General features: G+C 43.2%; 4 protein-coding genes across 15 annotated transcripts in view; 3 read left to right on the forward strand and 1 right to left on the reverse strand.

Moving 5' to 3' along the window:
- The window catches only part of bmpr1aa (bone morphogenetic protein receptor, type IAa), a 39,860-nt gene extending 29,569 nt beyond the window's left edge, over positions 1–10,291 (forward strand). Inside the window, exons 4-13 of one of the 3 annotated variants that reach the window (XM_070916022.1) lie at positions 6,083–6,245; positions 6,361–6,463; positions 6,571–6,670; positions 6,767–6,854; positions 7,007–7,142; positions 7,510–7,702; positions 8,415–8,712; positions 8,844–9,019; positions 9,579–9,709; positions 10,081–10,291. In XM_070916022.1, the coding sequence (XP_070772123.1) occupies positions 6,083–6,245; positions 6,361–6,463; positions 6,571–6,670; positions 6,767–6,854; positions 7,007–7,142; positions 7,510–7,702; positions 8,415–8,712; positions 8,844–9,019; positions 9,579–9,709; positions 10,081–10,206 (1,514 nt within the window). In that variant the 3' untranslated portion in view covers positions 10,207–10,291. Of the gene's footprint in view, positions 1–6,082; positions 6,246–6,360; positions 6,464–6,570; positions 6,855–7,006; positions 7,143–7,509; positions 7,703–8,414; positions 8,713–8,843; positions 9,020–9,578; positions 9,710–10,080 lie in introns of all 3 variants that reach the window. The other 2 variants (XM_070916023.1, XM_070916021.1) reach the window with 2 other exon arrangements.
- A 4,718-nt stretch (positions 10,292–15,009) lies between these two features.
- Positions 15,010–17,235, reverse strand: rps27a (ribosomal protein S27a). The gene is made up of 6 exons (XM_070916024.1): positions 17,191–17,235; positions 17,015–17,079; positions 16,534–16,588; positions 15,937–16,022; positions 15,535–15,666; positions 15,010–15,208 (listed from the first exon to the last, which is right to left on the reverse strand). The coding sequence occupies exons 2-6, from the start codon at positions 17,060–17,062 to the stop codon at positions 15,059–15,061; spliced, it is 471 nt and encodes a 156-aa protein (XP_070772125.1). The 5' UTR covers positions 17,063–17,079; positions 17,191–17,235; the 3' UTR covers positions 15,010–15,058.
- Positions 17,236–17,564: 329 nt separating this feature from the next.
- LOC139294697 (clathrin heavy chain linker domain-containing protein 1-like) lies at positions 17,565–22,705 on the forward strand. Its single transcript, XM_070916631.1, has 11 exons — positions 17,565–17,765; positions 18,625–18,812; positions 19,472–19,560; positions 19,878–20,076; positions 20,192–20,307; positions 20,537–20,636; positions 20,722–20,828; positions 21,068–21,239; positions 21,313–21,515; positions 21,989–22,171; positions 22,509–22,705. Exons 1-11 carry the CDS (start codon positions 17,565–17,567, stop codon positions 22,703–22,705), a joined length of 1,755 nt encoding a protein of 584 aa, XP_070772732.1.
- Positions 22,706–31,504: 8,799 nt separating this feature from the next.
- rtn4a (reticulon 4a) lies at positions 31,505–60,696 on the forward strand. 10 transcript variants are annotated; one of them, XM_070915539.1, is made up of 10 exons: positions 31,505–32,272; positions 37,982–38,020; positions 40,517–40,570; positions 42,138–44,000; positions 55,727–55,934; positions 56,858–56,996; positions 58,528–58,597; positions 58,800–58,846; positions 59,244–59,302; positions 59,512–60,696. In XM_070915539.1, exons 1-10 carry the CDS (start codon positions 31,702–31,704, stop codon positions 59,552–59,554), a joined length of 3,093 nt encoding a protein of 1,030 aa, XP_070771640.1. In that variant the 5' UTR covers positions 31,505–31,701; the 3' UTR covers positions 59,555–60,696. The 10 variants fall into 10 exon arrangements, with proteins under 10 accessions (XP_070771640.1, XP_070771643.1, XP_070771648.1 ...); XM_070915542.1 differs by lacking the exon at positions 37,982–38,020; XM_070915547.1 differs by lacking the exons at positions 40,517–40,570; positions 42,138–44,000 and having other exon boundaries at positions 31,505–31,956; positions 32,017–32,272.
- The last annotated feature ends 6,569 nt before the right edge of the window (positions 60,697–67,265 follow it).

The raw sequence follows: 67,265 nt of genomic DNA on the forward strand, positions 1-67,265 counted from the left end.
ACTATCAGCAGCTGGATCAGCAGCTGGATCAGCAGCTGGATCAGCCCTCAGAAACTCTCTCCGTCCCGTCCGCCACTCCTCCCTGCAGGAAGCTGTTGAACTGATTGTTGCCGCTCTCACTTCCTCTCTGCACATTAACCATTTCCTGTATGGCACTGTACGAGCTGTCAGGGCCACGAAATGCTCCAAACAGCCATTGTTCTCCGGAAATATCCTTCAGTCCCTCCGGAGACATATTCGCCCTTTGAAAAGGAGTTTATTTCCCCTCTCGTTAATGAACATGATCGTCTGTAGCAAAGTGATGCAGCCTGACGACGACATCCAGAAATACAAATGACGCCCAGATTTAGTCCAAACTAGACGTCAAGTGAAATGTGTTGGAACAAACGGAAACGTGTTGTTTTATATCATTTATATCTTTATATCTATGTCTCTAAATGTTGCAGAGCAACAGAACAGTTTCCAACAGGTGAACGAGGTGAAAACCTTCAGTCCAAACTGTCCTCTGCTGCATGAAGTAGCAGCATGATTTTATATCCTGAAACATTTTAGTTTCCAGGAGACGTAAAGACGTGTTGTGTGTCGTGTTATCGTGGCGTCACCTGAGGCAGGTTCACTTCACAGCTCTGCTCTGTCGTCTGGTCGGCTCGAGGTTTTCACGAGCGTCGGGTGGTAATTACCTCACTGGGAAGCTGTCGGCTGCCCGCCGTCACCACGGCAACGCAGGGTCGGCCGAATAAACATCTCGGAGGAAGTTGACGGAGGAGAGGTGGAGTTTGTAGGCCCTGCTTTAATGAAAAGAGTCGTAAAAGTGGAAAACAAACAGGAGAAGAAGTGTGGGTTTAATGTAGGAAGACGTCACAGAAGAAACACTTCTGCCTCAGACTACGTCATGATAATTAGCTCAGCTAGAGGAGGTGAAATTATATATATATATAAAAGTATAAAAGTATTTCAAGGTCTCAAGAGGAAGATGAAACCAACAGGACATAAGAGGCCTTCAAAATAAGAGCATGACATAAGTAAGATGGCATCAGTACAAAACAAAATCATCAGGACTCTAAACTAACCTGAAATGACTTTGTGAATGAAATCGTACGACCACGTCACCCCTCAGTCACTTTGAAGCAGGGAAACAAACTACAAAGTGTAGAAACGTTTGTACTGTGACTGAATGTGGCGTTCAGGTCTCAGTTACTGTGGGACATGAGAGAGGTGACAAATCTCGTGCAGGATGTCGTACCAGGAGGTGGATTTGATGACAGACGACACGCAGCTGAGATCGAGTTCAGGATGCGTCGTCCTGCAGAAGTGATGACGGCTCGTAACAAGAGAGAACCAAGGAGACACCAGCAGGACTCATGTCCTGTCCTCTCTGTCCTGTTCTCCGTCAGACTGGAGACACCAGCAGGACTCATGTCCTGTCCTCTCTGTCCTGTTCTCCGTCAGACTGGAGACACCAGCAGGACTCATGTCCTGTCCTCTCTGTCCTGTTCTCCGTCAGACTGGAGACACCAGCAGGACTCATGTCCTGTCCTCTCTGTCCTGTTCTCCGTCAGACTGGAGACACCACCAGGACTCATGTCCTGTCCTCTCTGTCCTGTTCTCCGTCAGACTGGAGACACCACCAGGACTCATGTCCTGTCCTCTCTGTCCTGTTCTCCGTCAGACTGGAGACACCACCAGGTGTCACCATCACTGTGAGGCGTTCAGGTTCATGTAGGTTTGATGGGACATCTTTGCTGTTGTGTGATCAAACCTGCGAGGACGTTCTCTCCACCTGCTCCCCCTGAGAGACAACCTGTCTGTCTTCGTTTTCCTCTCACATCTGGTACACTTACTCTTCCTCTCCTCCCTCTCTTCCTCCCCTGTTTCCAAGGTCGGAGGAGGGGGCTGAGCAGAGGGAGGTGACAGTGATCTTTCTCTCTGGGTTTCAGTGTGGTTGACAGCTGATCTGTCCTGCCCCCCTCCCCCCCCCATTACAGACTCCTTATTTACTTTGAGAAATATAAACATAAAACTTTCAAAGGTCACAAGCAGCATGTTCCCTAAATAAAATACCGTCTAAATGAAATCAAAACCTGTTTGATCTGAGAATAAGTCATCGGTTTTGAATCTGAACAGTTTGAGTTGTTGATGTTTTGTTGTCTGATGGTTTTGACTGGAGGATGTTTCCACTGATGTCTAATCAGAGGTATCAGACATCAGCAACAAACAACATTTAAACACGTCAAATATCATCCTCTGATAGTAGCATAAGAATAGTAAAAACACGATTATTATCTCTGCGATTAATCAATCATTTAGTCTATTTAGTATAAAAAGTCAGAATATTGTGAAAAAATGAAATCAAATAATAAAAAAAACTAAAACAGAAAATTCTCACTTTGTTGAAGCCAAAGAATATTTGGAGTTTTTGCTTGAAAGAAGACCGAAATGATTCATTGATTATCAAATTAGTTGCTGATTAATTTTGTGGCAAACACCTAATTGACTAAACGCTTCGTGAAGGTGGTGAACTCGTCGAGCGTCTCAGGTACAGCACCCCCGGTCTGAGTATTTACTCATGGTTTGTTTGTTTAGCCGTGCGTGGCGTACCAGACGGGTGGAGTTTATCAGCTCAGAGGGCGTCTGGTACGTCTCCAACACAGAGGAGCCGATAACGATGACTTTCAGATAGTGTTCGACCGGCTCTCCTTCAGACACACTTCACCCCCTCTGCTGTGCTTTAACAGCTGGGGCGTGACAGGAGCTAAAACAAGCGCTCCCTGAGCTGCTTTTACCACATTCCTTTCCACCGTGTAACCAAGTACATTCACTCAAGTGTTGTACTTCGATGTGTCTGTACATTTATCCAACAGCTGGAGGGGCTAGTTACTTTAAAACATGATAAGATGCATTGTAAAAGATTGATGTATTAGTTACTGTTAATTGGTCAATTATCAAAAAAACGTTTCAGTGACTGTTTTGATCCTTTTTCATGAAGAATGCAGAATATTTCATGGTTTCAGCTTCTCGAATGTGACTGTTTGCTGCTTTTCTTTGTGAACTGAATAATGTTGAGCTTTGGACAAAACAAGACATTGTGAAGGAGTCACTTTGGACTGAAAACTAAAACAAACAATTAATGTATGAAACCAGAAAATAATCAGCAGATTAATCCAGAATGAAAATAATCATTAGTTATATAAGATAGGCTCCACCTTAAAACAGTAAAATCCTGCTTTACATTAATAATATAATAGTAGTACATTCACAGGAAGGAACTGAAGGAACATTTCTAATGCAGTAACAGAGTATTTATATTGTAGTATTGGTAGTGTTACTGAAGTAAAGGCTCTGAGTATCTCTGCTTTCTCCTGAAAGGAGGAGGAGGGAACAACCTCTCAAACGGTGTAAATCATAGATGTTGGTACTTTTCATCCACGCTCGTCTCCTGAAGTAACTCCACTGAACACTGCTATCTGATTCCTCTCTGTGTGGGCGTCAGCTGAGTTTGATCATATCGTCTTTATTACTCTGCATGCTTGCAGTCAGTGAGTCACTGTTGACTAACTCACAGTCGTAAAGTTTCTCTGCAGGAGAGCTTTGTGTGTGCAGACCACACCGACTGCACACCGACCGGCGACTGGGACACGGCAGGAGCTAAAACAAGCGCTCCTGTAACCGGCAGCTCGCCCTCAGTCTGGCCTTCATACTCTCTTCCATATGTCTGCTTCCTGTCCTCTCCTTATGTTTAATAACCCAGTTTGTTCTACTGTTTCTCTCTGTCTGTCTGCTGTCATTCTTCTTTAGTACATCTGATTTTTATTTGAATGCAACTAATGATTGTTTTCATTATCGATTAATCTGCTGATTATTTTTCCCGTTCATCTTTTAATCTGTGAAACTGTAAAAATGAGAGTCAAAAGTTGAAAAAATGTCTTTGTGCTCAACCAAAAGTCCAATCCTGAAGATATTCAGTTAAAGACAAGCAGCACATCTGAAAGAAACGAGTGGATTCTCTTTTGATTTCTTTTTGCTTCATCTTTAATAAACTGCAGTCAGTGAGTCTCTGTTGACTAACTCACAGTCTGAAGTCTCTCTGGGGGAGAGCAGCTAACTTTGTGTCTGCAGACCGACACAAGAAGCTGCCTCATGCTCAAACTCTGCGTCCAGCGTCCTCCGTCTGCTCAGATGTTTACATGAGTCTGATCCTGCTGCTGCTGCTGCCTGTAAATAAATAGTCTGAAGCAGCACTGTGACTTTAAGAGCACATGGACAGAGTCTGATTACCCAGCGTGCTCTCTGCCAGACCTCAGTCTCCACTCTGACTGCAGGCACAATTAAGCACACATGTGGATGGACACACACACACACACACACACTCAGAAACAGAGCAGCCATTTCCAGCCTCAACACACCCTCCATCCCTTCTCTTCTCCTTCCTCCTCGCTGCAGTCAGTCAGAGCTCTTTAGCCAATCAGAGCTGTCCTGGCCTGAGAGGGAGGGTTTCCAGGTCTAGACGGTGATGACATCACCGTTCAGTTGCTTTTTTGTTTTTCAGCTTCATGTTTTTCATTTATCAGTTTAAAGCTGCACAGATTTCACTGTGAAAACATTCTCATCATGTCTGCGTCAGATGAACTCCTCCTGCCTCCACTCAGGAGGTCAGAGGGCAGATCTGCGTCGTAGATGCCCTCCAACACCAGGCTTTAATATGAGGAAGTCACTAATGTCGTGCAGCATGTTGTGACCTGTCCGTACAGGTTAATGACCACAGCTGTGCCGCACCATCAGCTACATACACGATGAAAATGAGGTTTCACTCAGTGGGCAGCCGACGTCACGGTTTCACACACTGAAACAGAGTTGAAGATTTACAAACTGTGAAAGCAGTTTCAGTGTGGACGGAGGGCAGACTTCCCCTCTGAGCATCCGTTAAACATCACGGTAGTCACGGTCTGTTAGATCCTCAGGTGGACTCGCTGAGCTCTGTCTCTGAACCACAGGACCAGGTTTTACTCTGAGAGAGAGATACACACACACTCAGACGGACTGTAACCATGACGACCAGGCAGCTCCAAGTGTAGGTGTGCAGGTAGTTCATGTCCAGACTTGACAGCATGCACGTCTGCACACCTCAGAGGGTTTAAACTTCACGAGCCAAAGAGAGGAGAAAAGAAAGGAAGGCGTGAGATAGAAGAGTGTAGAAGAAGTGAGGGACAAAACCTGAAGCCCAGTCCTGCATGAGGGATGGAGACCAGAGAGGGATTAGAGAAGGAGATAAACAGAAGATGGCAGAGAAGGTGGACTGATAAGAGAGGGATGAACAGAGCAGGATGGAGGGATTAAGACTTCTCCTCCTCCCTGTCTGACCTTTTTATCTGAACTTAAAAGAATGTTTTCTCTCTCTGATGAAGCTGAATTCATCCGTCGATTGGCAGAAAATTACTATGATGTAATTTGATAATCCACTTATCACATTAGCTGTTGCAGCTCCTTAGATCTTCAATCTCTTTGTGTTCTGGACTCCTGCTTTGACTAAACAAGGCGTTTGACGACGTCGCCTCTGTGCTCTTACAAAGACAAAGAGATCCGTCGGAAAATCACCTGCAGATTCATCGACACTGAAAAGTTACTTGTTGTCCAACAATTTAAATTAGTAATCGTGAGCAGGTATTTAAGATATAATGAATAAACTTTAAGAAGACAATTAATGAGGTTTAAGCAAAGAGCTCCAACAGGGTTGTCGGGGTGGAGGGTTGACGTCACCTGAAAGTCCTGTTTACCTGCACGCTGTGACCTCTGACCTCTGACCTCTGACCCCTCATCTGCTTATGTTTTTGACTTTGGAGTTTCAAAATTGTCTAAAATGTGAAGATTGTGAGGAAACTGTTGCTGCAGTGCTTCTGTCAGTACATAGCTGTGGTCTCCTCCTCCTCCTCCTCCTCCTCCTCCTCCTCCTGTCCTGCTGATAGAGGAGGAATGTTTCGCCTCCAGCAGCACCTCCTCACTCTCTGGAGTTCTCCTCGGCTGTTCTGTTGTTTGTAAAACTAATTTAAAATCTGCTTCTGACTCAGTTTGTTGTTTCTCCGTCCAGCTGCAGGTCAGAACCCGGACCACGTCCTGCAGGGGACGGGGGTGAAACCTGAGGCTCGGCGGCCTGGTGAGGACTCGACCATCGCACCCGAGGACGCCGCTCGCTTCCTCAGCTGCTACTGTTCCGGACACTGTCCCGAGGACGCCACCAACAACACCTGCCAGTGAGTAGAGACGGCACAGAAGAATACAGGACGGGGGGGGGGGGTCCAGTCTAGCCCGAGGACAGGGTGGGGGGAAAGTTATTGATACATATGAATGATCTGTGTGTGTCCGCAGGACCAATGGTCAGTGTTTTGCCATCATCGAGGAGGATGAGAACGCGGAGCCCATCCTCACCTCCGGCTGCATGAAGTATGAAGGGTCACACTTCCAGTGCAAGGTACACACACACACACACACACACACACACCTGTAGGTGTCAGGTGTGTCCCCTGACAGACAGAAGAAGAGGCGGGGAATTGATTGTATGATTGGTTTGATTGACAGGACTCTCCCAAAGCTCAGACCAGGAGGACCATCGAGTGCTGCAACACCGACTTCTGCAACAGAGACCTGCAGCCCACCCTCCCCCCACAGGCTCCCGCCGGTAACATTAACACTCTCCAGACTGATCCAGGTGTTCACCAGGTGAATAGGCCGGAGTTAACACTGTTCTGTTCTGTTTGTTTCTGGATGTTTCCAGAAGGCAGCCCCCACTGGCTGGCCTTCCTCATCTCCATGACGGTCTGCTGCTGCACTCTGATCTGCGTCACCGTGGTCTGTTACTACAGGTAGGCCATCACCTGAACATAATCCACAGCAGCTCACACCACCTGAAGGCCTACCTTCAGGTGTGAAAGAGACCTTAGAACCGGTCTGTTATCCTATATAAAGAAATATAATCCTGTGTGTGTGTGTGTGTGTGTGTGTGTGTGTGTGTCAGGTATAAGTGGCAGAGTGAGCGTCAGCGGTATCACAAGGATCTGGAGCAGGAAGTCTTCATCCCTGCTGGAGAGTCTCTCAAAGACCTCATCCACCAATCGCAGAGCTCCGGCAGTGGCTCCGGACTCCCCCTGCTGGTAGGGACACAACACTGCATCAGGAAGACATTAATTACATGAACTATGCACGTATAAATGCAGCCATGATAGACACAGTCACCATGTCACACCTGGTGTCAGTTTTCTCTAATGCTGCCAGCCTTTTCTCAGTTCCGTGCATAGTTTGTTTGAATTGTATGTTACTGTGGCAACAAGCTGTCCAATCACAAGCTGCTTGACAGTTGTTGATCATGTGACTTTAGTGACCGAATGTCCAGATTTGTGTAGAAACTAAATAACAGAATTCTGAAAATAATCCCGAGATGTAAATTCTCTGCGACACATTCATGTTTTTACGCTGATATGACGTGACGCCTCCTCACACCCTCCCCTCTCGCCCGCTCAGGTGCAGCGGACCATCGCCAAGCAGATCCAGATGGTGCGTCAGATCGGTAAGGGCCGGTACGGCGAGGTGTGGCTGGGCCGCTGGAGGGGAGAGAAGGTGGCCGTCAAAGTCTTCTTCACCCGAGAGGAAGCCAGCTGGTTCAGAGAGACGGAGATCTACCAGACCGTCCTGATGAGACACGAGAACATCCTCGGTACGACACGTTCAGCCCTCCCTGCGCTCAGTAGATCAAAGTAAAGTCCAGTCATCAACGTTTCACGTCCCTACTGCTCCGATGGCACCGGGAGACTGAAAGTTCATCTTCTCAAGTCCCCCCGTTGTGTTTCCCTTTGAAGAAAGAGAGCGTATTTATAGAATATGTTCAAAGAGTGATTCAGCAAGAAGACTGAAGACCGCAGGGCCGCAGGGCCGATCAATACCTCCATTGATTTTTAATGTGGTTGATGATTTAAACTAATGACAGCGAGCGTCGGCTGTCAGAGCGACGAGACGCGACGACGACGGGCTGAGAGACGGAGACAGACGGCTGTGATGAACTGAAGACACACTGACTCACTTAGACAGGAGGACGTGTGTGTGTGTGTGTGTGTGTGTGTGTGTGTGTGTGTGTGTGTGTGTGTGTGTGTGTGTGTGTGTGTGTGTGTGTGTGTGTGTGTGTCCCTTCTGATTTGCATACTTTACAGAAATGAATTGAAAATCAACAGCAATCTTTCTTGACTGGAAATGTACGCAATAACAATAATAATAGTAATGATAATAATAACGATAATACATCATATTTAATAATAATAGACTTCATACTTACTCAGTCTGGAGGTGTGAAGGAAACCTGTTCAGGTCCTGGACGTCTCTGGACTGTCTGCATGTTTCCTGACCCGTCGACCGTCTCTCTCTCCCTCCCGCAGGCTTCATCGCGGCCGACATCAAAGGCACCGGCGCCTTCACGCAGCTCTTCCTCATCACCGACTACCACGAGAACGGCTCTCTGTACGACTTCCTGAGGCTGACCACGCTGGACACGCAGACTCTGCTGCGACTGGCGTACTCCGCCGCCTGCGGCCTCTGCCACCTGCACACGGAGATCTACGGCACGCAGGGTAAACCGGCCATCGCCCACCGAGACCTGAAGAGCAAGAACATCCTGATCAAGAAGAACGGCACCTGCTGCATCGCAGACCTGGGCCTCGCCGTCAAGTTCAACAGGTACGCTGTCTTCAGTTCCTGCACGTTGTCGACGGTGTGTTAGTTTATTGTTGATATTATTCGAACATGAATTCGCTGTGTACGCTGACCGCAGCATCTGACTGACAACGCTGTCCTTTCTGTTGCCGTAGCGACACTAACGAGGTGGACGTCCCCCTGAGCACTCGGGTCGGGACGAGGCGCTACATGGCCCCCGAGGTCCTGGACGAGAGCCTCAACAAGAACCACTTCCAGGCTTACATCATGGCCGACATGTACAGCTACGGCCTCGTCATCTGGGAGATGGCCAGACGCTGCGTCACTGGAGGTACACACACACACACACACACACACACACACACACACACACAGACACACAGACACACACACACACACACACACACAGACACAGACAGACACAGACAGACAGAGACAGACAGAGACAGACAGACAGACAGAGCAGAAGTCCAGTTAGTTTTATAGGTAAATTAAGAGGCTCCATCTGCTGGTGAGAAGACGTTACTGCACACAGTTCAGCTTGGTAATATTCAGATGATTGACGTTACAATATGATACGGACTTCTGTTTACATCTTTACCAAGACGATATGGAAACATTAGCTCCCAGAAAAGGAACGACAGCTCTACTGAAACGAAACGACGCTGTAATAATGGAAAGATTCAACCCCAAAGTCATGAGCAGCGACCGTTAATAACGTGTACAATAATCATCTTTTCAGTGGTGTCACAACAGAAATGCCAAAACTGAGCTGCTTTCACAGTGAAAAACACTCTGATACACTCTCGAAACGTTTAGACCTTTTAGATGCTTCTGCTCCTCCAGGTCACTTCAGGTGAGTCAGTTTTTGTGGTCCTGTCTCTGCTCAGGTATTGTGGAGGACTACCAGCTGCCCTACTATGAGATGGTGCCCTCTGACCCCTCCTATGAAGACTTGCTGGAGGTGGTGTGTGTTAAAGGACTGCGGCCCACAGTGTCCAACCGCTGGAACAGCGACGAGGTGAGACTCTGAACAGTCTGCACTGAGCTAAATGCTAACGTACGCATGCTAACATGTTGATGTTTAGCATTCAGTGTTCTGAGCTAAATGCTAACGTACACATGCTAACATGTTGATGTTTAGCAGTCAGTGCTCTGAGCTAAATGCTAACATTCGCATGCTAACATGTTGATGTTTAGCAGTCAGTGCTCTGAGCTAAATGCTAACATACGCATGCTAACATGTTGATGTTCACCAGGTGTTTTCACAGACGACCTCGTGCCGTCTGAACAGAGGTTTTCTAACTGTGTGTCTGTGTGTCTGTGTGTCTGTGTGTGTGTGTCTGTGTGTGTCTGTGTGTGTCTGTGTGTGTGTTGTCGGTGTTTCCGCAGTGCCTTCGGGCCATGCTGAAGCTGATGTCGGAGTGCTGGGCCCACAACCCCGCCTCCCGCCTCACCATCCTCAGAGTGAAGAAGACGCTCGCCAAGATGGTGGAGTCCCAGGACATCAAGATCTGACCGCCCTCATCCTCCTTCTCCTCCTCCTCATCGTCCCATCGCCGCCGGATTCACCTGAACCCAGAACACGCTCAACCTGACCTGGACCTGACCTGGACCTGATCGGACCGGATCGGACCGGACCGGCTTCCCCAGGCTCAGTACATCACTCTTCATCAGGAGGAGGAAGAGGAGGAGAAGTTGGGAGATAAATAATGGACCCGCCTCAGGGCTGAACTGCGCCTCTCATCCTCCTCCTCCTCCTCCTTCCTCCATGTTCAGTCTGTCTGCAGCCTGGAAACAAACATGGAGTCCTTCCTCCTCCTCCTCCTCCTCACAGAGGGGCTCGTAGGGAGCGAGACAGCCAGGTTTGACGCTTTCTGTGAAAGCCAAACGAGATGATAAACAGAATTCTGATGATGACTTCCTGTGGAGGAGGAGGAGGAGGAGGAGGAAGGGGGAAGGGGGAGGTGGCTGCCTCTTGATGTTCGTTGAGAACGAACAGAAACGTTTGAACCCTCTTGTTTCCTTTAAGGAGCCTTCTCGGCCAGCCTTCCTCCTCTTCTGCCTGTTTCAAAACGCTAAAAATGCCAATTTGTGTGTTGTTTCCTGTTCAGGACTGAGTTCTCCTGCCATATTGAAATATATCTCCGCTCTGAACGTAGAGTTGATCATAAAGAATAAGGTACTATTATAACATGTGAATTTAATGTGTAAATAAATGTGCTCGTTAGATGCCGTGCCTCCTCATGAGAAGATTTAAGAAACCAGAACACTATGCTGCAGTGGTGTTGACGTCCAGCCGACTCCTCAGAGACGTTGACGGGAGATGACGGAGTCGCTACGGAGACGTCTCCCGTCCTGTCCGTCTGTCTGTCTGTCCACATCCCGGTTCATGTTTGTCTGTTTGTTGCTGCTCTGGTGGCAGAAACAAATCTAATTGGTTGAGTTAAACCTCGGTGGGTGGAGCCAAAGGCCCCGATGTCAACCCTGAACCAGAACTGCAGATCTCGTTCAGGTCTGGGAGCCCAAGAGTGATGTGGGTCTCTTCAAGACAAAGAGGTTCAACTCTTCTGTGTTTGTAACTCCTTTTGGCTCCGGATGAGACGTACGAGGCACACGCAGACCAGAAAACTGGTGTTAGAGAGGATAATAAAGACGATCGAACAAGTCAGCAAGCTGTTATTGATCCGATCGCTGATCACTTCTATATTTTGTGGACTCATTGAAAGAAACTTCAGCTCAGCTGGTGAAACTGACGACGTCCATTAGGTTCTTTTTAATTTCCTAATTTCTTTTAAACACATACTAATTAATGGCACAGTACTTTTACTTTTGGTGAGTATATTTTGAAGCCAAGTAAAATTTGAATGCAGGCCCTTTACTTGTAACAGCGTATTTCTACACTGTAGTATTACTACTTTTACTTGTCTGAGTACACCACTGGTGTAACTGTGACGTGAAGAAAGTTCCAAGTTTGTTCAGTAGTTTGACAGAAACATCTCAGCATCTTCTTCAATTTTAAGGACGATTAGTCGACGTCAGGAACGGAACAAATTGAATGAAAAGTATTTTATTTCATCATTGCTAACATCTGAATTAAAATACTGCAGTACATTTTTGACTGGAGTCATAATTCTGAGATACAGTGACATTAAGACTCATCCGGAGCCGCGAGTTGTTGGCTAGTTTAAACTTGGACCGTCAGCTACGCTAACGATAAGCTAACATCAGAGCGCTCAGCTTTACTAAACTGGTACGTAGATTAACTGTTGTCCTTTGGCTCCTCCCACTGAGGTTTAACCCGCCCAATCAGATTATTTCTGATGTCTGTTGGAGATTATTGTATTCCAAAATAACTTTCATAGTTTCTTATTCCTAAGAGCATCAAAATCAAGAAATTGTTCCAGTTTGGGACAAAACTGTCATTAAGAATATTTGGGAAACCCGTCCGGAATGTGGTTAGCTTAGCTTAGCACAAAGACTGGAAGCCTGGACACCTGTTCGATAAACCTGATCAAATGTGTAAACAGGCAGTCGACATAAAAATGTAAACATGAGACATTTTGGTTTTAGCAGCAGTTAGCTACAACAGAGCTAGGCTAGCAGTTTCCCTCTGCTTCCAGTCTTTGTGCTAAGCTAGGCTAACCACACCCTGGATGTCTCTGTTGGACTGTCCCTTAAACTGTGTTGTTGGTTCTGTCCTCAGCAGCAGGACGACGTGTGTGAATGGACCGTTCATACCGTAGTTATTTAAGAGCAGTAACTTCGTGCTTTTCTCTGTAATAAATATGCAAGAACCCCCGTAAAAGAATAATCTCTAATATGTAAATCTGTAATGTCCTTTTGTTTTGCTGTTGTTTTCTACAGCATCTGGTTCGGTGCCTTATGAGTTTACCAAGGAAATGAAAAACTCTGTATACAGTCTGTCCAATGTAACGATTTTTAAGTAAATAACCTTATTTTAGTACACAAACTCACGGCGTCCTCTCTGCTTCTTCACCTGTTTTATTATGTTACCTTTTTTTTTACTCTATGTATAGAAGTGGATGAAAAGTCATCAAGGAGATTATTCTTAAGCAAATCCTTTACTTACAGTGCATCCAGAAAGTATTCATACCTCTTCACTTTTTCCACATTTTGTTATCTTACAGCCTTATTCCAAAATGGATTAAATTCTTTTTTTTCCTCAAAATTCTACACACAACACCCCATAATGACAAAGTGAAAAATGTTTTTTAGACAATTTTGCAAATTTATTAAAAATAAAACACTCAAATATCGCATGTACATAAGTATTCACAGCCTTTGCCATGAAACTCAAAATTGAGCTCAGGTGCATCCTGTTTCCACTGATCATCCTTGAGATGTTTCTGCAGCTTAATTGGAGTCCACCTGTGGTAAATTCAGTTGATTGGACATGATTTGGAAAGGCACATACCTGTCCTCTATATAAGGTCCCACAGTTGACAGTGTATGTCAGAGCACAAACCAAGCATGAAGTCAAAGGAATTGTCTGTAGACCTCCGAGACAGGATTGTCTCGAGGCACAAATCTGGGGAAGGTTACAGAAAAGTTTCTGCAGCATTGAAGGTCCCAATGAGCACAGTGGCCTCCATCATCCGTAAGTGGAAGAAGTTCGGAACCACCAGGACTCTTCCTAGAGCTGGCCGGCCATCTAAACTGAGTAATCGGGGGAGAAGGGCCTTAGTCAGGGAGGTGACCAAGAACCCGATGGTCACTCTGTCAGAGCTCCAGAGTTCCTCTGTGGAGAGAGGAGAACCTTCCAGAAGGACAACCATCTCTGCAGCAATCCACCAATCAGGCCTGTATGGTAGAGTGGCCAGACGGAAGCCACTCCTTAGTAAAAGGCACATAGCAGCCCGCCTGGAGTTTGCCAAAAGGCACCTGAAGGACTCTCAGACCATGAGAAACAAAATTCTCTGGTCTGATGAGACAAAGATTGAACTCTTTGGTGTGAATGCCAGGCGTCACGTTTGGAGGAAACCAGGCACCGCTCATCACCAGGCCAATACCATCCCTACAGTGAAGCATGGTGGTGGCAGCATCATGCTGTGGGGATGTTTTTCAGCGGCAGGAACTGGGAGACTAGTCAGGATAGAGGGAAAGATGAATGCAGCAAAGTACAGAGACATCCTTGACGAAAACCTGCTCCAGAGCGCTCTGGACCTCAGACTGGGGCGAAGGTTCACGTTCCAACAGGACAACCACCCTAAGCACACAGCCGAGATGACAAAGGAGTGGCTTCGGGACAAGTCTCTGAATGTCCTCGAGTGGCCCAGCCAGAGCTGGACTTGAACCCCATTGAACATCTCTGGAAAGACCTGAAAATAGCTGTGCACCGACGCTCCCCATCCAACCTCATCGAGCTTGAGAGGATGTGCAAAGAAGAATGGGAGAAACTCCCCAAATCCAGGTGTGCCAAGCTTGTAGCATCATAGAAGAAGACTGGAGGCTGTAATCGCTGCCAAAGGTGCTTCAACAAAGTATTGAGTAAAGGCTGTGAATACTTATGTACATGCGATATGAGTGTTTTATTTTTAATACATTTGCAAAATTGTCTAAAAAAAACATTTTTCACTTTGTCATTATGGAGTATTCTGTGTAGAATTTTGAGAGAAAAAAATTATTGAATCCATTTTGGAATAAGGCTGTAACATAACAAAATGTGGAAAAAGTGAAGCGGTATGAATACTTTCCGGATGCACTGTAAATCAGAATATGAAAGGGCACAATCTACTTTTTTTAAAAACCATTTTAACACATGAAACTGCTTTCATTTGCTAAATCAAAATCAGGTCTGAATTTTAGTTTCCAAGTTTTGACTTGTGTTTTAATCTTTAAAACATTTAGACAGTTTCATCTTAAAGTAGTCATTTCTATTTGTCTTAATTGCCTTGAAATGTTTAAAGTAATTCTCCTGGCTGAAATGTGTAACTCCAGACTGTCTGCGCCCCCCCCCCCCCCCCCCCCTTTCCTGGAGTGCAAACCCAAATATATTCAGTTTACGATGTTAAATTTAGAAAACAAGAGCGGCAGTTTCATAATGGAGAAGTTTGAATCAGACTGTCTGCATTTTAAGATTTAAGTTGCTGCAGATTTAATATGAAAATACAGAATAATTCCTGGAAACTTAATTACCACATGGCTGATCCACAAATTCAGTGATGAAAAGAAAAATCACTTCAATCCAACTCTGCTCACAGCGACCTGATTGGTCCAGAAAACTACTGTTTTAAATGAGACAAATTCACATCGTCACACGTTTTAACCTTCAGAGTAAAAACACGGCGAGTCTTTGAGTTGTGTCAAACAGTTTCGTCTTTATTAACACCCGTCAGTCTGTCCCCGTCTACTTGTCCTCTGGCTTGTTGAAGCAGTAGGTGAGGCAGCACTTCCCGCAGTAGTGACGGTCGAAGTGGCTCGCCATGAAGACGCCGGCGCCACACTCATCAGCGGGACACTCGCGCCTCAGCCGGTGGATTTTACCATTCTCGTCCACCTGGAGACAGAAAACAATTCAGACTCCTGCAGCGACGCTCGAGCTCAGAATAAAACTAGAAACATGTTTTAGACCGAACTAAAAAAAGGTGCAACTAAACATCGGACTGAATGACCCATTCGTAAAATTGAACTCTGCTTTTGTGATTTTGTTTTATGACAAATTACTGAAGTAGAAAGTCATGTTTCTGCCACTCAACGTATCTCCATCTAAAAATGCATGTCTGAATGCTTCGCGTTGGTTCTCTTCCAGATAAGCTTCGCCGTTAAGCCGTTGATACTGAATGACATTACAGATTTAAGGCCCCGCAGGTCTGTAGTTTGTACCTTGTAGTATTTGAGCACAGCGAGCTTGACCTTCTTCCTCTTGTGCTTGTTCTTCTTGGGGGTGGTGTAAGACTTCTTCTTCCTCTTCTTAGCACCACCACGCAGCCTCAGCACCAAGTGCAGAGTGGACTCCTGAAGACAAGAAGAAGAGAGTGTTAACAGAAACCTGCCAGGAGGAGCCTGGTTCACACTCAGCGCTCGTGTTCACAGACAAAGCTGTAAAATAATAACTTGTAAGACAGTTTCTACATCCTGTGTTTAGCAGGCTGATAATGTTGCAGCTGACTTTATAGAAGCAGCTCCTAAACTCTTTCACAGGATCCCAAAGTGAAAGTGTGGCAATATAATCCAGCAGAGATAAACCCTCTGTGGTCCACGATCAGGACTATGCCCTCAGCTCACCTTCTGGATGTTGTAGTCGGACAGCGTGCGTCCGTCCTCCAGCTGCTTTCCAGCGAAGATCAACCTCTGCTGATCAGGAGGGATACCTGCACACAAGAGGACACGTCAACACCAAACCTGGAGTCAGGCTGATCACCTGATCAACCCCTTACTGAATCAATTATGAATTTCACATTGAATATATGAAAATCTAGCAAAGCTCTCAGGCTGAATTTGGGTAACTGTCCAACATGATGCAAAATATTTCACGCAGCGCTACGAGTAGGAACAAGATGATTTATATTTAAGCAAATTGATGGGAGGTAAGAGTTCATTCTTAGTCACTACGAAGATAATTTTCTGTGCATATTAGCTGATCAGGTAATCAACAGGAAGGAAGGTTTTTATTTGGGGAAAGCTCGTCTTTAAAATCAAAAACATCTTTCAGAAAAGTTGGGCTGCATCTAAAGATTAATTTAATTAGATTTGCTGATTTTGTCTATTTAACGTTACTAATCATTGCAGCAGAGCAAAAGCATTTCTCATCTAAGATTTCCGTTTCCTGTCTTTAGCAGTGAGCTATCTGCCACTGAAACGACACAGAACAAGTTAACTCACCCTCTTTGTCCTGGATTTTGGCCTTGACATTTTCAATAGTATCTGAAGGCTCAACCTGGAAAAGGCAAGAAGTGGAGAGAGGACAGGTCAGTTAGGACTCGTTCTCTTCACCGCATGTTGGATCACAGACAAACCTCACCTGTAACACCAAATGTGTTATTTTAATTTCGTTAGCAACCTGAATAAGCACTTTGTGGGGGAAGCAGGGCCGGGTTTAGACCGCTGTACACGTGTTTACGATGCTCTGAGTAACGTGAACTGCTAGCAGCTAACTTAGCCACGTAGTTTCAATGTACGACAGAACATGGCGTCCACTTCGCCGGAACTTAAAATACACAGAAGCACCACAGAAGTTAATATATGACTAATAATAGAGTTAAATGTGGATTTTTCGCCCTAAATTGACTGTAAAGTAAGTAAAACTCGAGGTAACAGCGGCCACTGAACGCCGCATCCCTCCATCACAGTCCGGTTCACGCACCTCGAGGGTTATAGTCTTCCCCGTGAGGGTTTTGACGAAAATCTGCATCCTGGCGTTCAACCCACCTAGACGGGAAAATACATATAAGACTTTAAACTTGTTGTTTGTGCTGAAACATGCTCTTTAAAGTCGATATTTTTGAGAATAATCGGTTAAAACACAGAGCACGATCTTACCACAGGTTCACTCCTAATGGCGGATCATGAGAAGAGGGCTTTCGGAGCGAGCGACGGGGTTTTCTGCACACATTTGCACGGGGTAGGTAACCGCTATGGTGCCTGATCGAAAATATCTCCAAACATTCGATTATATGTTCGTTCAGCGTCTTTTTGTCAACCGTATCGGTATTAACGTTAGTCAGAAATTTATATCCCGGCATGTAATTTAGTGTGTTTAAAGAAGAAAGCGACCCAATCTTTAAAAACCTCATTTCCCAGATACACTTTCGCGGTAACCATAGCAACGCGTGTATGCGTGCAACTGTTCTCCCGGCAGAAGAGTGAAAAGCTGTGAAAACGGAAAGTTCGCGTAATAACATGTGTAAATAACAATGTCTGAGCCACAAAAGTCCAGCAGTTCGTCTTCAAGAACAGAAGAAAGACGTTCGACACCCGACATTTTGATATCTGAGAGTGACGGAAGGTTTTTTCAGTCTCTGTATGAGTTTATTGAACATGAGAAACAATACCTGCAGTGTTCAGAGGGCCCGGATGAACTCCGGTACACGATCTACCGCTCTGTCTTTAATAAGGTATTTACCGACACAAGTACCACTTTCTAGAAAGGCGCTGTTTATAAAAGGTTACAAGGAGTAACTAATGGATTTATTAACGGCCAACTAATAAATCATTTACCAACACTTCACTAAAAGTTACAAGCCATCAATAACAACACCTTTTCAGCTGAAACCTAAAGTGTTAAAGTGTAAAAATAACAATTAAACTATTAAGCATTTATTTTACCATAATGTTGCTACTGCTGCTGTAGCTACAGTACTAATGCTGTTACTGCTGCTAGTACAAATTATTATCATAATATGATTAATATCAAAAACATCTTCCTTGTAACATTGAGTTATCTGCTCTGTAATGAGAAGGCTAAGCGACTGTTTATAGAGCCAGTTACATACAATAGTTGTAAAGGAAGGAGCTACTGTCTCTTTTAGTTTCTCTCCATGATACTTACAGAGGGGAAGATAAATAGAGTTACACCACTTCCTGTCACTCTTAAAGCTGCTGACCAATGGGGACGCAGTAACTTCCAGTAAAGCACTCTTGTATAATTTTATTGCAAGTTTTGCCTTTTTTTGGTTTCAAATTATTTACATTCACTTTCACTGATTTTTTTTTTTTTTTGGTTTGATTCTCAGGACATTTTGTTCAGTTCCTTTTGACTCAAAACATAACCCATACAACTCCAGTCTCCATGTGATTTTAGAGTCTTAACTTTAGTACAGTAAGTCTAGAAGACTGAACTTCATAGGATACATTATAAAACATTGGTTTTAGAAAGTCAAAATATTTTGCTGACTTTAATATCTCTGTAAATGTGTCACAGAGGGTTTTGCAGATATTAAATGACAGATTCTGTGTCTGTCTTGTTTCTGACAGGTGATTGCACGAGCGACGGCCTATAAGAGACTTCTGCTGACCATAAAGGCGGAGTATGATGATGTCATCAGGGCGCTGCAGAGGAGGGAGGATGAGTCCAGGACGGCTCAGCGAACTCTGGCGGCCTCGACATCACACACACAAGCACTAACAAGCTGCCAGAGACGAGCCGCCCAGCTGAGGGAGAGGTGTGTGTGTGTGTGTGCGCTATTGTGCTATCTTTGTGAGGACCAATTAGAGTTTCAGAACTTGACAGTTTGTCCAGTTCACGTCTTCAAAAGGCTGTTTGACGGTTCGACGCTTAGAAACCTAGTTTCTTACTTACCCATGAGGTCCTACATGAACACACAATGAAACTGTTTGGGGTATTTAAACTGAGATATTTCTGATGGAACAACATGGACACACTCCTGATGAAGCAGATTAGTTCAGTTTTTGAGTGTTAAATTAGAAATAAGATACCTAATAAATGTGAAACCAAGTTGTCAGAGGGAATACATTAACGTGTGTGTAACAAGTATGTATTTTAATTGAATTTATTTGACGTTGTTTGTGAGATGCATTATGTTTTTTTACAAAGCAGAACTGACTAAATGGCAGCGTAAACTAGTTAACATGGGGACACGATCAGATGTAGCACATTAAGATATGACCTGAAACAAAAAGCGTTATGCTGGCCTATTTAAAATAATCACAACTCTAATGAACCTTTTGTGGGAATCCCTGATGTGATGGCAAAGTTTGAAAGTGAGATTAGTATGAGGGATTGTCGTGAAGGTTTAAACACATCATTGATGTGTAAAATACTTTAGCAGCCTCTTCATGACTGCAGTCTTCTCTCTTCCAGAGTCTCTGTCCTTCAGAGGGAAACAGCAGAACTTCAAGAGGAGATCAAGAGACAGGAATCATCCAAAGAGCAGAGCACATGGATACCTGGTACTGCTGATCCTGATACTCGTCTATTATGTGTTGTATATGAGAAATGTACCTTTGTGGTTTGTGTTTCTCTACAGAGATGAATATATTTATATAACCCCCTCACTGCTGAACATGTGATTCACCATCTTATAAGTTATACATGTTGTCCATGTTCACTTGTCATTCAGTCAACTAAAGTAAAACCTGGCCTGAAATAACTCGACTGGTCTGAAGGTGTAAAGGCAGCGAGTGACAGCAGCTGCTGAACACTCACTGTAGGTTTAATGAGCGTCTCGTACGCGCTTGTATTATCTCGGCCATGGTTCAACTCCCAGGTTTGACGGTGGCTGAATCAGAGGATCCTGAGGCTCTGGACGGACATCTGAAGCATCTCGAAGCCCAGAGAGCTGCTCTACTGGACAGGAAGAGTCACTGCGTCTCTCTGGAGGTCAGCGCAGAGCTGGACGCCAAGCTGCAGGCCGCCGAGGACCACAGAGACCAGCTGAGCGCCGAGAACAACCGACTGAAAGTCCTGTAAGAGACCTGCTGCCACCTCTGTCTACACTGATTTCACAGATGCTTCAACAGATAAAGATGTGAAAATAATATAATAATAATAAGTTACAGTTGTTTGTCCGTCTGTCTGCAGATACAAGCGTGTGAGGTTTGTGTCTGACCGTCTGTCCAGCTGGGAGGACGAGAAGCAGCAGGTTCCTCTGGAGGAACTCCTGGGTTCCACACTGGAGGACGTCAGAGAGACCAGCAGTGAGACACCTGGGAACAGGGAGTGTTAGTGTTCCATGATGTTCAGAAGGTTTTAAAAACAGTAAATAATGGAGATTTATTGGTGCTTTCTAGAATGAAATATTGTCTCTCTGCTGCTTCAGGTATCGACTCATATCTGTTTCATATCTTCAACAAACACATTTCCAAATCATTTATTATGTATTTGAGCACCTCTAATCTTCCCGACCTCCTCCTGTACGTCCTGCAGTGACGGACGATGACGCTCGCAGCATCGACGCTGAGCTGTTTGAGGAAGAAGAACCGACCGGAGTCGACGAGTCCAAACTCCTGGCAGATTACCTGGACAGGTGCTGCGGCCACAAACAAGCTCTGATCAGTTTCTGCGAACTCTGCAGACTCTCTGTGAATCTTCTCCCTCTGGCTCTCCGGCAGGTTTATTGAGCTCTTTGATTCGGCTCAGTACGAGGAAGCTGCTCTCCTCGCTGCCAGATCTCCTCGAGGAGTCCTGAGGAACCTCGACACCATGGACATGTTTAAAGGTGGGAAACACACAGGTATCTGTACAAGTACTGTACTTCATGAGAGTTACTTTACTTGAGTTTTTCTACTTCTGCTCCACTACATCTCAGAAATATTGTATTTAGGAGAAAACCAGCAGGACTGTCAGGTATAAGAACGTGGAGTCGCAGTGCTTCTAATGGATTCTCTCTTTGTTTCTGTTTATTGGTGCATGCTTGTTATTGAAACCTGTCTTCCTGTACACCTGTCTTTGTACCAGGTGTGAAGGGGCCCGCGGGGTCCCCCCCCCCTCTCCTTCTCTTCGTCCAGGCCCTGCTGATGAGCGTCCCGGCCGGTGACGAGCTGCCGGCTGCTCTCTCCCTGCAGGTGGTCCACTGGGCCCTGCAGCTCGGCGCCACGCAGCTCGTCACCCACGCCGTCTCCCACAGCAAGTAAACAACAAACACTGAACTGTTGTTGTGATCTCTGCTTCTGCTCTGGACTTTACTGTCTTTATGCTCTCAGACTGACCTTCTCTGAGGATCTGGGCGACATCCTGACTGAGCATGCTCAGAAGAACCCCGGAGTGGCTGACATGTGTCTGGCGTTGGCCACCGTCGTCTACCAGGCCTGCAGGCTGGACAAGAAGACCGCACTGAGCATGTGCAGGAGAGGCCTGATCCACGGCGCTGCTGAGTTCATGAAAGACTGCGAGGACTTCACAGCTGGTCTGTGTGTGTGTGTGTGTGTGTGTGTGTGTGTGTGTGTGTGTGTGTGTGTGTGTGTGTGTGTGTGGCGGGGAGGGGGGGCTGTTTGAAGGTTTAGGTTCTGTGTGTGAATCTCTGTCTCTGTCTCTGTCTCTCTCTCTCTCTCTCTCTCTGTCTCTGTCTCTGTCTCTGTCTCTGTCTCTGTCTCTCTCTCTCTCTCTGTCTCTGTCTCTGTCTCTCTCTGTCTCTGTCTGTCTCTCTCTGTCTCTGTCTCTGTCTCTCTCTCTCTCTCTGTCTCTGTCTCTGTCTCTGTCTCTCTCTCTCTCTCTGTCTCTGTCTCTGTCTCTCTCTGTCTCTGTCTGTCTCTCTCTGTCTCTGTCTCTGTCTCTCTCTCTCTCTCTCTCTCTCTCTCTGTCTGTCTCTGTCTCTCTCTCTCTCTCTCTGTCTCTCTCTCTCTGTCTCTCTCTCTCTCTGTCTCTCTCTCTCTCTCTCAGAGGACTGTATGTGGGTTCTGTGTCGCTCGCCCAGCCTCTCCCTCCTCCAGCTGCTGACAAAGCCTCAGCGGGGCCAGGCGGCCATCTTGTCAGTGGGCGTGACCCTTTCCACTCTGCTGGCGGACCCTCAGCAGCAGGAAGTAGCTCTGCAGCTCCTGGACTGCTTTGTCAGCAGAGGACGAGGTGCGTTGACCGACAGATAAACACAAAGCCATCTGAACACAGTTCTCATGGCTGCAGTTTTTGGGTTTGTGCCTGTTTGGTCATTTCAACAAACCCTCTGGTGGAAGGAGAGGAGAGGTGCAGCTGAGGTGGTGATTGGGCAGTTCACAGTTCACTCTAAAAGTTGTTAGGATTTATGAAATCCAAGGTTGTCAGAATTAGTGATGATTTCTCTTTTCACATCAAGTCACGGACAGAGCAGGAAATATAATAAAACAGGAGGAAGAAGCAAAGCAAACTAACATGACACCTGACCTGAGGTGACCTCTGACCTCGCTGTGCGTGTCCGTCCTCTCAGGAGTTTTGGAGGAGGTGATCCTGGAGGACAGCAGCTCTTCGGTGGACGTTTGGACTGACGTGGCATCTCTGTGCTCTGAAATGAACCGGGCTGACCTGAGCAAAGCCGTTCTGTCCGTCCTGCTGGACCAGAGCGGGACCACAGTCCTGTCCCCGGACCTGGAGGGAGCCCAGCTCATGGAACACGTCTTCCTGTGAAAACTGAACCTGAAAGTCCTTCGACAGGTAGAATAGTGACTCCAAACGTCCCACAAAGCAACAAGCATCAGCCGTCAGCTGTTCATAACCTGTTTCTTCCTCTTGTTTGTTTGTGGCAGAAAAACACGTAACAGCACACACGTTCTGGAAGTTGTTGTGTTTAAGCTGAAATAGCTTTAAGGACTTTTAGTTTCTGTGTTTAAGACAAAAACATGTTTTGAAGACTTTCATGTTTTCCCGTCTTCTTTAAAGTCAGGGTCTCTGACACTCAAACATCGATCCAAGGACCTTTCAGAGACTTTCAGTGTTCTGAGTGGTGAAATATAAAGATTTAAAATCGTCGGCCAGGTCACAAAAACAGAACCACAAAATAAAACAACACTTCTGTTCTTCTGCAAAGACGAATTAAAGTTTTGATGTTTTTAGATGTAGACCTTTTATGTATGCCCTCATTCAATGAAGACTTCTATCATCATGATCACAGACACGCCCGATCACGTGATGCCTCCTTCATCTAGCCGACCTTTGACCTTTGGCTGGTGTGTAGAAATGACTCAGGTAAAAATCTGAAACAGTGACGGCTGATGGCCAGCAGGTGGCGAACAGATTCTCAAGCTGATGCTGTCCTTCCTGTAATAATAATAATAATAATAATAATAATAGTTATTGATAGAGCACTGTTCAAGCAAAGAAGCACAGGGTAGGAAACAATAGTTATTGTTAAAATGTCCTCATTTATCTTAAATATAGTAAAGAGAAAACTTCAGGAACACTTTTCTACTTTTTCAGTTGGATGAAAGAAGCCTTCTGCGCGTCTTTTATAGGTGTTTACAGCTGGACTCAAACTGGAGCTGAGCGCACAGACTGCCTGCAGTCAGTTTAACAAGTTTCCTCACCTCAGGCCACTCAGACGGACACCGCAGAGCTAAAATCTGATAAAACTGCATCACTGCTGACGCTGCGTGGCTGTCTTCAATCTGTGACCTGCGTTGGAAGAAGGATTAAGGTCCTCTACTTAAGTAAAAGTACTAATACAACAATGTAAAAATACTCCATTACAAGTCCTGCATTTAAAATCTACAGAAGTATTATCAGCAAAATGTACTTCAAAAGTCAACTATTTGACTAATAAATTATAAACTCTGAACCGCTGTCGTTCCTGCTCACCTAGCATTAGCATTGATGGTAATAGTAATAAATGTCCTCATAAGAGTAGTACAGTAGCTGTCATGAGTCCTCACAAGCCCAACTAACCTGACAACACACACACTCAGCACGTCAAACAGAGGAGCCTTTGTGTCGCCGTAGGCCTCAATCTGAGCCGCTGAACAAACAGACCCCACCAGTCTATAAACAGAGCCTGCAGACACAGTAGGCCGACTGTTTACCCAGCATCCTCTCTGTTCAGCGCTTCGTGTGTTCTCTCTCCGCTCGCCTGTAAAATTCAGGAAATGAAGCTTTTCTGGTGTGACCTTTACAGATGAACCAGTCAGAGAGCTGTGACTGTAATGTGACGTGTAAGGCGGCCTTCTCTGTTCAGGGATCAGTATGTGGAACCAGACATGGAGTCATGTATAATTAGGTGCATTTCATTAGCTAACAGGAGCTAACTGGCTAACTCTGCAGAACAGACTTGAAAACATCTGTTATGAAATAAAGATTAAGTCCTATAAAACATCCAAAGTCCAGGTCCAGGTCCAAAAATCCCATGACAGCATTAAAATGCTGTTTACACGTTATTGATTTAGTAATAATCTTCCAAAGACTTTCACTTAAGGAGTATTTCTACACTGTGGTGTTTTATTGAAGTCAAAGTTGACTGCTGTGTCGAGTTAGTTCGCCCTGGTGTAATCAGAAGCACAGCTCTATATAAAAACATTAAGAGACATTAAAAGAGCAGAAGAGAGAAAAAGATGCTGAAGAGTCAGTGCTGACTCACAACCGCTTGGCTCCGTCACACCATATTGATCTGCTGCAGTGTGTGTGTGTGTGTGTGTGTGTGTGTGTGTGTGTGTGTGTGTGTGTGTGTGTGTGTGTGTGTGTGATGCTGGCCCAGCATGACACAGCTTCTTTGACTTTCTCCTGTTTTCAAACCCCACCTTCTGTTGTAGCTGTAATCATTCCTCCTGTTCATACTGGTCCTGATGTGCTCCCAGTATGATGACTGATGGGAGTGTCATTAGTTTATGACCCAAAACTAAAGTATTGGACACGTGAACATGTTGACCTGATGGTGGCGCTGATGAAGAGTCAGAGGATCACCAGAGTTACTACAGTTCATCCTGAGGGGACCATGAAGGCCTGAACCACATCTCATCACGGTCCAGACAGCAGCTGATGAGACGTTTCAGTCTGGACCAGAGTGGAGGACAGACGGACAGACACACACACAGACAGACACACAGACAGACACACAGACACACAGACAGACACACAGACAGACACACAGACGGACACACAGACGGACACACAGACAGACACACAGACACACAGACAGACACACAGACACACAGACGGACAGACAGACACACAGACGGACAGACACACAGACGGACAGACACACTGACGGATAGACACACAGACAGACGGACAGACAGACAGACAGACGGACAGACAGACACACAGACAGACAAAGACGGACAGACAGACACACGGACGGACAGACAGACACACACACAGATGGACAGACAGACACACAGACGGACAGACAGACAGACCCTGCTAGCTGCTGTTAGCATGGCTGTTAGCATCCTGTGCTTTACAGACAGAAGACAAGCGAGTCACAGCTTATTAGCAAACAGACTGTTATAGCACAAATTATATCTTTAAAGGGTTAATTAACCAATTAGTCGTTTAATTGAGGAGAAATTACAAACAGTTTCTGCTCTCAGCATCTCCAGTGTGATTGTGTTTCATATCATTATGAGTTGAAGATCTTTGGGTGTCGGACATTAAACGACGACATCTTGAAGAAACTGGAGACATATTTCAGTATTTTCATTTTACACAAATCAATAATAAAAATAATAAAAATAATTGTTGTAGCCTTACAAACTGTATGCCCTTGTGTATCCTCACATATAAATGATGTAGTAACAATCATAACACACACACACGTATGTCACCACGCCTCGCCCCACCTCAGAAATATTTCCCATCATCCTTGTAGCAGCTTTGCAGAATATTTTCCACCAAACCAGCAGCAACAACACCTTTAATCCATGGAAACATCAACACACACACACGACAGATGCCCATTCCTGATTCCAAATTCACTCTGTCATGAACTAGTGGGGAGGAGACAGAGATAAAGTCTGACAAGGTGTGTGTGTGTTATAAATACAGACAGCAGACAGCAGTAGAGAAAGTGAAAAATGCTGTGTAATCCCCTCCCATCTCTGTCTCCCAGTGTCTCCCAGCTGAGGTGTGTGTGTGTGTGTGTGTGTGTTCTTGTTCTTCTCTTTTTGTGAGGACCAGTTTGAGTGTCAGACCTTGAAAGTGGGGACGTTGTGTCCCGTCATGTTGGGGCTGTTTGAGGGTTCAGATTATTTCTAGGTTTAACATACATCATGATTGGATAACAGTGTCTGGGTTGGAAGCTCCCAGTTCCCACTGGTCATGAATGCAGCCTCACGCCCAGTCTGTTCACTCTACAACGTAAACATACAAATCTGCACTCTGTACAAGATGAAGCTTTGTTTACATCATCTGCAGTCTGACAGACGCTCACTGAACGCTCACTCTGTTAACTTCCTCTCAAACACGCTGTAAACAGTCCAACCTGTTGCTAGGCAACCGTCGCTAATCAGAGCAGCTGCCATCATCCTCAGCCTCCCTGCTGGATGACTAAAGATAACTGTGTGTGTCAGCAGCGGCTACCAGGTGGCAACAACTGGGTCAACACACACACACACACACACACACAGTCACCATTCACTTGTTCATTTACGTGTTTTTCTGAGGAAGAAATTGTGATTCAACTGCAGCTCATAAATGATAATGCTAATAAACTGTATTTATAAAGCTCTTCTCTTAACAAGGTTACAAAGTGCTTCGCAGATAAAAACTAATGAAAACAACATCATGCTGCCTGCCTGTCACTCCCAAAGTGCAGTACATTTACTCAAGTACTGTACTTATGTATGTGCCTCATACTACTACTACACTACACTTTGGAAGCCAATATTGTGCCTTTTACTGCACTACATTTATTTGACAACATTAGTTACAGATTCAGATGATTAATATAAAATATAAATAAATAAACGAATCAATTATGATGTATTATTATAGATGAAGCTACCCAGCAGAATATGAAGTCATTAAAATGAGCTCCACCTTCAGCAGCTGTAACATTAAAGTGATGAACACATTAATCAATAATTATAATCCAATAATATAATATATATTATTCTGCATAATGAGTACTTTTACTTTTGGTGCTTTTTATATTTTGATGCTAATACTTTTGAATGGAGGACTTTTACTTGTAACACAGTATTTTTACACTGTTTTTAAACTACTTCTTCCACCACTGTTAATACGACACACAGCTCAGGATTTACACACTGTACACTCTACACTGCCGGTCAACATGAACACATTTAGAAACTGTTTTGGCAAAGAAAATATGCTGCTTTAGTCTGGATGGAGGGAAAAAGACGGTTTACAAATGTAGTGGCTTTATTGTGGACGAACTCTGAGGAAGGAGACACTGCAGCGTTCACATCAGCTGATCAGAGTGTATTCAGAGTGTTTGATAGAAGGTGTGAACAGGAAAGGAAGAGGGCAGCAGCAGGACGGACACACTCACATGTACAGTGACTCAGCACTGTGCTGGAAGTGACTCTGCAGCGTCCTCCAGTCAGCTGACCGCTGTCTGCTGCAACATGGAGGCAACATCACTCCAGATCCTTTTAGGCAGCGGTGGAGGAAGTATTCAGATCCCTTACTGAAGTAAAAGTACTAATACCTCACTGTGAAAATACGCAGTCAGATGTCCCCTGTGTCTGTCCCCCTGTGTCTGTCCTCCTGTGACTGTCCTCCTGTGTCTGTCCTCCTGTGTCTGTCCTCCTGTGTCTGTCCTCCTGTTATAGATTCTGTCATTAGAGGATTATTCCTCCTCATTAATGTGAAGCAGGATGTTACTGTTGGAGTTGAGGTGGAGCTCATTCTGAACTATCAGCTAATGATTATTAGTTCATTGTGGATGAATCGGCTGATTATTTTCTCCATTAATGGATTGTTTGGTCACAATGACTCAGAGCCCAAAGTGACGCCTTCACAAAGCTCCACATTATTAACAAGACGTTACAATTATTAACAGCATTCAGAGGGAAAGCAGCACATCTGCATCTGAACAGCTGGAACCAGGAAATGGTTTCACACCATCAGTTCACTTCCTGTCAGTCCACTGATCCATTAACGGACTGATTCAGCTGGACTTAATAAACAGTTTAATAACAAAACATCATGTTTTATAAACGCTTCATGCTTTAGTCTGTAAAGTCACTGAAACTGACCCGATGCCAGTCTGGTCTGTGGAGTTAGTTCGTTAGCCGCGGGCTACAGCTTGAGCCGTAGCTCAGCTTGTATTTCCATCAGTGATGCTGCTCATTAGTGGGAGCGGATGTGCGTTGTTCTCATTCAAAATACAGAACAGCGACGCAACACTAACAAGTGGCTGAAAGCACCTTAAAATACTACAGTACCCATGAGCCTCAGTGGCTGTTGCTATGGAGACAACTCCAGCTGTGAAATCAGAATTTTAGCCTACTGTTAAAATAAACTTTAACTTTAAAGATACTGGTTTTGGAAATAATCTCTAATCGACTGGACTGGAACTTCAAACCTCCCCCCCGGCAAATCTGTCCACTGCTCAGCTTTCATTCCCTGTGTCTTTAAATACACAGCATGAGACCCTGTGAGGGTCCAGAGGTGCCCTCAGTTCTTCTGGTCCAGGTGGAAATTATACCTTCAGAGCTCAAATGAGACCAAAAAGTTTCAGTTTTGAACTTGAAATATTTGTTCATATTCAGACATTTTCAGTAAAGTTTGTAGAGTTTTCTCACTGCTATGAAACCTCAAACACGAAACATCCAGACTGTAAACTACTTTCAATATTCCTAAACTTCAGATTAACTTCAGATTCTGGCAGTTATTTTTCTCTTTATGAGAGTAAATCATAGTATGGACTACCACTCATAACCATCACCGGAAACTGCAGAGAGATTTGTTCCAACACATTTGACTCGAACGGGTTTCCCCCTTTATTACTCAAATCTCTACGGTTTTACATGATGGTTCAGTGTTTCTATAAACGCAGCAGTTTGTTCCAGTAATGTAACCAAAGTCATTCATTCCTGCAAAGTACAGGAAGCTAAAAGCTAAATAGCAGCTCATGCTAACGTATTGATAAAACGTTAATAAATGTATATGTGACACATGAAGGCAGTCAAACTGCTAAACACAGTGAAAGCTTTCTTTATCCTCTGATGAAGGCCACATGATGTGGCTGAAAGCTCCTGAATCTTTTTGTCAAACTAAATATTTATGATAACAAGTTTGTTTCTGTCTGTTAACACACATTTTAAACCTGATAAATTCTACTATCAATATGTAATCAATCAAACCTTGTGGTGTCAGACTGGAGCAGATCTGATTTTAGTAAAGAGACATTTTCTCCTCCGTCGCTGTCTCCCTCACACATTATCATCTGTCTCTGTCTCCGTCTCTGAAGCAGCCATATATACTTACAGACATATATATATATATATATATATATATATATATTCACTTGTTATATATAGACTCCGGCCTGTCATCAGTTTGCTGTGTAACTCTATATCTCAGAGTGAAGCCGAGCCCGACTCCCTGCTCCTCTACAGCTTCACGCTTCCCTTCAACTTTCTCTGAAGAAACTTTATTGATCTCTGTGGAGGAACTGGAAGCAGCAAAGCAGACAATATAAAAACCTGCAAAACATTAGACATTTCAAAATGAAGTGCGAGACGAAACATTTGGTTTGTCAGCTCTTGGTTTTCAGCCGTGCTCGTGGCCTGACTCACGTTCAGACCTTCATGGTCCCCTCAGGATGAACTGTCGTAACTCTGGTGATCCTCTGACTCTTCATCAGCGCCACCATCAGGTCGACATGTTCATGTGTCCAATATGACCAAAAACCTGCAGAACTGATGACATTCATCAGCCTCAGCTGGCCTCCGTGCTTACTGCTAATTAGCTCCTGTTAGCATGCTGACACGCTACGCTAAGACGGTGAACATGTTAAACATTATAGCTGCTAAATATCAGCGTGTCTTTATTAGCATTGTCATTGTGAGCATGTTAGCATTTAGCTGCTAGCATGGCTGTAGACTGTCAGAGGGTCTGAGGGCAGCTGAACCTTTAAACCTTTTAGCCTGGCTTTTGATAAATGTTTTATGAATTATTTAATTGCTTTTTTTTTTATCATTGTTTTAAATGATGTTGTTGCCTTTTAATCTCATTTATCTGATATCGTTGTTTCATATTTTTCACGTGTGTTATTTTCCAGTCGTTTTACTGTTCTGTGATCAGCTTGTCCGTCACCTGTAGAGCACTCTGAATTGCACTAACCTGTATGTAAATAAAGTTTGATTGATTACCCTTCAGTTGTGTTGCTTTGGTTGTACTGGGAAGCTCCCTGGCCCCGACCTACTTGGATCCAGATACTGTACATCCAGTATGTTTCTAGAGTTAGTCTAGATTTAATCGAGTCAGCCTGCAGCTCATACTGTCACCGTAAAAAGACAAGGCGTTTGAACATTTGTCTTTCTGTCTTTGGTTTCTGATTTAAATCAAAATGTTACCAGTTTATTTAAGTCCAGAGGTCAGAGGCTCCTTTTCAGAGCCAGCAGGCAGTTCCCGGGTTCCCTGAATGCAGCATTTCTCTGACAGGATTGTGAAACTCTGTGATCCTCAGCCTGCTGCCTCAGGATTTGATCTTCCTCCCTTTTTAAAACATGCAACATGTTCTGTGGTGGAAAGTTACTACATGGGTTAACTTAGGTATTATCTAAGTATTTTGACATACTAGGAGGAAATACTGCACTTTCACTCCATCTTTTGTAACTAATTACTTTGCATATTCACCTTTTTGATTCCCTCTGACTGGTCCTTTGTTGCATGTCATTCACTTCACTTCCTGTCATCGCTCCACTCGCAAATCTCCAATAAAGGCTTAAAATCTTTTCCATATTTGATCAATCTATATGCATTGATACAGAGTAAGATATCAATCAGTATAAAGCAGTTAAAATGATTTCCACTGTGACCACTACAATATTTGCTTAAATGTTAATGCAGTTAAAAACTTTGGAAGGAGGAAGGAACTTTAACTGCTGATACTCTGAGTATGTTTTGCAGCTAATACTTACTTTTGTACTCAGTATGTATTTTGAAGTATAGCTTTCACTTTAAATGTTTTTACAATATGTTTTTGCTTCGTTTACTTTATTAAAAGTTGTGAATAGTTCTTTCTTTGTGTTGAAGTTACGTAATGACTGCCCTGCTGGAGCACCAGTTATGTCAGAACAGGAGGACTGCCTGAACCCTCTGCTCCTCCTCAATTTTAGAGGTGGTTTGATGGAGGAGGTGTCCCATTCCGCCTCCACTCCAGTGGGCGGGGTCAGCGTCTACTTTGACACGCTCTGATTGGCCACGGCTCGTGTCACTCAGGGGTTAAGCCGCAGGTAATTGGTCAGCGGAGTTCCCCTGATCTCCTCCTCAACTTCACGGCGTCCATCTGAGACTCGGGTCCGACTCGGTGGCAACTGTCGTGTGGCGCACTTGTCTAACTTCGTCCGGTGTCAAAAGCAGACCTACCGGAGGGAGTTACCGGCGCGGTTTCACAGCTCATCCCGGTGGAAGTTTGTTACACGAGGCAACTGAGCCTAAAAAAAGACCGGATCTGAAACTTTTTCCACCTCAGAAGACAGTTTGGAAAAGAAAAAAGAAAAATGGCAGACAGCGTGGAGCCGCAAGTCTCTTCCACCACTCCTCTGTTCAGTGACGAGGTGCACCACTACCAGGCCGAGCCGGACTCCGAGCTGGACAAGCCCAAACAAGACCTCTTCAGCATGGATGATATTGTGGACTTGGTCGGCGGGGCTCAGGACGCCCTGGAGCGGCACATAGCTGAAGATGGGGCGCCACACGAGTTCACAGAAAGTTCCTTCGCTCCTCCAGAGGAGCTAGTAACGTTACCAGAGCCTGTCCACGTAACGGAACCGGTGTCGGTGCCAGAGGTAAAGGAACCGGAGCCTGAGGTAGAGACGGCCATCCCAGACTCCACCAGCTTTTCTTTTGTTCCTGAGACCCCTTTAATTGCCCTGGAGCCTGAAGTTGTCGCCCCCAAAGTCGAACCGGAGAGCACAGACATCGTGCCGGAGCCACAGGTTGCCCCCGAGCCAGAACCTGCCCCAAAGAGCGACGCCCTCCCAGTGGCTGAACCCCGGAAAGCAGCCCCAGCCCCCGCAGAGGCAGCAGAGCAACCTGCGGTGACAGAGGAACCACCGGCTCCAGCATCTTGTGAGTATCTCAACCGGAAAATTACGACAAATTAATGTGGAGGCCAGTTTTTAGCAAATGAAGCAGATAAATAAGAATATTTCTTGCCTTCACATGAGAGAAATGTGTCTAAACGGGCGTCTTTAACGGTATTTTTCCATCTTACCGGTTTAACGTTTCTGTACAGCTGAACGAGGTTAGCATTGTGTGCTTGTCCAGACGCCGACATGGAGATAAGTAAGTGGGTTAAGCGCTACCTTTGTCGGTTTAACCAGCTTTGTTCACCAGTTTACGTTAAATCACATTATAATGTGGTGATTTTGTCCAGACTGTTCACATCTGTGCGGTCCAGTCACGGTGAGGTTAGCCGGTTAGCGGGCTAGTGATGCTACCCTGAGGGGAGCGGGTGGTCTTTCATCAGTAAGCCGACCTGCTGTTTGACAGTTGGGTGTAGATGGATGGGTGAACCTCACTTTCAACCAGACGAGTATCTGCGGTTTTAGAAACGAAGCCATGTTCGCTCTTTTTTGCAGAGGTGGCCGCTGAATGAGCTAGCAGGTTAGCCCAGGTTAGCCCAGGTTAGCTCGGGGTTCGCTGTGTTGCAGAGATGCGGCCCACCTGTTTTGACAAATAAACGGCAGGAAGCATAATGTGAGCTGTTGCCTGGATGAGCTGGCACTATTGCACCATTTAGACTTCCGCGATGTCTCAACACATTGCTCCATTAAACTACCGTCAGCCACGCACGTTTCAAACATTCTACGGGAATATATTTGATTTATTTCACCGTTATAGATGTCATTATTGTGTCAGACAGAGCAGCGCCCATCTGCTCGCTGCCTCTACCCGCTGCGTGCCGCTGTTGCTAACGGTAGTTGCTAACATAGTTCCATTATCGGACGCGCTTTTCTTGGCTTTTGTTAGTACAACCACAAACAAAAAAGAAGAAAACAGCGCTGTAAGGCTATCAGGTGTCCGGTCCATATCATTTCCATGTAATACAAAGCTCAAGACCAGGGCTAACACGCCCGATGGTGTGAGGTTTCTCTTGTCCGGTGTCGGTTATCAGCAATCGGGTTGACTTCAGTGCTCCGACGTAAGCTAACGCTATAACGAAATAGTTTATAATCTGAAACCTGGTCATTTGAAGAACAATAATGATGAGACTGAGTGAGATCGATCTGGCGGAAGAAAATAAGTGACAAGCATGTTGTCCGATAATGGAAGCACTGTTAGCACAGGACTGTGTCAGAGATTAGTCACAACAAAGGAATCCGCTCTGCGTCCACTCCCTGTCGGCCTCCCAGCATTATTACCAGACTCATTTAAACGCCTTAAATCACTGTTGTATTTTTTTTATTCTGTTGCCGGCCTGTTTTTAGTCATTAAACCCCCCCCCCCCACACACACACACCCCACCCCCCCATCTCCACCCCAACCAACACCCCAAATCCGGAAAACAATTCAGTCAGAGAGGCCTGGAGCCTCCTGTGTCCCCTTTTTAACTGCTATCACTGGTCTGGATGCTGTGGAAGTGGCCTTTTTGTAATGTTTGGACTGACGGTCTAATTCAGGAAGTGTGTATTCTGAGCTGCTGCTGCTGTTGTTGTTTATTAGGATGTGGCAGATAGCAGGTAAACAGGCCTGTCTGCCTCCTCGTGCATGGGGAGCAGAGAGGCAGGGTGGGGCTGCTTGGCAAGGCCACTGATGGAGGTGGATAAACCACAAGCTCCAGTTAAAGCAGCACAGTCACCAGTCTGAAAGTATATGAACATGTATGAAATCTGAAAAACATTTTTTTAAGGATAATTAGTTCTGACTGAGTTTTCTTTTTTTAATGTGGTCTTTATCGTTCTCATACCTTTTTCTCTGCCTTGCTAAGGGTTCTCTGATTGGGTTATATATGATTTTAGATATGATCTTTCCTTGTCTATCCATACTAGGTTGTGCACAAATCAGAGGATAACAAGTCAAGAAGTGTCAACATGAGATGTGAAAGCTGCATTCATCGTCGTTCATTTATCGGTTCATAAAACAATTTGTCGATCCCTAAAAGAAATGAATTGGCAAATATTTTCATAATAAATTACTCATTTACGTCATTTTCTAAAAGCAAAATTATTAATTGATATAAATAACCGTTTGTCGCAGCCCTAGTGAAATTAGTTTTGGTATCGGTGCTGAAACTTGGGTCTGGTTTTGGCACTAGCATCGTAACGTGTCCCATCGTCTGTGGCCAGATATCACCCCTCCCTTTTCTTCACTCCATCAAGAGTCCTACTGTGACTTTACACCACAAAGATTCACGTTGTCACCTTAAAAAGGTGTTAGAAGTGAGTTTGCGTCGCTCCCTCCAGACGGCGTGACTGACAGGCTGGGTAATCGTCCGGGGCTCGGCGATCTTTGCCGGCCTACATCTTATTTTTGGGTCACCTACATCCGTCAGTGTGTGTTTGTGAAGAGCTTGTGATGTGGTCAGGTGGATTAGATGGAGAGGGGAGATGTCAGACACACAGTCACAGAGGCTTAAGGCTCAGTGCGTGTGCTGTCCAGTGTTGTTGTTGGTTGTCTCTGTATCCTGGTGAAGGCTGGACATAAGTGGGGTTAAGTGCTTTAGCTTCAGACCCCTCCACCCAAAGCAACGACACCAGCTTTCTCTCTGTTGTTTTTACTCTGCCAACACGGCAGCTGGCTTTCAGTCTAGAAGGGAGTCATGCTCCTAAATATGATGAGAAGCACATGTTAATCTGTTTCAAATCTCTTATCGCTGTGAAAAGCACAGATTTCAGAGCTGCCTAGTGAAACACGATCCGGTTGTGCTGATTCATCACAGTGATTCTGATTTCTGGGTGCTTTCTTTTGGTCATATTGTACGTTGAATATCTTTGGGTTTTGGACTAGTCTTGTTGGACAAAACAAGGAAGACGTCACTTTGGGCAGCCAGAAACATTTTTGATACCTGACGTTTTCTATAAACCCTTTTATTTCATTAACAAAGGAAGACAAAGTTCTCAAATGTGCCTGAACAAGCAGTTTTCCCAGATCTTGTCTTTGACATAGTTTCCTGTGTCTGTGAAGGTTCTGTGCTAACATTGGCTAGCCTGTTAGCATGTTGGGACCAAAGTCAATCAAATCCCAACATAGTTGTTTGTGTTTGCGCCTAATTTAAGACCAATAACGATATCTGATAATATATCTGCTGATATTTGGTTTTTAACGAATGCAAACAAATCAAATCAGGTTATTAAATCGCAGATACATTTTAAAGTGTATGTAATGGACCTCAAACTCATTTCTTGTTACTTATTGATTGACAGTTGAAACTGATTCATCTATGATAAGATAAACTCATGATGATAATATCTGCTGTGCGGATGCTTTCAGACATTAATCTCACGTCTGTGTGTTCAATACAGAGCAGGAGTTAGGGCCAGTGGTTAGCCTAGCTTAGCATAAAGACTGGAAGCAGGGGGAAACCGCTAGCCTGGCTCTGTCCACAGTTGCATGATGGAGGTTGAGATTATACATCATATTACCATCCTGCTCTGCCACGTTTCACCGTGAACAGATGTCTCTCTCTCTCACGTAAATCATACAGGTCATGTCAGCAGTTCAGTCGCTACAACATGCAGTTAGCATTGGTTTGTTTCAGCTGGAGGTCAGTTTCCCTCTCACTCTGTGTCCTCTCTCTGCAGACAGGAACAGAACTAAATGTAACATTTAGAGAACAGAAGGTTCTGGTTTTGGGTGCTTCCCCCCCCCAGAACTGCTGAATGTTGGAGGAGCCTTCAGCCTTCAGACACACATCTATTTAGTGGCTTTTTGCAGAATTACATAACTGTTGGTTTTGTAGATGGGAGACTGCAGCAGAGACAGTGAAATCTGTTGTCACTGCAGATATTCTGTTGTCTGCCTCACTAACCTGCTCTGGTTAACTGTTAACTTTGCTCAAGTTTCACCTTCCAGAGATAAGAGGTAGAGAGTCATGTTACACGCTTCTGGACTTGCGTGTATTTTAAACCGACTCGTACATTGAGTTCTTTATTTTACAAGATGGCAGCAGGTGAGTCTTTGGCCTGAAGTCATATGTCAGTGTCAGGCTGTGAGGCGTTCCTCGACATACTTATAGATCAAGGCGGAGACGCATTCCTCAGCGTGGCAGCAATAAGATATTTATCACATGATGGCAAATGTACACACAGTCAGATATGTCTTCACACATGTAAAACAAGACTAAACTAATGCCGGACTTCAGCTGCAGTTTTGTTACAGTTGCTCATACTAGCGAGCGTCTATCACTGTACTGTCGTGCTCTCAGTGAGGACGCACGATTAGACTGAAAGTGAAGTGATCTCCTCTGATGTGTGTCAGCTGTAACCAGACCAGGACCACAGTGAGCTGAGCCGAACCTCGGGTTACCCAGACTGGACATCCAGCCCCGACCTCTCCACTTCCAGCTGATCTTTGCCCCCTCATGTCAAAGGACTTGGGTGGCTGTTATTTGCAGCATGTCGAGCAGAGAGCAGGTGCAGTTAGCTAGTTAGTTCTTACAGGTTTTATAGGTTTGTTCAGCAGCTTGGAGGACCCTTCATCCACCTTGAAGCTGAGAGGTAACCGTAGAGCTTCAGACCATCCTCTTCATGCCATCTTTCTGAATTTACGCTAACCATTGTTGTAGCCTGATAATTCATTTCTTTTCACTTAATTATTCGGTCTGAAATCGTTCTCATGTTTCCTGTTTGGGAGGGGGACCCTAACCAACCAGTAGAGAGGGATACATCCGTCACAGAAGCTTTAAGACTTGTTATTTCTGTAGGGCAACTTACAACGACCCGTCATTCTCAATCGTCTCCATTTTACATGTTGCATGATGTTCCTGTTCTTAGCCCCGCCTAAAAAGCCCTCATTGTCTTTTCAACTTTAACAGCCACGAGAACACCACCAGACCTGTTATCACTGAAATCTGAGAGGTACGCCATGGCCAGCAGGTTTTAATATGGGCTACAGTCCCAACATCATTCAAAATCCAGTTTCATGCAAATATAGGCAGGCATTTTATTATTCACCAAATATTTTAATATTCTAAAAGTTTCTGTCAAGCTGGAAAAGATCAGATTTGAATTTAAACCTTAAGCAAAGGTTAGGTTGTTAGCCTCCTTCTGGATGTTTAGTTGGCTGGTAAAAAGGTAGAGTGGCAACTCATTTCTGAAACTGATCAGCAAATATGACCCACATTTCAAAGGCCTCAGCCGCCTGCTGCAGGGTTTAAGTGGCCGTTCTTCTCAGCTATGTTTAGGGTGGCATGTGATGTTCAGTCTAATCTGGTTACATTTGCTCATGATGGCCCAGCCACTACTGAATGTAGTCTGCCCTCCAGTAACATGCATATGTTCACTATAGATGAGTGGAGTCAACAGTTAAATTGCATCCTGAATTTGTGCTTTACAACCTTTTTGTTTCCAGACTCTCAAACATATAGAGGCACACTTGTGACTTCCTCGCAAAGAAGAAACGTCTGGATACCAGCATCAGTACAGATGTGACCATTAAGTTTGTTCAGAGGCAGCCAGTCACGTTCACACTTCACTTAAAAACTTCGATGAACAGGACAGCACTTTCCTGGAGAGAGATTTGGATCCTGTTGGTTCCCTTTGAATCTCATGCTGAATGAGTTTACAACCCGCTGCTGTAGTTTAATGTTAAATGTGTCTCATTGGTTCCATCCTGCAGGTCTTCTTCATGGCTGGAAGCTAAAGCTCGACAGCAGAGGTAACCAAACCAAACGGCCTAATATGAAGAATCATTTTGGCCTAATGATGATCAGATTATAAAATCAGTATGAATTTGTATCACAAACTGATTCTCTTGATCTACGTTATGCCAATAAATCTGATAATCAACCTGAGATGCACCGCTGCTTCTGATTTCTGCAGATTTCTGATCGTCAAAGTTTGATTTATGTCTTTCACACTCATAATGATGAAACCATAGACTGTATATAAAGATGGACGACATGACAGGCTGGCTGCAGTATAGGTCATAAACCCCGCCCCCTCCATGTTAGTGGATGGGACATGGGCCAAACTAAAAAATCACGCACACGTCAAATACATTTTTTCCAAAGATGGTTTCTGTCATTTCAGGTCATTCTTATCAGCTGATGTTTGTGTGTTCGGTTTAATTAGTTATTTAATGCTATAAAACAGGGAGAAACGTCATGATTGACAGCTGAGTCCGTGGTGGAGATGTGTCGGCCATCTTTATATACAGTCTGTGGTGGAGACCTGTCGGCCATCTTTATATACAGTCTGTGGAGACGCGTCGGCCATCTTTATATACAGTCTGTGCTGGAGATGCGTCGGCCATCTTTATATACAGTCTGTGGAGACGCGTCGGCCATCTTTATAAACAGTCTGTGGTGGAGACCCGTCGGCCATCTTTATATACAGTCTGTGGTGGAGACCCGTCGGCCATCTTTATATACAGTCTGTGGTGGAGATGCGTCGACCATCTTTATATACAGTCTGTGGAGACGCGTCGGCCATCTTTATAAACAGTCTGTGGAGACCTGTCGGCCATCTTTATATACAGTCTGTGGTGGAGATGTGTCGGCCATCTTTATAAACAGTCTGTGGTGGAGACCCGTCGGCCATCTTTATAAACAGTCTGGAGACCCGTCGGCCATCTTTATATACAGTCTGTGGTGGAGATGTGTCGGCCATCTTTATATACAGTCTGTGGTGGAGACCCGTCGGCCATCTTTATATACAGTCTGTGGTGGAGACCCGTCGGCCATCTTTATATACAGTCTGTGGTGGAGATGTGTCGGCCATCTTTATAAACAGTCTGTGGTGGAGACCCGTCGGCCATCTTTATAAACAGTCTGTGGTGGAGACCCGTCGGCCATCTTTATAAACAGTCTGGAGACCCGTCGGCCATCTTTATATACAGTCTGTGGAGATGTCGGCCATCTTTATACACAGTCTGGATGAAACCTCCTGTGGTGTGTTAGGACTGACTCTAGATGATAAGGTTTGAGCTGAAGAACATTTTGAGCTGAAGAACATTAACATGCAGATGCATGTTAATGTTCTTGATTACATTTAACGGTTGTTAACCGGAGGAGTGTATATGTGGGAGCTGCTTAATGCAAACAGAACCTTCTTCAGTGCCTTGCTTAAGAGCACTTCCCCGCTGCTTGTCACTTTTTACAATATCTTGATCTGTCACTTTTTGTGTTTGATGGAGGGGAGATTACGCTAGAGATCATTTGTTATTTGAATTAGCACCATTAAAAGTCGCTGAATTAGCTATTAGCAGCTTCTGTTTGCCATGGATGTACAGACGGTTATTACTGGATTACTTTAATACTGAATAAAACTTCTTTCATTCAAGTTCTGCAGTTATGAGGGCATTTCTTTTCCTACGATTTTTTAACACATAATTTAAGTAGTTATTTATGGATTTCTGGAGTTTTGAGAAGCATAATTTTCCTTTGTTCATGAACCTTTATCCTCCTGCGGCCTCTCACTTTGACTACCTGGTTTGTCTGTTAGTAAAATATGATTGAGTTCATTTGGTTAAAGAACCAGAAACAGCCTGTTTCCAGAATGCTTTCCTTAATTTCATTCAGCCTAATTTGACTTTATAAGCCATCTGCTTTTTGAACCAACACGAGCTCAGAATGAAGTTTCTTCATGTTGGCGTGTCAGAATGTGCTGTAGCTGTGTGACAGCTGAAGCTTTGAACGCATTTGTTGCACATTATTTTGATCATTTACGTTTCCTGTGTTGCCCTCCTGTCAGTATCACAATCCTCTGAACACGATCACTTCCTGCTGATCAGAGGGAGATACTTCATGTTTCTGCAGCCTCTCTGTATGCCGTCAGGCTGCTTTTTGCTGAGTAAGAAATGTAAACATACAGATTCTCTTTCAACATCTCTTTAAAAAGTATTGAGGTTTGATAGCCAGCCTTAGCTTTGTGCTAACTGGCTTCAGTTTCAGTAATTTTGAAAGTGGGTTAAGAATACCCTGCGGGCACCCGCGTGTCCCCCTTTTGGTTTTCCTTAACTACCCTGATGTAACACTCAGAAGCTGTAATTAAGACGCCCCAGCTGAGAATTCCTGACGTGTGCCGTTATGTTAGTTGAGACTTTGGTCATTTGTAATGAAGCTGATATTTGTCACTTCTCCGGGTCTTTCTCTTCTGGGCTAACATACTGACTGAAGTCACTTTCTGCTGCTTTCTCTTGTTTCTTCCACAGATGTACCTTCTCCTTCTAAACCTCAGCCTCATCCTCTGATGCAATTCCCTACAGGCAAGTTCTCTCTGTCGCTGTGTTTCCCCGTCCTTGTCATTTATTTTCTTCCACCACTTCTTTAGTTCACTTCCCCCCCGTTTGTCATTTAAGTGACAAAAATAACCCTTTGCATGTAAGAAGCTGTAGCTGTATTTTTGTCACCTGTAACAGCATTTAATTAGGATGCTCGTGGATCTGTTCAGAGTATCTTTGAAACACTAGATTTGATGTTTGACTTGTGTTGCATTTTGACTCACATGTGATTGTTGTTGTAGAGTAGACTGACATGAGCTTGTAGAGGAATAATGATTCTCCTCAGTGATTGACAGGCCTGAAACAACATCAGTGTTTGTAGAATTCATTATACTTCATAATATTTTCAAAAAGTTCTTTGAGAGGAATCATTATCTGCCATCACCTAACAGTCTGTGTTTGACACATTGGGCATGGATTATTGGCACCAGACCTGGGGCAAAAACTGATTTCACCACCATGCAGGGTGGTAAACCGAGAACCAGACAAATGCTGCCAAATCTTGACTGCGGACGGAAGTCTGCTCTCCCAAACACCTTGGCAGCCGTTTATTGTAGACCTGTTAAATTAGATTTCTTCCCTACTTGAGGTGTGCTTGATTTGTCTTTTCCAACACTCAAAGGAGCAGAGGCAGTGACTTTTGTTTAGTCATTTACGAACTAAACTGAAGAAGAGGTGAGATGCATCAAGATCCGGGTGGTTCACCACCACGGCAAGACCTTTTCAAAACGACCAAACTCCAGCAACACTTGAGGTTTTAAGGACAAATTTATTGTCATTGATTGACGTTTCGACTCCATCGGCTTCATCACGGTCAAGGGTTGACTGTGATGAGTCAATGGTTAACCCTGATGAAGGCCGCAAGCAGAGACACTTTGGTCTGACAATACATTTGTGCTTAATACTGAAAGTGTTGCTGGAGTTTTGACCCTTTTAGGCTCAGGTGTTGCCCCAGTGCATGCTGGGAGGGTCCCCAACACACTTACCTCATGTAACTGCGACCACATGGTCAGCACTCCAATCATATTAATGCTGATATATGCTTTAGCTCTCTACTCATTTTGCCCTTATTTCAAATTAAGAGTGCCTTGTTTTTTTAGTTTTTTTAAAGATAATTTAATCCAGGATTAACAAATCTTCTTCTAACTGCATTTAAAGAACCAAATTATTTGGATCAGAATTAATTTTAAGAATTTTAGCCTGATAACGGCATTTTAGCCCAAATTAGTTGGCCATATTTGAAGAACAGGGCCCAGATTAGCTGTAGTAGGTTTCTTCACCCACTCATGATTGGCCGAACACACATGATTTAGCTAGCGGTCACCACTAGTTGGCAGCGCAATTGTTAGCCTCAGTATTAGTTTGTGTTAAGTTAGAGTTTTGAACTGTCTACCAGCCACAGCCAACCTTTTAGCAGCACTTGTCTGGTGTTAATCTCTGAACCTCCCTGTTTTTAGTAAGCCCCCCCCCAGGTGTGGTGGGCACTGTAAGGAATGGAGTATGTCTTTGATATGTGCTGTATTGCATTCTCCCTCCTCCCTCTCTACTCAAGCACTTGGGCAGAAGGGTGATTCCCCTGCTCCCATCTCTCCTCTCTCCCCTCTTCACTCCCCTGACTCTCTGGAGGAGCTCTCTCTGACCGAGAGTCCCAACCAGCCCCCTACGTTGGGATCTGCTGCACCCTTTGGCTCCTTCTCCACTGAACCCCCCACTACTCATTCCAAGGACATGCCTTGGGTGGGTGAAGAGGGTGACTCTGGACCGGGCCGTAGTAAGAATAAGGAAGACCTTCTCGATCCGTTAGCTGGTCCTTACCTGAGTTTAGGGAAAGACCCAGGGCCTCATAATCCGTGTGAAGACAGCGGAGTTTCCTTTTCACCTGAGGAGAAGCTAATTAGCTCAGACAGGTCCTCCACTGGCCCCTCCCCCGTGAACCCCCAGATGATGGTCCCTGAGTCTCACGTTGCCTCCTCTAACCCAACAGAGCACTGGGATTCACCATTCCTAGCATCTCAAGACAACTCCAAGGTCCCCATGGATACCTTCTCCAAGGACACAGCTCCCATTAGCTCTTCCAGGTATGAGCCAGACCTGCACGGCAACCAGTCTGATGAAGATGATGACCTGATGTATGAGGTGAAGAAGAATAATAACCCATTTGAGGGCTATTCCCCACTGGCGGACAGTGGCTACTCCCATTTTGGAGACTCCAAATCTGACAGCAGGGCCTCAAAAATGTCAGAGAGTCCCACTCCGGATCTAGTCCAGTATGGCCAGACTGGAGAATCCCAGGATACCCCACCATCTTTCTTAGATGAGGGGACAACATCTGCTGATTCGCTCATGCAATCAGTGAACCAGTTCTCATCTGGTCTGAAAGACGATGATGAAGAGGAGGAGGAGGAGGATTCTGCTCTGCCGCCATCGCTTCCAGACATCCTGAAGTCTTCTCCGCTCAACCCTGACAAAATCGACTCCGGCTCCTCAGAGGGAAGCCCAGAGGAGCAGAGTCCCATCCTTGAACGGAGGATGATGGAGTCACCCAACCCTCCCATTAATCTGTCGGCAAACAACCCATTTGCCTTTGATGCTAAAGTGTCCCTGCTAAAGGAGATGACTGAGGAGATGGAAGTGAGAGCGGCCGACAAAGCAAAAGTTGATGACGACAAAAACTTTGGAGCATTCGATCTCGTCAAAGAGGCAGAGGAAACCACCCCCACTAAGGTCAAAGAAGAAGAACCTGTTAAGATCGAGCAGAAAGATTGGTTTTCAAGCCATGATTCTCCCAAAATGACCGAAAGGTTTGAGCCGCTTGACTTCCAGAGCAAAAAGACCCCCGCTGATGATTCAGATTCGGAGTCACCGACAGCAGACTCCCTGTCTCCAGTCCTGGAAGCCATGGCCAAGAACCCCGCCAGCTTCCAGGTGGAAACCGAGAAGAAAGACCTGGCGATGGAGTTGGAGGAGCCAGAGGTGGCTGAGGAGGTGTCTGAGCATGAAGTCTCCTCTGAGGAGTTCGAGTTCATTGAGCGACCACCCAGGGGCGTCATCGATGAGTTTCTTGAGGCTCTGGACACATCCAAGTTTGCCTCCTCCAAGCCCCCAGAGATCCCCATGGATGATGATCTAAGCTATGTGCAGAAAGATCTGGCTCCAGTTTCTGCTCCCCCTCTGACAAAGGTAGCCACGCCCCCTGAGGTTGAAGAAGAGGCTCCAAGTCAGAGCTCCTACCTCCTCCTAACCCAGGCCTCCCCCCAGAAGAGCAAGGCCGAGCTGGAGAAGCTCGACATTCAGCAGCCCCCACCGCAAGCTCCACTCACCCACTCCCCTGTCCAAAAACCAGAGGAGGCGGTCTCTAAGAAGAGCGTGGAGGGCGGCAAACTGTTTAAGATGCCAAACGTGAACATAAGAGCAGGTAAAATAAACCAGTTTCAGCATGGAAACCACCCCCCCCCCCACATCCTCCTCAGTTTTCACTGGCACCTCCATGTCCATCGGCATCTTTCATCGTCACTCTTTTGTTCTCCTCCAGTTATTTTCTCCCGACCAGCAGCCAGTCTTTACTTTAGATCCCATCTCTTTCTCCGTAGTGTCACCTTTCCTTTCTTGCACCGTCCTGTTCTGCATTTTAAAGTCTGGTTTAATTTGTGTGCTTGTGTGTTCCATTGTGGTTCGACCTTCTGCTGCATTTTGTGCATTTCTGTCTCATTAGAATAACATCATTTCTATGTACCTGATCATTTTCATTTTAAGATGTGGTAAGTAAAATGTGATCTTTCCCTTCATTTTGAAACCCTTTTATTTTCATTATTTTGTTTTTATATGCACTTTAAAAAGAAAAAGAGAAACATGGCAAACAGACAGATGTTGATTAACCACCTACAAACACTCGTACAGCCGTTTGCCCACTGAGCATATTTGCTGTCAAATTGAATTAGCTTTCCACGTGGTTTTAGCTTCTCCCTTCTCTGGAAATAACTCGAGATGCCACTCTGAAACCCAACACCCACTCACAACTACATCCACAGAGCTACCAACCACACCCTGCTGCTGACTGAATACGCTGCCACTCCGATTCATCATGTGATTCTCAATCTCTCCGACACCCTCCGATACACGATTGCATCATGTTTTATGCACCTGAGGCTAAATACTGAATATCGTGTAGTGACAAACTCAAGCTGTAATAATGTTAGAGGGTGTTGAACTTTCCATCCACCAACCGCTCTAAATATTTACCTAGACAGGTTCTTTGGCCAAAATGCAAAGTTCCTGTGAATTTTAAGTAAGAATCAGGTTTCTGGAAGTAAGTGCACGCTATGCACTTGACACATGACATCTTGAGTTAAATTATTACGATGCAGGAATCAGAACTGATGCTCTTACCATGTAAGGAAATGAGTACACAACATTTACAAACCAGGTCAAAAACATTGACCGGGAGGAAGATTAGAGCTGAAACACTGATCGATCGACAGTAAATTGACAACAGTTTAGATAAATGCTTAGTTGTTTCAGTTGTTTAATCAAGTGAAAGCTCTTCCAGTGGTTTTCAGTGAGGATTTGCTGCTTTTCTATCATAATGAACTGGACCGTTGGTCAGACAAAACAAGAGGATTAGTGTGCAGTTGATTTCATTTGAGGCTTTGGAGGGAGGGAGGGGTATTTCCTGTATTGCGACATGAAATGTAATAATGGATAATTCATGTAGGCTAATTGATAGAAAGAGTCCACTTGATAAAGCTTAATGATGCTTCCTCCTCTAATGTCCAGGGAACGTTAAGATCTTAAATTTTTGGGAAACGAGAAGCGTGTGGTCTGCAGAGTTTGTAGTTCGTCTGTATTGTACCCTGAGGTCGTTGTGTGAGAGTAAAACTCATGTAATGATATTTCAGAGATGTTTTATCACCCAGATACAGAGCTGCCTCCTTCAGGGCTTTTAGAAAGTGATGAATCGTCCCTGAGGCTCCGCTGTCTCTCTGAAGACAACACCGCTTAGTTTTCATTTTAATGGATGACTCAGTTTTATTTAAACGGATATTGATCAGTTAATGCACACACTCGCTGTTGCATACAGCCACTGTGTAACTAGAGCAGTAGGACTTTGCTCTTTGACTGCGTGAGTGTGTTGGAGGGATCTCCTGTTAATTAAAGCCTCCTCCTCCCTGCATTGCGACATTGGCAGGCCCACAAAGGGTTCTCCGACCCAGAAACCACTCAGCAAATGTTCTACATTATGCAACTTGAGGTGCAGAGCTGCCGTCTGAACGTAAATCTCCCTCACTGATGGGAGCAGCTCGGTTCATTTGTTGCTGTACTGTGACGGATCGTTTCTCCGATCTGAGTAGATCCCAGATTTAGTTGTCCGGTCTATGAAACGTCCCATCACAGTTTTCCAGAGCCACAACTACGAGATGTTCAGTATACGATGAGTTAAAACAGAAAATAGCTGCAACCTTGCTTGATAGAAAACAATAAAGTGATTATCAAAACAGTTAAGTCTACAGACTAATTGATTAATTGTCTTAATTAAATGACAAATGGTTGGCAATGAAAGAGGCTTTGGTTGTGTAGTGGCCCTAAGCAGCTGCAGATATATGAACTGGTAATTTATGTATTTTTTTACTGTTGATATGGTTTTAATGAGTTTACATGTTAAGTGCAGATTACAGTCATTGAAAATAAGCCAGTGAGCGCCGAATGTTTGATGCACATTTATCAGACAACTCTGGATTCAGGAGTTGAACCAAAGCCAAAATGACCTCAGAATGACGTCCAATAATTGGCTTCATTATAATAATAATAAAACATAATCAGTGTTTCAAGTAGTAGATGGAGTCTTTGTAATTACTACTGCAGACTCACCACTGACTCCAACAATGGGACAAATCTTTAGCTGATGAATAGATTTCCAGTGATTTGTCTGCATGCTGCTCTGTCTGTGGGGCTCAGTGGGTTAAATCACCAACCACGCCAATGTCACGTCCTGGGTTATAAAAACATTCTCCAGGTCAGCTGACTCTGTTTTACATCCAGTGGAAATAAGATGAGAAGCTGCCAAATCATTTTCATTCAGGCTCTCATTTGCACTGATGCAGCCTGGCAGGATTTTAAGAAAACTGGCAAATTCAGATCATTTAACGAACATGCAGTTTGTTATTTTTGGGACGAGTCACGCAGAAGTTAGAAACTGCTTTACATTCATTGTGGAAGGGAAGAACGTAATGTAATTCATCATCTGACTGAAACCGAATGTGGGATAGTTGGACGATCTGGTGTGTCATCACATCAGCAGGAGAGCAAAGTCATTCAGAGGCTCGGATCACTTTGTGCTGCTTTATTCTCAGAGAGACAAACTTTGTACTTCTCTTTTTATGTAACCGTCTCTTTCACCACTCAAATCAGCATTTGATGTGAACTGTAGGTTGCAGGTTTGTTTCCAGCAGGGCAGCGAATGATAAGAGAGCCAGACGGTCGTCAATGGAAACGAGTCGTTGACAGATAAATCTGAAAATGAATCAGTACATTTATTATACTCTTAACTTTATATTGATTTTATTTTACTGTATTCTCCTTGTTGTATGTAGACCTGACTTCTACCTGTAGTAAATGACATCATATGAAACCAGTACATGCAGGTAATCCATCCATATATAAGACGTCGACTGAAGCCTCTCTGTCAGTCTTTACTTACACAGATGTCTCAGTGTTTTCTGTCATAGTTAAATTCATTTTCTGGCTGGAGGAGGAGAAGAGGGGAGGAAGAGGGGAGGAAGAGGGATTTATAAAAAGAGGCAGGGGCCCTCTAGTGGGAGAGGTCAGTAATTACCACTCAGCGCCTGTATCTGTGCCTGTGGTATCTGATTGATTTACACCAGATAACTGTGATTATTTCAGCCTGTAAACACGCAGCAGCCTCTTTGTATTTTGGATTTCTTTGTTCTCCTGGTTGGGAATCTACCATGTAAATGCCCGGCAGTCCTGGCAGGAAACCAGCCATTATTTTCTTATTCCTAAACTGGTTGTTGGCAGCAGTGAAGGTGAGTGGAAGGTCTGAGCCTCTTCAGCACTTTACTGTGTTCGTGCTGCTGTACAAGTTTCAGTACTGTCACAGAATGATTTATGAGTTTCATTCAACACAACAAAGTTCTCAAATGTGAAATGTTTCATATTTGAATTTTTAAATTAAGATTAGGACCTAAAGATTTTCTGCTTTTCTGTAACTGTAAACAGTCTCTGGGTTTCAGACCGTTGGTTGGACAAAACACACGTCACCTTTTGGCTCTGGGAGATGATGATGATGAAGCAATCTTCACAGTTTTCTGACATTTTAGACAAATCTATCGTGAAAATAACTGATTAATCCCTAATGATGACAATCATTGGTCGCGGCCCTAAACGAGATCAGGAATCCGAGCAGATATTTAATGTCACCTGTCAGTAGTTCACCATAATACTCTGAGGTTTGACACTCAGCCCTCATGTGAAGAGGAGCGATGACGAAGGGAAAGCAGGTTAAAACATGAAGGAAAAGGAGGAGGAAGTAAAAGAAGGAGAAAGGGAAGATCACATTGGGCAGTGGTGAGGAGGAGGAGGAGGAGGAGGGGGGAAGGGAGAGCGTGCCAAAAGGGCTGAGCAGAGGGGGGGGGGGGGGGGGGGGGAGGAGACGTTTATAGTTGCTGCGTCAGAGCGCTGGCAGCAGACAGTCAGCTGACAGCACGCCTGCAGGAGGGAGTTCATTCGCTCGCTGCAGTCGTCTCCCCCAGAGGAAGCCGTGCTCGGGTTCTCCCCTCCCTCCTCTTCCTCCTCCTCCTCCTCCACCTCCTGCAGCCGAACACACACACACATTTACATTTACTGCCTCTGCTCGGTCCCTCTCTGTGTGGAATGTGTGTTTGCTGATCGGACGGCATGGAGAACAACTCTGTGGACACAAAGGAGTGCGAGCCGGCCGCAAAGCACTGGAGAGAACAGGGTACACCTCCACCTTTCTGTCTTTGTCTTTGGCTTGTTGGACAGTTTCTCTGCTGTGGTCCCTGCCAGCCTCAGAGTATGGAAGGTGTTCACGGCTGCCAGATGCTGTGGGGAAACGCGCCGTCCCACATAGCTTGTGTTCTTTTTATTGCTTTGGCTCTTCTGTCTTGCTGACTGCAGGAGATAGATATTTGACATTGATGCTCAAACGGAGACAAACTCTTACCAGCTGTGAGTCCATCTGTAATACAGAGTCGGTGCACGTTTAGCTGAACCTCGTCCCGCTGCTGGGTCCATCGACTCCCAACGCAGCGTTCACAAGCTGAGCTTTGGAAACTTTGAGACAAAAGGCTGAATGCTGACTGTAGAATATGTTTGATTTCATGGGGCGGCCACACAAACCCTGATGATGATGATGATGATGATCGTGTAGCTTTGTAAGGGGAAGTTTAAACCTAGAGTTAAACCTTTTCATCAGGTTGCTAAATGTTTTTCATCCCGCTTCATTCATCTGTGAGACTAGTTTTTGTTGACGGTGTGAGTTGCACCTGATTGTGACTCCGCAGAGATACTTGACTGCAGGTCTTTGCGTGCTGTGTGCTGGTCTCGTCCTTGGGCGACTGCAGCAGCTACATAGAGGACCTTTGGACAGTCGGCCAGTCAGCCGCTGTGACCAAAGGTAGACTGTAGAGAGAGGGGGGGGGGGTGCTTTGTGAGCAGACTGACGTTATCTGGCAGTTTAAGGATTGGCTGGTGTGCCGGGGATATGCTAATGAGCTGGAGGAGAGTCAGGCCAGAGCCTTCAGTAGTTTGGCCGCATGTTTGCTGCGTGTGAGACAAACTAACATGAACGGTGTTTTTCACCGAATGATTCAGGTTTCAGGAGCTCGGATCATATCGTGTTGCTGCCACTGACGGCAGTTAATGTGTCATTAGACTGATAATGGCAATAATCCTACAGTCCCTTCATCTTAGACCTGTCGACCAACACAAAACTCACTGACTGCTATTTTGGGAATGGGTTCATCCTTGAAGTCATTTTACAACTGTTTCTCTAATGTGAGGATTTTCCTTTTCCTTGTCATAAATGACAGAAAACTGAATATTTTTGGGTGCGTGTCGAACAAAACAAACTATCTCATCTTAACACTTTGGGCTGTGGGAACTCGTGAAGCGCATTTCTGACCATTTTTGACGTTTTACAAACCAAAGAATCAAAATCATCTGCAGTTTAATAATGAAGATTAATGAACAAATGTTGATGACAAGTCACAGAACCCCAAAGAGGTGTCATCACAGCCATCAGAGCGAAAACCCAACGATGTGAAGCTTACATTACGAAACAAATCAATAATCCAATATCAAACTGATATTTTCTCCATTGACCAATGAATCGACTGATCGATTGATATCTGAAGAGTTTGATTTCTGATTGATGTATTGTCGATAAGTCTGGCAAATAAGAAGCTAATATCAGCTAATGTTTGTCATGGCTTCCCGTGGGTCGACTTATTGATGAACAGATCTTTGATCGGCCCTCTGTAGTGGAGCACAGCTACACCTCAGACATTTTCAATCAGTTTAAGAATTAAACGTGTGGTGAGCTCGGCCTGTTATTAGGTGTTTTTTAAAGCGTGTGGACTGTGAAGTGTTCGCTGCTGTCAGGAGGGTTTGTGTGACACCATGAGGCCGAGTTGCTCAATGACTAAGCAGTATTTGGGGGGTGTGTGTTAGAGACTGTGGTTGCGACAGTAGTGAAATAACAAAGCTTTATGTTGCCACCAGGCTGAGCAGTGTGTAATCTGTCGTTAGGAATGAGGAACATCCTCATCTTTTTGACCTCTCGCACGTTTTTCACCAACGCACTGACTCACCTTCCTCCACTTCCTCCCCGGGCTGAGCTCATTGAGGTGTTCATCACGGGGAAAAAAGACCAACTGGACTCTGTTCAGTAGTCAAAGCACGCTTATTTAAGATGCACTACAATAATCTGCACCATGAATAAAGCCTCACAAATGACTTTGGTGGCTTGCAACTGATATTACATAGTTTGTCCTAAAAAGCTTAGTGTGTTTCTTAGTCACAATTCTTTAAGATAGTTGTTGATGTTTTATAAAAGCAAATATTGGTCTATTGTCAGATGTTTAAAACTCCCAGATGTAGATCTCATTATCAGCCTCAGAAATGCTCAAGGGCTCCTTGATGGTAGTCGGTGCTGAGGAGTGTTTTTCTAAATGATTTCTCTGTCACTCATGTGTCACTGGTTGGCTCCGATGTGTCTGCATCGTCCATGGGAACAACTTCTTTTTCTGCTCCGTTTGAATAATTTATCCCGTGCAGATGATTTTCTGTCCCAGGCAGATATTTGAGCCGTTAACCTGCAGCTGAGACTGTTCCAGTTTCTCTGGTTTTTGAACGTCTGCTTGCCTCAGGTCCTGCAGCCTGCGGCAGTTTGAGTTTTAGACTCATGATTTTAGCACAAAAATACGTGTTGCGTGCAGTATAATGTTAATTGGTTATCTACAATATCATTTTGGTATTGAATGATTTGGAGTATTGACTCCAGAGCTTTTAGCCTTCAGTCCTCCGTCACGTCTGCGTGATGTTAAAGACAAACTGTCTGTTCTGAGTAAAAACTGTGTTGCATTTATAAGAACATGAAAAACCAGCTGCTCTCCTACAGCACACATCACATATCATTAATGTATGGAAAAACCTCTAATCAGGCCTGATTATTAAATCTTAGTGGGTTTGTGTTCACTTTGTTTTGGAGCCTGTGGCTCTCCCAGCATGCACCTGGTGTTCCTGGACAGCTCGTAGTTCCATACATGGATTTTTAACCAGATCTCTGATGTAGTCTCTCTTTCATCCGTTCTAGTGGGTTGGGTTTAAATTCCTAACTTATCTCTTCTGCTTGGCATTTCTGGAGCCAGTTGTCCTTTTACAGCCAGGTTATGCAACACTCCTCCACCTCCTCCTCCTCCTCCTCCTCCTGCTGTCATAATCCTTTTTAGAAAACCCATTTCTTCATGATAACAGATGGCCTTTCACATATGTACACGCCTCTGTCTGTTTGAACTTTGAACACGATGCAGTGTCACTGAGGAATCTGTCATGTTTGTACCAAAGTCTGTTCCTAGTGTATATTAACATAAGGCCGTGGTGAACAAGACATTTCATTTAGATTTTACTTTAAAATTCTCACAATTACAACTCTGATTTATTTTTTTAAAATCACTCGCAGTTTGATTGACAGTACTGCTGAGCAGACACAAGAAATAGAACCTCACGTTTGGCAGTAATTTGTTCTTTCTCAGAAATCAAATGTAAAAGTATCTGTGGACGTTATTGTACCACTTTATCTTACAGGTCTGTGTTTCCCATGAACTTAACTGGAAAATGATGTAAAGTTAATGTAGAATTGAATACTTGTCTGTAGACACATTGTGCATATTCAGGTGAGCTGCTGTGCATTTACTGAAAGAGTTCAAGCTACACCAGCAACTAACTGTGTGCCAAAATAGTTTAAATGACCAAATTACAAAGTTCTTTTCAGGAAAGTTATGATGTCAGTTACAGATCAGTTCAGAAATGTCGGGAAGTAAGAGATGCTGCTGCTTTCTGACATCAGTGTTGTATTAAATGTTATTAAGAGATATTAGTATCGTGCTCCTCTTTCATTTCCACCATTCAGTACATGCGTCGTGGAGCTAAACGGTGCTGCGTTATATTTTAAATAATTGAAAGAGACTAAATGTGTAGTCATCAGTCGTCCGTCCATCCGAAGTGAGAGGCCGAGCTGCGCATGTCCCTCTCTCTCCCTCTCCGTCTCTCCGTCTCTCCCCCTCGCTCTCACCTCTCAGCCAGGCGGATCCGCCGTGCTGCTGCCTGCTTAGCGGAGGTTCAAGATGGACGCCAAACGGGGTTAGTCTGGTCATAATCTTTTGTTTACCGACCATCTCTCGCTCCTCGTTTACATAACGCATTTGCGTTCGGTTATGTCGCGTTAGTGGCTGGTTACGTATTTGCATGAGCACCGGGACTGTGGCTGGCTTCAGCCCGGGGACCGTAGGAGGCGGATCGGGCCGCCTGCGGAGGTCATGTCGGACGGTTTGACGTTTTGTCTCCGCGGTGAGGACTGGGCTGCCGGTGGGGGCTGTCTGACGGCATCCCGGGTAGTATATTAAAATACTGACCGTGTTGATGAGAGGGGGATCGGGCTGGTGATTAAACATAGCGAATAGTGAAACGAGATCAACGGCCGGGGTTTAGCTAGCTGTGATGCGGTGTCTATTTTTAGCCAGGCTCCGGTGATGCTAGCACGCCTGCTACCATATGTAGCCAGGTAGCCACATTTTCACCGCGGGCCCTCCTCTTCCCCCCCACCTCCTCCTCCTCCTCCTCCTCCCATGTTGGCTGCTCGGTCCGTGTCTTTACATCCAGACAATGGCTCTCTGTTGAAACAACCGGCCACAGCTGCTGCGGTTAACGTCTGACCGCTGCTGCGTGGCTAACAGAGCTAACATGGAGTTAGCATGCTGAGCGGTAAGATACCGAGGGGGCAGCTAGCTGTCAGCTAACTCGCCAGCAGACGGACTAGCTCGCTGTCAACGCCCACATTTACACTCAATAAGCAAGAAGCTTCCCGAATATGAACCCGCTGTTTCTATTGAATGGTGTGTGTGTGTGAGAGAGTGAGTAACCCTCAGTGACCAGCTGACGCAGTGTTTTACTGGTTTTAAACCAGCCAAGAGACGATGTTTTTACTGGAAACCCCTCTGATCTGCTCTGGAATCAGTGGAAAGCTCCGTCTCTGTAGTCAGTGTCATTATGTAACAACAGCAGCACTGAAATCTGTTTTCTAAAGGACAATTGTTAAGAATCGACTGTAGTTAAATAGCTTCACATTAACTGTGCAGAATGGTTACCAAGCAACAGAGGTGCTGATTAAACATGCTGTCCAGTCGCAGATGGGAATACATCATCAATATGTAAAGTAACTGATGTTAAACACATAGTTGTTGGCTTTAGTGCTGGTTACTTAACTCAAAATCAATCAGTCTTGATCACTGATCGTTAATGAAGTGTGTAATTAGCGAGTTTATGTTTCTGTATGAAATGTCCTGATGAAAAACAATAAGGTGACGACTTCAGGTGTCATCGGTTTACTGTCATCTGTGACTAAGAACATGTGAGAAGTTTGTCAAACATTTGAGGATTGAACAGCCTCATTTACTTCAACTCTCTGGGGCTGCAACGAAGGATTGTTTTCATTATTGATGATTTTATATTTTTTGAAATCATCAAATCGTCCAAATATTCTGAAGCCCTTCATGGCAGCAGTGCATCTTTAGTATCTGCGTTTTGGACTGATACACAAAAGATTATTATCCATTTTGTGGATCGACTTGTCTGTTCAGCACTTAATCTTTCTTTAACAAGCTTGCCATGTCTGCATAACGAGCGTGTTTGTATTGAAGTCCTGCGGTCAGCTGGATTTGTCCACTTGGCAACAACTTGTTGTAGGAAATCTGATTTGACGTTTTCAGCCTCATAAGCTCATTAATTGGCTGTTAAACCATTTTCAGGAATACTTTGGTCAGCTGCCAAACACATTGGGGCCGGTCCGTCTGTCTGCGATGCTGAGCAACATGGCCGCTCGTGCTCACAGCACCTGCCATTGTCTCTCTGCGCAGAGCTCTGCTCACCCTGCAGCCTCAGTTTGCATTTTAATGCTGCTTTGCTCAGCAGACCTTTTTATTCTTTAAGGCTTGGTGAGGTGGGTCATGAGCTTGCTGAATGTAAAAGTTGTTCTTTAGCTGTGTATTTGCAGTTAAGCGAGGCAGAAATATTAAACTGTCAGATTCCAGCGTGCAGTTTGACATGATGTTCTCTCGTCGATGGAAAGTTCAGCATGTCAGCTGAGAGCCACGTCAGAGCCTTTAGGAAACCAGGACTCCTTCACTTCTAATATTGTCCACTGACCTGCCTGGAATTCCCTGGTGAAATATAAGCATGCTCGGTGCAGGACCCAGGTCGTGAGCTCAGCTGTCTCCCAGGAGAGTCCGACCCCCACCCGCCATCTCCAACACCACCCCCCATCTATCTGGGTTCTCAGAGAGCAAAGGAGCTCCCTGCAGCAACCCATATGTCAGAAAGACCCAAGAACCTGCAGCTTTAACTCTTTCACTCATCAACACTGCTGAAACTGCTGCTGCTGGTTCTTTTTGTAAATAAGTTCACAATTTAAGTTGATAAATCTGACTTAAAATAAAGCCCAACAGATAATATTGACCGTGCCGATGGAGCAGTTGTCATTTTATCAATCAAATTTTAGATCAAAAAGTTTTGGATCCCATGAGACAGTGGTTATTGTTGCGCTCAGCCCTGTTTATTTGCAGCCATTTTGTTAATCAAAACCTGGAAAAAGGACAGGAAGCAGTGTGGGGGAGCAAGTGAAAGTCTCAGCGGGGGGCTGTGGTGTTTCACATGTGTGGTCTTTGGGGCACTTTTGGACGCGTTATAAAATACTGCTCATGCAAGTCAAAGCTGATGACCTCCAATATGGCTGTGGGAGCTGGTGTTACATCACCAGGAAGTCGTTATTGTGGCATCGGGTGAAAAGTGGAAGAAAGTCCAGAAGGCACAGAGATGAAGTTTGAGTCAGAAGCTGCAGTGAGTTTCCTCCTGATGACTCTGACAGTGTGACCTCTGACCCCCAGCAGAGCCGCAGCACAGGCTGCGCTGATGGAGGCGGTAAACTTAAAGATGCTCCACCTCCTGACAACCACATGCAGCAGCCATGTGACTGTCAGCTGACTGTCACAGTGAAACGCGTTGGTTTCCCTGAGGACACGAAAACTCAAGCTGATTCGTTCTCTGCGTCTTACATTTTGTCTGGACCCAAAGCGAACTGATACTCCCCATCGGTGCGTCTCGCTCGTGTCTCATTATGTTTCCATAATAAGTCTTTGAGACCTCTGGTGTAATCACACACTAGGAGTAAGTGAATAATTTAATTAAAGTTATAATAATAATGCACCTTTTTGAAAACGCGGCGCTCTGACTCCCTTCTGTTGCTGTTCAAGTCAATAAACCTGCACAAGCTCAGCTTCTCAGGTTGATTAACACTAACCATCATTCTTCCTCCTCCTCTTCCTCCTGCAGTGGTGGATCTCCTCTACTGGCGTGATGTGAAGACCACGGGCGTGGTGTTCGGCGCCGCCCTGCTGCTCCTCCTCTCCCTGATGGTGTGCAGCATCGTGAGCGTCTGCTCCTACATCGGCCTGGCTCTGCTCTCAGTCACCATCTGCTTCAGGATATACAAAGGCATCCTGCAGGCCATCCAGAAGTCCGATGAGGGACACCCATTCAAGTGAGTGAATATACAGAAAATCCACCTTAATGCCACAGAAGTCTGTCGCTTTACGTTTGAGGCATTTGTCTGATAAAGGGCTCGTAAGTTTTAATATGCCGGCTTTAAAGCAACAATAATATGTTTTAATCGAGTTCTTTTGAAGATACTCAGACACTTAACTAATTGAAGAAGTAGAAAAACCCAGTAAAAGGACAGAAGTGTAGGATGTAAACTGAAAGCAGTCTTCTGTAGTCTGGTTTCATTGGGAATTTAACTCTGATCACATGACAGAAACCAGTGACCTGGTTAATCCTAATTATCTGTCAGTGCTGCAGGCGTCTGAGCTGCTGCTGATGTGATGATGATGATGATGATGTGTGTCGGCCCACATTAGATATTTATACTTTGTCTGAGAGTTTGTATTGTGATAACTTTTAGGCCTTTTTATTTCCTTTTTTACCAACACTACAAGCAGTGAATATATACACTATATACACACAGGGATAGTGAGCCCGCTGCTTCCTCCTCTTGTTGTTGGTTTGTTTGCTCCTTCATCCTCCTTCCTGGCTGTTTGACTAAACCTTCTTACTGTTTTCACCTGCTGGTCTGCACACTGACCTCACAGCACATTAGACGCCAATTAGCTCAGATTAACATGAGCTCAATCACATTACAAGCTGGTTTCTACTGATTTTAAAGTTTTTAAACCTCAGAGAGGAGAATGATGCACAAGAGGAGGAGGAAGTGTCAGTGATTCTTCCTCAAACTAAGATCTGAAGGTGACTCTGAGCCTTAAAATGAATCCTTCACGAGCTTTAAATTCATTTAATTGAGTATTGGGAACCGACTCAGACATTTTCCACACACTTCATCACCACCATCATCATCATCATCATCACCTCTGCTCTGTATTTAACCCGCTCCTCTGCTGTCCCTCTCAGGCAGTACCTGGACCAGGAGGTGGCGCTGTCTGAGGACGTGGTCCACAAGTACAGCGACATGTTTCTGGCCAAACTCAACAAGACCATCAGTGAATTAAGGCGCGTGTTCCTGGTCGAGGACCTGGTCGACTCCATCAAGGTGAGAAGTGGACCCAGAAATGATCATTAATACAGAAGAAAACCAGAGTAAAGATACAAATACAGGCTGAACTCTTTCATGGCTGCAGAAACCTGAACAATAATAACAATAATAAGCTAAATTATGTCAACTTCAACTTTAAGCAGAAATGCATTAACAAGTCTGGGTCAGTCGGCAGATAAAATGTGTAAAGACTCTAATCTGAAGTCTTCAGTCTCTGCCAGTCGTTTGGCGGTCCACTAAATAAACAGGATCTCACCGAACTCTCAGCTGTTTTCCTCTTTTTTGGTCTTTCAGCACAAACGTTGGTTGGCGTCCATGTTTTGGTAAGAACACGAGACGGTTCTCACTGGATCTGCGGTTAGCGTGTTGCCTTGTGTGTTAGGCTCAGTCAATGTGTGGCTGTCCGGCCTCTGTAGGTCTCGGCTCGTCTTCAGGTCTGTCCCAAGCTTTATGTAGACCCTTAATGTTGGGGTTTACCGTCTGTACTTCATGTACACGTTAACCAGCAGCAGCTACAGTGGGTTAATGTGTCTGTAGTTACACTGAGAGCTCTGCAGCTGTCTGAGGCCTGTCGTCACCTCCCTGCCCCCCCCCGAGCCTGCAGTCCAAATACAGATCTGTTCATCAGAGAGGACACCACCACAGAGTCTGTGCAGAAGAAATTCCCTAAGAGGGTAAAAGAAAGTCTGATTCTTTTAATCCCACCAGGAGAAGTTTGAGCCTCAGGAATGTTTAACATTCTCTCGCCAGATTACAAGCGTGTGTGTCTGATGTTTACAACCACACCAGCAGGTCATTAAAATGTCACACATATTGAATCTGACTGCTGGCTTGTTTTCATGTTCATCAGTAACACGAGCAGAAAACTGTCACATTATATTACAGCACTGAGATTCATATTAAATCAGCTTCATGGTGAACAAAGATCAGCTAAACCCTCAGAAACAGCAGCTGAAGCGTTTTACATCGGAACAACATCTGAATATTGAGCTGGATTCAGGTGTTTTGTCTCAATTCTTTGACCTTTTAAAACTAAAAGATGAGTTGAAATCATTATTTGCAGCCCTAAATCATTTGTTGGTCAGTGTTATTATTACTGATAGAAATTATGACCAAGTCTATGAAATAAGTTGTAATAAATCCTCTTTGCATAGAACCACCAATCATTTCATTGGTTGGAGGAACGAGTCGGGGCAAACAACGTGGCCCCTGAGGCGCTTGTGTTCTCCAGAGGCCAATCGATTCGGTCTGATCCATTTTTACATTTGACTGTCTGTTTATTTAAAGGTTGATGAGAGTGAATAAAGAGAAGAGCTGAAACTTCATTGATTCTGAGGGGAACCTTTCTAAATGGTATTGATCCACAGATGTTCATTGAAAGGGTTGTTGTTACTGCGTACCATTTCACTGCACTGATGCTTATTGAAGAGGTAGTAACTAATGAGTCTTTTCATTATCAGTTCATCTGCAGATCATTTCTCTATGAAGTGTTTGTACTTTAATCTGAAGTTCTGTGTCCTCTCTGCAGTTTGCTGTGCTGATGTGGATCCTGACCTACGTCGGTGCCTTGTTCAACGGGCTCACTCTTCTTATTCTGGGTGAGGAAGCGTGTGAACATGAAGCTGTCGTTTACCATCATCCTTAGAGGCTTTAAGTGGTGTGTGGTGCTCCGCTGCTGCTGTGCGCAGGATGTTAACATGTCTGTCATTGGCGCCATCTGGTGGTGAAACCAGCACATTGTCTGATGGAACAATATGGCTAAAGAAACTAACAAGACCATTTTCCTCTTGTCTTCTTCAGGTCTGGTCGGAGTGTTCAGCTGCCCGATCATCTATGAGAAACACCAGGTGAGAAACCAATAATTCAACTGTGAAAGGAAATGAAATCGGGAGTTTAATGAGACTTTATTTTCCAGTTATCCAAACACGCCTTACAAAGTCAATAATAAAACGCACATTAAACTTGGAAGGCACTGGTAGAAAGAATGACGTTTCATTATTATGCTTTGTGTACTCCGATACATGGTGACAGTCAAACTAGTGAGGAACACAGAGGAGTTAATGTACGTCTTAACTTTTAATTCAACATCACTAACAACAGTCTCATCGTTTACTCGCATGTGTTGTTTAAATGTTGTCGGCCACACTGACACGTGACCCCCCCCCCCCCCTTTATTTAAAAACACATGGCAGAGCCAGAATCCACTGAGGTAGATCTTTAATGATCCTGTGTGTGTGTTTTCAGGCTCAGATCGACCACTACGTGGCTCTGGTCAACAACCAGGTGAAAGACGTCGTTGGAAAGTAAGTTGGCGGTTTCATCAGCGAGTCTGTCCACATCAAGACAACAACATGACTGATAGAATATTTCACAGTAATAATGTGACACAAGCAGGATGTAATAAACCTGACGTGATCGTGTATTCATCTCCTCACTCTGATCTCAGTACAGCTGCAGTTCCCTCTCTTGGTTCATCTCAGTCTCATCTTTTTAACTTCCTGTCGTCCTGCAGGATCCAGGCGAAGGTGCCGGGGATGAAACGCAAAACAGAGTGAAGTAACGACAAGTCGGAGTTTGGATTCAGGAAGTCCTGAGAGGAAGGATGGTTGGGGGGTGGGGGGTGGGGGGTGGGGTGGGTTGATATGAGGGAAGGCTGGAGGAGGAGAGGAGGGGTCTGGCGTGGACGCAGCCCTTCTAACTTTATTTGTCAAAATAATAAAAACACTTTTTTTCCAGTTCAGAATTCCTTTTTTTGTGTTTTCTGGGAAAGTTGAAGCAGGTCTGAGGTCAGCTGAGGTCCACGACACCGAGGCGGCTCCATGATTCTAATCTTTTATTTTTAATCAAGTTTTGAAATGTTTGTTTCTGTGAGACGCTGAAACTCACAGAAACACGTTTTGATCTTGAATTAACCCCCCCCCCCCTCACCCAGTGCATTGTGGGAGGTCAGATGCTCCTTCAGCCGGTTGGTTGGGGGGGGGGTTTTTCCTTTCCCTGCCGCAGCCCAGCGGAGAGATCAGTTTTTTTCTTCGTCTGCTGTGAGAGAAAGACGAGCAGCAAACGGCACATTTGTATTTTCTCTTGTTTGATTACGGAGTTAGAAGTATTTTGTGATTTTACTGTTTAACTGTCCCTGAAGCTTCGAGCTCGTTTCCTCGGTAACCTGCTGCGTGGTTTCGCCTCGATGTGACGACTTTGTGAACGACGTCTTTGACTCCTGATGAGGCGGCGAGGGGGGAGGGGGGTGGGGGCTTGTACTACCATTAAAAACTTCATTGCTTCTGAGTAACTCTAGCTAGAAACATCTAGAAAACCTTTGCCAGACAAATAAAACATTAATTACATAAAAGTCGTTATTTCCATGTCATTGCAGCTGTCTAGTAATGAAAAACTCTGGAAGAAACACGTTTACATTCATCCACATCAAAGAAAATATTTAAAAAGCAACAAAAAAATGAAATGGGATTTAAAGAAGAAAACACATAACCATACTGTCTGTGGAGCCAATATCTTAATAAAGTTGCAACTTGATGTGACTTTGGGAAACTTCGAGCATTTGTTTGTTATGCAAGTATAATTGTGAATGATAAACTTCATACTTCAATTGTGACGATAAAAAGCTTCCAGCCGGGAGCCGTGTTTGTGGAATGCATTGTGAGATGTAAACAATTATCAATAAAGCTTCTAGACGAAGAAAGTCCCGCCTCCTCGTCTGTCCGTCAACTTGGCTAACTCCGGTTAGCTCTTGTTAGCTTCAGTCTGCTGAATATGGAAGCTCATTTCAGGAGAAGAAAACACAGGACAAATAAAGACGAATGAAAAGTACAGAATTATTTGACTTTCTGTTTCAAAATCACGAGACGGCAAGTCAGAGAAGTGACTTTCAAAGTGTTGAATATGAGTCTTTATACCAAAACTATGAGGCTTTGCCTCCGAAATGTGACTGTAAATGTCATGTTTATTGGATGGTGCATACATATTTTGGCTAAGCCAAAAGAACGAAATGCTATATTGCTATATTTTAATGTAATTTGTCAACCCTGACATTTCTTCTTTTGGTAGAAATGGGCTTCCGTAGTTGAAGGCTTCTTCTGAGAGGTTGTAGTTTTGTGCTGTGTAGACCAGACTGAAGTTTGCTTAAACCTGTTTAAAACTGCTTTAACTCTTCAACTGTTTTCTGTGACGTCGCAACAAAAGACCCAGCTGAGAAACTTGTGAATCAGAAGCCAACTTCAGTCTCCTGAGCTGAGATGATGAGAAGTTTTCTGAGGACTCAAACTGATGTAAACAGAAGTGATCAGTACATAATACAGAAGGAGACAGATCAATACTGACAACAGAGATGCTTTCTGTGGCACGTTCACTGCTTAGTCTCCATCTGGACCACATGAGAGCAGGTCTGGATAACTGGACTTGTCAAACCTGGACTAGACTATCATGGAGTCTCTGGAGTTTCAGATCTATGAAACCTTTATTCTGTAAAAAGGAAAAATCCTGATCGTTGCTCTCTGTCTCCTCTTTGTCTCCTCTTTGTCTCCTCTTTGTCTTCTCTTTGTCTCCCCTTTGTCTTCTCTTTGTCTCCTCTTTGTCTCCCCTTTGTCTTCTCTTTGTCTTCTCTTTGTCTCCCCTTTGTCTTCTCTTTGTCTTCTCTTTGTCTCCTCTTTGTCTCCTCTTTGTCTTCTCTTTGTCTCCCCTTTGTCTCCTCTTTGTCTCCCCTTTGTCTCCTCTTTGTCTCCTCTTTGTCTCCCCTTTGTCTCCTCTTTGTCTCCTCTTTGTCTCCTCTTTGTCTCCTCTTTGTCTTCTCTTTGTCACCTCTTTGTCTCCCCTTTGTCTTCTCTTTGTCTTCTCTTTGTCTCCTCTTTGTCTTCTCTTTGTCTCCCCTTTGTCTCCTCTTTGTCTCCTCTTTGTCTCCCCTTTGTCTTCTCTTTGTCTCCTCTTTGTCTCCCCTTTGTCTTCTCTTGGAAAAACGTATTGTTCGGATTCGCTATGACAAGTCAGAAATCTCTGCTCGCAGTTTTATTTCAATACTTTTGTGAAAAAGCACAAAGACTTCAGGACTGACTGTCCGTCTCAACACGTCCTCTGTCTCTGAACGTACAAACAACAAGGCTGTAAAAACGCAGAGTTATTGTCAGCTTTAGAAGACGTTTGTTTCACTTCTTTGTAGACTCAGGTTGTTTTCACAGGATGTTTGAAGGTGATGTTGAACTCTTTCCATAAAGACGTTGGTCTGTTGCTTTAACCAGAGATGACAGCGGTCGGGACGTCGTGAAGCATCCACTATGATCCACTATGATCCACTATGATTCACTACGATTCATCAGGCCCACATGGTGGCACAGTGGTTAGCACTGTCGCAAGGGAGGTAGAGTAGCACAGAGCGGGTTGGGGGTTTGACACCCCCCCCCCCACCCCGTCGTGTCGAAGTGTCCTTGAGCAAGACACTAGGTCGGTGTGAAGGTTGAAATGATTTATTATCGGGCTGACTTCTGAAGCCGGCTTCAAAGCTGTCCTGTGCAGTTTCCTGGTACACAACTCAAAGTGTGTGTCCCCTCAAGGTCCAACAAACCTGCCCATGCAGTTCAGTTTGAATCCTGCTTTGTTTACATGATGTTTACATCATGTTTTCATCATGTTTACATGATATTTACATGATATTTACATCATGTTTTCATCATGTTTACATCATGTTTACATCATGTTTACATGATATTTACATGATATTTACATCATGTTTTCATCATGTTTACATCATGTTTACATGATATTTACATGATATTTACATCATGTTTTCATCATGTTTACATAATGTTTGCATCATGTTTTCATCATGTTTACATCATGTTTTCATTATGTTTAAATCATGTTTACATGATATTTACATCATGTTTTCATCATGTTACATCATGTTACATCATGTTTACATCATGTTTTCATCATGTTAACATCATGTTTTCATTATGTTTAAATCATGTTTACATGATATTTACATCATGTTTTCATCATGTTTAGATCATGTTTACATGATATTTACATCATGTTTTCATCATGTTTAGATCACGTTTACATCATATTTTCATCATGTTTGCATCATGTTTTCATCATGTTTTCATTATGTTTAAATCATGTTTACATGATATTTACATCATGTTTTCATCAGGTTTTCATCATGTTTACATGATGTTTAGATCATGTTTTCATGATATTTACATGATGTTTAGATCATGTTTTCATGATATTTACATCATGTTTTCATGATATTTACATGATGTTTAGATCATGTTTTCATGATCTTTACATCATCTTTAGATCATGTTTTCATGATATTTACATGATGTTTTGATCATGTTTTCATGATATTTACATAATGTTTAGATCATGTTTTCATGGTGTTTAGATCATGTTTTCATGATATTTACATCATGTTTTGATCATGTTTTCATGATATTTACATCATGTTTAGATCATGTTTTCATGATATTTACATCATCTTTAGATCATGTTTTCATGATATTTACATAATGTTTCGATTATGTTTTCATGATATTTACATCATGTTTACATCATGTTTAGATCATGTTTTCATGATATTTACATCATGTTTTCATGATATTAACATCATGTTTAGATCATGTTTTCATGATATTTACATAATGTTTAGATTATGTTTTCATGATATTTACATCATGTTTAGATTATGTTTTCATGATATTTACATGATGTTTAGATCATGTTTTCATGATATTTACATCATGTTTAGATCATGTTTTCATGATATTTACATCATGTTTTCATGATATTTACATCATGTTTAGATTATGTTTTCATGATATTTACATGATGTTTTGATCATGTTTTCATGATATTTACATCATGTTTTCATGATATTTACATCATGTTTAGATTATGTTTTCATGATATTTACATGATGTTTTGATCATGTTTTCATGATATTTACATGATGTTTAGATCATGTTTTCATGATATTTACATCATGTTTATATTATGTTTTCATGATATTTACATGATGTTTTGATCATGTTTTCATGATATTTACATCATGTTTAGATCATGTTTTCATGGTGTTTAGATCATGTTTTCATGATATTTACATGATGTTTAGATTATGTTTTCATGATATTTACATGATGTTTTGATCATGTTTTCATGATATTTACATCATCTTTAGATCATGTTTTCATGATATTTACATAATGTTTCGATTATGTTTTCATGATATTTACGTCATGTTTTCATGATATTTACATGGTGTTTAGATCATGTTTTCATGATATTTACATGATGTTTAGATCATGTTTTCATGATATTTACATCATGTTTAGATCATGTTTTCATGATATTTACATCATGTTTTCATGATATTTACATCATGTTTAGATTATGTTTTCATGATATTTACATGATGTTTAGATCATGTTTTCATGGTATTTACATCATGTTTAGATCATGTTTTCATGATATTTACATAATGTTTCGATTATGTTTTCATGATATTTACATCATGTTTACATCATGTTTAGATTATGTTTTCATGATATTTACATCATGTTTTCATGATATTTACATCATGTTTAGATTATGTTTTCATGATATTTACATGATGTTTAGATCATGTTTTCATGATATTTACATAATGTTTCGATTATGTTTTCATGATATTTACGTCATGTTTTCATGATATTTACATGATGTTTAGATCATTCATGATATTTACATGATGTTTAGATCATGTTTTCATGATATTTACATGATGTTTAGATTATGTTTTCATGATATTTACATCATGTTTTGATCATGTTTTCATGATATTTACATCATGTTTAGATTATGTTTTCATGATATTTACATCATGTTTTGATCATGTTTTCATGATATTTACATCATGTTTTGATCATGTTTTCATGATATTTACATCATGTTTAGATTATGTTTTCATGATATTTACGTCATGTTTTCATGATATTTACATGGTGTTTAGATCATGTTTTCATGATATTTACATCATGTTTAGATCATGTTTTCATGATATTTACATCATGTTTTCATGATATTTACATCATGTTTAGATTATGTTTTCATGATATTTACATCATGTTTTCATGATATTTACATGATGTTTAGATCATGTTTTCATGATATTTACATCATGTTTTCATGATATTTACATCATGTTTAGATCATGTTTTCATGATATTTACGTCATGTTTTCATGATATTTACATCATGTTTAGATCATGTTTTCATGATATTTACATAATGTTTCGATTATGTTTTCATGATATTTACATCTAGTTTTCATGATATTTACATGATGTTTAGATCATGTTTTCATGATATTTACATGATGTTTAGATCATGTTTTCATGATATTTACGTCATGTTTTCATGATATTTACATCATGTTTAGATCATTCATGATATTTACATCATGTTTAGATTATGTTTTCATGATATTTACATGATGTTTAGATCATGTTTTCATGATATTTACATGATGTTTAGATTATGTTTTCATGATATTTACATGATGTTTAGATCATGTTTTCATGATATTTACATCATGTTTAGATTATGTTTTCATGATATTTACATGATGTTTTGATCATGTTTTCATGATATTTACATCATGTTTTGATCATGTTTTCATGATATTTACATCATGTTTAGATTATGTTTTCATGATATTTACGTCATGTTTTCATGATATTTACATCATGTTTTCATGATATTAACATCATGTTTAGATCATGTTTTCATGATATTTACATAATGTTTAGATTATGTTTTCATGATATTTACATCATGTTTAGATCATGTTTTCATGATATTTACGTCATGTTTAGATCATGTTTTCATGATATTTACATGATGTTTAGATCATGTTTTCATGATATTTACATGATGTTTAGATCATGTTTTCATGATATTTACATCATGTTTTCATGATATTTACATCATGTTTAGATTATGTTTTCATGATATTTACATGATGTTTAGATCATGTTTTCATGATATTTACATCATGTTTTCATGATATTTACATCATGTTTAGATCATGTTTTCATGATATTTACGTCATGTTTTCATGATATTTACATCATGTTTAGATCATGTTTTCATGATATTTACATCATGTTTTCATGATATTAACATCATGTTTAGATCATGTTTTCATGATATTTACATAATGTTTAGATTATGTTTTCATGATATTTACATCATGTTTAGATTATGTTTTCATGATATTTACATGATGTTTAGATCATGTTTTCATGATATTTACATCATGTTTATATTATGTTTTCATGATATTTACATGATGTTTTGATCATGTTTTCATGATATTTACATAATGTTTAGATCATGTTTTCATGGTGTTTAGATCATGTTTTCATGATATTTACATCATGTTTAGATTATGTTTTCATGATATTTACATGATGTTTTGATCATGTTTTCATGATATTTACATCATGTTTAGATCATGTTTTCATGATATTTACATAATGTTTAGATTATGTTTTCATGATATTTACATGATGTTTTGATCATGTTTTCATGATATTTACATCATGTTTAGATCATGTTTTCATGATATTTACATAATGTTTCGATTATGTTTTCATGATATTTACATCATGTTTACATCATGTTTAGATTATGTTTTCATGATATTTACATCAAGTTTTCATGATATTTACATGATGTTTAGATCATGTTTTCATGATATTTACATGATGTTTAGATGTTTTCATGATATTTACGTCATGTTTTCATGATATTTACATGATGTTTAGATCATGTTTTCATGATATTTACGTCATGTTTTCATGATATTTACATCATGTTTAGATCATTCATGATATTTACATCATGTTTAGATTATGTTTTCATGATATTTACATGATGTTTAGATCATGTTTTCATGATATTTACATCATGTTTACATCATGTTTAGATTATGTTTTCATGATATTTAGATCATGTTTTCATGATATTTACATAATGTTTAGATCATGTTTTCATGGTGTTTAGATCATGTTTTCATGGTGTTTAGATCATGTTTTCATGATATTTACATCATGTTTAGATCATGTTTTCATGATATTTACATGTTTAGATCATGTTTTCATGATATTTACATGATGTTTAGATCGTGTTTTCATGATATTTATATGATGTTTAGATTGTTTTCATGGTGTTTAGATCATGTTTTCATGATATTTACATTATGTTTAGATCATG

This window comes from Enoplosus armatus, chromosome 12 (assembly GCF_043641665.1).
Source record: "Enoplosus armatus isolate fEnoArm2 chromosome 12, fEnoArm2.hap1, whole genome shotgun sequence".
Classification (NCBI taxonomy): domain Eukaryota; kingdom Metazoa; phylum Chordata; class Actinopteri; order Centrarchiformes; family Enoplosidae; genus Enoplosus; species Enoplosus armatus.

Coding starts and splice junctions, on each gene's coding strand:
- rps27a (XM_070916024.1), bottom strand. CDS start 17,062: ATGCAGATTTTCGTCAAAACCCTCACGGGGAAGACTATAACCCTCGAG. Junction 16,023..16,533: donor CAAAATCCAGGACAAAGAGG/GTGAGTTAACTT, acceptor TCTTGTGTGCAG/GTATCCCTCCTGATCAGCAG. Junction 15,209..15,534: donor CTGTGCTCAAATACTACAAG/GTACAAACTACA, acceptor TTCTGTCTCCAG/GTGGACGAGAATGGTAAAAT.
- LOC139294697 (XM_070916631.1), top strand. CDS start 17,565: ATGTCTGAGCCACAAAAGTCCAGCAGTTCGTCTTCAAGAACAGAAGAA. Junction 20,308..20,536: donor GGACGTCAGAGAGACCAGCA/GTGAGACACCTG, acceptor TACGTCCTGCAG/TGACGGACGATGACGCTCGC. Junction 20,829..21,067: donor CACCATGGACATGTTTAAAG/GTGGGAAACACA, acceptor TCTTTGTACCAG/GTGTGAAGGGGCCCGCGGGG.
- rtn4a (XM_070915539.1), top strand. CDS start 31,702: ATGGCAGACAGCGTGGAGCCGCAAGTCTCTTCCACCACTCCTCTGTTC. Junction 44,001..55,726: donor AAACGTGAACATAAGAGCAG/GTAAAATAAACC, acceptor TTCCTCCTGCAG/TGGTGGATCTCCTCTACTGG. Junction 58,847..59,243: donor TCATCTATGAGAAACACCAG/GTGAGAAACCAA, acceptor GTGTGTTTTCAG/GCTCAGATCGACCACTACGT.